Consider the following 71,309-nt stretch of genomic DNA (forward strand, 5'->3'; position numbering starts at 1 on the left):
GATCTTCTTGGCCAAGAGAGGAGTCCATTCAATCAGATGGGGGACCCTAGAATTTTATTTTTTATTTTTTGAGACAAAGTCTGGCTCTGTCGCCCAGGCTGGAGTAGAGTGGTGTGATCTTGGCTCACTGCAACCTCTGCCTCCTGGATTCAGGCGATTCTCCTGCCTCAGCCTCCTGAGTAGCTGGGATTACAGGCGCCTGCCACCACGTCCAGCGAATTTTTGTATTTTTAGTAGAGATAGGGTTTCGCCACGTTGACCAGGCTGGTCTCAAACTCCTGACCTCAAGTGATCTGCCCTCCTTCGCCTCCCAAAGTGCTGGGATTATAGGCGTGAGCCACCGTACCCGGCCCTAGAATTTTATTTTTGGTTTACAGTACAAAAACAAAGATCTGCAGTGTTCTCACATCTTTTTAATCATTCATATTGACTTAATCAGGTTTACAAAATCTCAGGGTTGATCTGGGATCATTCACAAATCAGAATTACTCAGAGAAATTTTCACAGCAGTTGCGGCAGCACAAAGTCGAACGCTGATTTAAATTACTAAATGTTATTAATGAACAAACTTGTAAAAGGAATTTCATATAGAACATTACAATTCTCCCTGACACTACTGTCTGATAAAAATTAAAAATGGTATAAACATGTTTTAAAGTCATAGTGGTAGTTGCTAAAGGCAACCAACCACACTACAGTGAGGCATTGTTAGAAGTTCCGCTCTCAAGTTTACTTAGCTTAGTAAAGCAAATTGTTCTTTGAGATTTCAGCTTTGATTAGTCCTCTTTGGCTGACATGAACATTATGGAGTGTTAACTGTGGTAGCAACACATAACCAAAAAGCATTCTTTTAAAAATACATCTAGAAGATCTCAATGACCTGAATAAACCAATACAGTGTTCCTAGTGTCAGTCTCTCTATACCGGGAAAACTTTAACCCCACAGCTGAGATATTATCAGTTAATGCAAAGTACGTTGTTTGAACCTGGTTTCCACCCATGCAGATATCTTCTTACCTGGGAATTCTTGTAAATATCAAAATAAAATCTTTACCTTTTGCTAATGAAAGTAAAAGGCTTGACTGTAAAATATACATCTTGATAGAAAAATATTATAAGGTTTTAATTTTCTAAATACCAAGGGTTAACATCTTATGATTACCCTTTGAAAATAGGGTATTTTGGAACATTTAAAAAGTTTTCAAAATAAGTACAAAGCTTATTCACATTTTTACTAAATGGAACACAACTTTTACAAACGGCAAAATGATTCCCTCCTCAAAGCAGAGCAGCCTAGTTTTTGGAGGGCTCTGGTCACTGCTTAGCTAAGTCTCTGTTGGGCAGAGTCCTGGCTCCACAGTCTCCTACGATGGGCTCCTTGATACACAAGGCTTCATAACATGCGCTCCTTGAAGAACCATTTCTGATGATCCGAGTTGGTGCAGTCTCGTAAGAGTGGAACAAAACCGTCACTCGACTCCTTCCTCGCAGCCTGGACACATTTCTTGGACTGTTCGTGAAATAAAGAACCATCCTACAAAAGATAACAGAATGACAGGCAAGTTCATCAGAAAAGTCTCTTTTTCCTAAAAACATGTTCTAAAGAGATCAGGGTCTGATTTTTACCATTTTAGAAATATTTTTATTGAGGGGTGTCTTCCGTGTAACGCAGCAACTCAGGACTGTCCCCGGGAAGGGGAGCACCAGAGCACCAGGCTTGCACAGGCTGCGTCCCGCTTGCCTCTCACAGGACCGATGGTGCCACCTGCTGGCTACTCTGGGCATGTGTCAGACCCTACATCTCCCTATTGCACTTGGCTTCCTTCAGGGAAATCAGGAACAAAGATCCTTTGTTTATCTCTTTCGCTCCTCTTAGGTCAACTCATTCCGTGCAGCGTGATCTCTTTCTCTTAGGTATTTAAACAGAGAGTGTGGAAACTTGGCTGTAGTCCCAGCTCAGCCACAGACCAGCTGGATGAGGAAGCCAGTCACTTGGCCACATTGCCTGAACTCCTCACCTGTCACACATCAGGGTGAGTAGTGGGTTATATGCCCCATGCCAATCCCCAAACCCCAAAGATGATGGTTTTCTTTAATGACCGCCTGCTCCTCTCCTTTCTGCCAGCCCTTGCTCAGTTATCTCAGCAAGTCTGTCTCTCAGGCCTGGGGTTTATCTTTTCCCTCTGCCTCTCTGTTATAAGCAGTATGCAACGCACTTAATCATGGCTGAGCAGCAAACGGGCAGAGTGAATAACAACATCGGTGAAAAACCTTTGTGATGTGCTGTTTTATATCACTACATGGAACTTGTGTTTTCATTCAAAAAAATCCAGACTCATGTTTTGTAAAATCCAAGAAATGACATTTCAGCGGTTTTTAGGCCTACATAAGAAAATACAAAGCTGGGCATGGTGACTCATGCATGTAATTGCAGCACTTTGGGAGGCTGAGGTGGGTGGATCACTTGAGGCTAGGAGTTCAAGACTAGCCTGGCCAACATGGCGAAACTCCATCTCTGCTAAAAACACAAAAAATTAGCTGGGCGTGGTGGCACGCGCCTGTAGTCCCAGCTACCCGGGCGGCTGAGGCAGGAAAATCGCTTGAACCCAGGAGGCGGAGGTTGCAGTGAGCCGAGATTGCACCCCTGCACTCCAGCCTTGGTGGGGCAAGGCTCCATCTCAAAAATAAAAATAAAAAAGATCCAGCCCTAAGAACTAAAAACAAGCTTTCTATATGGTCTAGTGAATGTAAGTGGGGACATTTCCTTCAGAATTCCAATGTTTCTGTTCAATATATATTTGTTTTATATATATATATTTAGGGCATGACTGATGAAATATAATAAATCAAGCTGTATCCTTTTCACATATGAATCAAAGTATTAAGTGTCCTGAAGAAAGGTAAATAATCCAATTAAGTATCCTTCTTCCCAACCTCCTAAACAAACTCCCTTTTCCTTAAATGGTCACTGAAATTTAAGATAAAATTTGTGATATGTCAAACTAATTTTATTGTTTCTCGTGTCCACTACCATTCCTTGAGGGCTTATAATGGCCTATGGTTGGGAGAAAGATGGGAAGAGGAAGACATTCAAGAAGATCAGAGACTTCCGGGGTGTGCAGAAGTATTTTTCCTTCTTATTTTTCTATATCCAATAGATAACACTATGGTGTGTGGCTTTTCTGGGCAGCCTGCAAATGTCATTGCTAGTGACATTTTTCTGCAGGAAAACATATTCCAGCTGTTAATCATCTTTAGAATAAACCCACTTATAAGCAGTATATTGGGAGTGAAAGCTGCCCAGGGAGATTAAAAAAACAATGAATTTTTTTCTTTTCAATGATTTTCTTTGGATTTATTCCCTCGTGCTTTTTAGTGAGTCAAAGGGTATAATCGATTTACAGGTCCTGATGCAAGCTGACTGCAAGTGTGACGGGGCTAGCACCCTCAGGTCTGAGGCAACCCTCAGTTTCAAATCAACTGTGACTATCCGGGGAGCCTACTCCATCAGAGGTGTTTTCTTGGTTATAATACCACAAGTAACAACTAATCTCTATCGAGCTTTATAGTTTCCAAAGAATATTTCTGGCTATGCATCTAATCCTCACTAAAGTAAGGCTGCTATTATTGCACCTTTTTTTTTTTTTTTTTTTTTTTTGAGATAGAGTCTTGCTCTGTCTCCCAGGCTACAGTGCAGTGGCACGATTTCCGCTCACTGCAACCTCCGCCTTCCGGGTTCAAGTGATTCTCCTGCTTCAGCCTCCCAAGTAGATGGGACTATACGGGTGTACCACCACACCTGGATAATTTTTTGTTTTTGTTTTTTAATAGAGATGGGGTTTTGCCACGTTGACCAGGCTGGTCTCGAACTCCTGGCTTCAGACAATCCACCTGCCTTGGCCTCCCAAAGTGCTGGGATTACAGGCATGAGCCACCGTGCCTGGCCTATTGTACCTATTTTAGACCCGGGAAAAACAAGGCTTAGAGAGATGGGGTGGCTTATATCTGGATCTAACACTTTGGCTAACATCCTTACCCTTGGGCTATTTGGCTCACTCATTTAAAGCCCTTTCATCTCTGAATGCATTTGTAAGAGGTGTTTCCATGCCGGTGCCTGCAGCTCATGGGGGTGCAAGGGAAATGGAAAAGACTGAAAGGGACTGGACAATGAGGAAGGAAGGCAGTGCTTATGACAACACGTGCCAGGGGACTCCAATCGCCTGCCATTACCACGCCCCAGCCTCACTGGGGCTGAGGTTCCAGGTCTTCCAGAGCAGAGCTCCTGTCCATGCGTGACCACATCCCTGATCCTCACCAGGACTATGCCAGACAGAATGTCTGACTCTCATACTCTCCCTTATAGCCCAGGGACCGTCAGCAGGAAGGAAGGAGAGAGTTCACCTACCTCCTGCAAGATGAACTTCTGATTCTCTGGGGCAGTTTCTTCGCAGAGATGCATGATAAGGATATCCATTCCTGCTTCCACAGCAATGCAGCCCTCTGGCTGGTGGGTGTTATAGCGTATTTCTTTCTGGGACGTGTACTCGAAAAACTAAAAATGGGGTAGCCAACATGTAACACAACACATTCCACTGACATGGGAAGAGGAAAGATCGCTGGACAAGAACCTGGGATCACGAGAGCGTGGCTGGGGTCATGTATCCGCGTCACCACCAACACGAGCCTGTGTGATGGGTTCCTCCGCATCCCACAGCCCTCAGTGGACCGCTACTGCAGTGCTTCAGGAGTGTGGAGGAAATGGCCCTTCCCATGCCTGCCCGGCTTGCTAGACAGTGAGACAGGGCTCGCGCATGTCACCCCCTGCCTGCAGTGCTGAATGCTGTGTTGGTGTGGGATGGGAGGAAGGGAAATGGACCCATCCCAGCACTAGCTCTTCAGGGCTCTCTGTGACCTTGACTAGCTACTTCCTCTCCTCTTCCTCAGTCTCTCCTCCCAAACCCCCAATTTGACAGTTCCTAGAAAATGTAAAGTGTTGTGCACAAGTAGGTAATGTGACCGCTAACAGGAAAACTTGGTTCTTCCCAGAGAATGGTTTTCCTACCTGAGTGTACTAGGAACTACCTACAGTGCCTGTTAAAAATGCTGATTGCTGGCCCCATCCCAGAGATGGAATAAGGATTCCTTGTCTGTGAGGTGGGGCCTAGGAAGCTGCATGTTCTGCATCTTTGATAAGACACCCACCTACCCCACCAGCCCCTTCCAAAAATTCTGACACAGGTAGGTGTTCTTAAGGTGCACAGAGCAGGGCTGCTCACAGCATTATCTCCTGAAAAGCTGCTTAAAACAAGAGTCTGGGATTCGGAAGGGTTAGGATTAGTCTGAAAAGGTGCATTTCCAAGCTCCCAGATGATGCTGATGGTAGCACTCAGGTACCATCAGCTTTGAGGAAGGCTGTTCTAAACAGTGTTGAAAACCTAAGTAATTTAAGGTTGCAGGGGTTGGAATTAAGAAAGTTTACTGTTGACCATAAGAAGGCTTCACATTCAAGTGGCACTGGGGTGAATCCAGATTGGGGAAAAACATTTGCATCTCCATCCCTTCGTTTCCTGGTGTCTGATAACTCCTTAGTACGGTAAAGCTTCAGAGGCCCGTAACCAACACTTCTCTCCATTCCTGCATCCTCCAAGGGTCCTGTCAACTGCTTTCCAGCACTGGGGGTCCTTTTCTGGTCTTCAGACTCCCCCAGGACTGAACCTCCCCTGCCCAGCCTGAAGTACAGCCCTTCACCAGACAGATACACCTGGGCCCCCAGTTCAGGCAATGTCACTAAACACCACCTTGCAAGGTGGCCCTATGTATTAAACCTATCGTTCCACTTAACAATTAATTATAAGGAAATCATCTGAAACACAGATCTGTCACTTTATCCTTCCTTCTATCTGACCCAAGGTGTTAGAGGCAGAGTTATTTATAATTGCAAAGACAGGGAGGCAGAGAACCAGTTAACTAAACAGCAATACAGGTACAAAATGAAATATCAAGAGGCCACTAGGAATGATATTCTCAAAGGATATCTAATAACATAAGAAAAGTATGATGAAGGGAATGGAAATGATGGAATATAAAACATACAGACATTATGACAACTATTTACAACACATAATCTCTGTGTGTCATGTATAAAAAATGATGGGAAGAAAACACATTTTAATTTTAACAGTGGTCTCTCTGAGTCTGGCCATTCACCCCAGGCTTCTACTTTTTATATTTCCCAAATATTATTTTTACAAGAAAAAGATTCAAATATTTAATTTTTTTTAACAAAACACACAGCTTTCTCCTCTTTTGAGGCTCATACCTACCTGATTATGGCCCATCCCATGACAGACGTACAGAATGACCTGGTGTCCCACGATCTGGTTTTCATCGGGTGGGTTATAGTCAAAGCAGTAATCTTTCAGTCCTTGGTTCTGGAGCTAAATAAAACAAAAATGTGGCATTTCGGTCCAGATTTTTACACACTAACAGACGCCACACAAGGCTTGGGGAGGCTACCTGGCATGAAAGGAGAGCCTGCTTCAAGAGCTAGATGCAAAGGTAAGAGTCTTTTCTGCACAGCACCTTCTAGCTTTAAAAGTGCTTCCTTGGCTGGGTGCGGTGGCTCATGCCTGTAATCCCAGCACTTTGGGAGGCCGAGGCGGGTGGATCACAAGGTCAGGAGATCAAGACCATCCTGGCTAACACAGTGAAACCCCGTCTCCACTAAAAATACAAAAAATTAGCCGGGCATGGTGGCGGGTGCCTGTAGTCCCAGCTACTCAGGAGGCTGAGGCAGGAGAATGGTGTAAGCCCGGGAGGCGGAGCCTGCAGTGAGCCGAGATCGTGCCACTGCACTCCAGGCTGGGTGACAGAGTGAGACTCCGTTTCTTAAAAAAAAAAAAAAAAAAAGAAAAGTGCTTCCTTGTTCTGTAGGCAAGAATGCTTACCCCTATTTTAAGTCGATAAGCCTGAGGACCAGAGAGATAAACTCTTCATGGCCTGAAAGCTCCTCTCTCTTCCTTTCTCATTAGTGGCAGCCTTACTGCTGCACAAGTTCAAATATACCTGGGTTGTTACCTTGAACTAGATTAAGTAAGCTAACTAAATCAAGCAGGTGATAGACACAGAGAAACAATTATTTTAGGCTGGGTTCAGTGGCTCACACCTGTGATCCTAGCACTTTGGGAGGCGAAGGCAAGTGGATCACTTGAGGCCAGGAGTTCCAGACCAGCCTGGCCAATATGGCAAAACCGCGTCTCTACTAAAAATACAAAAATTAGCCAGGTGTGGTGCCGTGCGCCTGTAGTCCCAGTTACTTGGGAGGCCGAAGCGGGAGAATCACTTGGACCCAGAAGGCGGAGGTTGCAGTGAGCTGAGATGATACCACTGCACTCCAGCCTGGGCAACAAGGCAAGACTCTGTTCCCCCCCTCCAAAAAAAAAAAAAAACCAATTAATTTAAATCACTTTAGAGCATGGTATGTTTGAAAATACTACCTATGAAATATATTCTATAAACAAATTGAGCTGCAAAGAAATTACAAACCTCATTCAGTGTAATACTCTTAAGCTGTAGTACCGTGTTAATTATCTTGAAACTATTTTAAATATATTTTAGGATAAAGAAAATAAGTAATTATGTTAATATTGTTGAAAACCAAGACTTTCAGGGTAAGAACAAAGAAATATGAGTATGCTATCAAAGAAAATTTTTTAAGACTACATTGGATTTTCAGATATTAATATAAGCTCATGATCTGTTTCTCAAAAATACAAGTTTCCTTTCTCTGCCCAATGAGAAAAATTTAGAGCTGTGCTATTCCATGTGGCGGCCACTGGCTACTGTGGCTACTGGACACTTGAAATGTGACTAATCCAAATTGAGATATGCTATAAGTACAAAATTCACATCAGATTTCAAGGCTTAGTATGAAAAAAGAATGTAAAATGCCTCAATGAATAAATACTTATATTCATTATATATTGAAGTGATATTATTTGGGATATACTGAGTGAAACATTTCATTAACTTTACTTTTTTTAAATATGTTTACTAAAAAAAATTAAGTTACAACTGTGGCTCTCATTATATTTCTGTTAAACTGCATGGTCTGGAGGCAATGACAATGCATAGCAACGGGCACCACCAGCATTCAGACTGACTCCCAATACCGTTACCCAACAAAGGAGCAGGGCTTCTGGGAGGAATGGCAGGAAATGTTTAAAATCAAATGGGACAACTTGGCCAGAATCAAGGAGGCTATTAACGCCACTATAAGGTGTCAAAGACCACAGAAGCCAAAATAAAGGGTCTGCCACTGGCCAAAAACAATTTTAAAATATTTTTTTTAAAAGATGAATTGGGCTGGGCACAGTGGCTCACACCTGTAATACCAGCACTTTGGGAGGCTTGGCAGGAGAAATGCTTGAGCTCAGGAGTTCAAGACCAGCCTGGGCAACATAGCAAGACCTTGTCTTTACTAAAAATAAAAATAAAAAATTCGCCAGATGTGGTGGTGCTCACCTGTAGTCCCAGCTACTTGAGAAGCTGAGGTGGGAGGATCACTTGAGTGCAGTGATCCAGGCTACAGTGAGCTACAATGGTGCCACTGTGCTCTAGCCTGGGTGACAGAATAGAAGCCTGTCTCAAAAAACAATACAAAGAAAAAAAGATGAATTCATTGAAGCACACTGGCTATTTAAACACCCATTAGTTTACAACGACACTCAAGAAGAGAAAAAGCCAAAAAAACAATGAGCCAACAACAAAAAAACAACCCACTAGATACAACTGGAGGAAACTAAAATACCAATTCTTACTCTGAAAATAAGCAAATAAAGAAAAGACTTAAGAATTTGTCATGCCTTGGCCGGGCACGGTGGCTCATGCCTGTAATCCCAACAGTTTGGGAAGCCAAGGCTGGCGGATCACCTGAGGTCAGTAGTTCGAGACCAGCCTGGCCAACATAGTGAAACCCCGTCTCTGCTAAAAATACAAAAAAAAAAAAAAATTAGCCTGGCGTGGTGGCAGGTGCCTATAATCCCAGCTACTCAGGAGGCTGAGGCAGAAGAATCGCTTGAACCCAGGAGGCGGAGGTTGCAGTGAGCTGAGATCGCACCATTGCACTCCAGCCTGGGGGACAAGAGCAAGATTTGGTCTCAAAAAAAAAAAAAAAAAAAAAAAAAAATTTGTCATGCCTTTTCTGTATGAATTCTAAAACTCACATATACCAAATTGCTTTAGTTAATGAGGGAGTGTTCTTTACAGAAAAATTTCAGCTAATGTGGAAGAAATGAAAGAGAAAAATCACCATTTGGCAACTCCATTTGAAATAATGGGTCTAGGCAATGGTTATCAGTGGCTACTAAAAACATGAGACAGAGGCTGATGGGGGGTCTTATAATGACTGGTCCAGATGAGGGATACTCCATGAACCCACTGGTCAACCTTATCACTAAAGATGACCATACTTCGTATGCTCCTGATAGGACACAACGTGAACACATAACATCACCCACAAAGTGTTCTTGCCAAAAAGGTGGATCGTGACTCTAATCAAACCTTTAGAATTCACTTCTATCTTAAAGAAATATGGGGGAGAGAGGCACAACTTAAAGACACCACAAAGAAAAAAACAGTAATTGCAAGAGTGAGACACTCCACAGGTAACTGACCTTGTTTTTTCAACAAGTTGAAGATATTAACAAGAAAAAGGAAGACTGCCTTAGATTAAAAGAGATTTAGGAGCCAAGACACAACCGCCACATGCAATGTGTGCACCTTGTCTGGATCCCAATTTGAATTAGCCAGCTACTCAAAGAGAAACTGGAAAAGTTGGGGGAATATGAATTAGAACTAGACATTAAATGATCCAAGAAATTCTTGTTCATTTCTACAGTTTTGTAAGATAATGTCCAAATGTTATGAAAATGCATAAAATGCAGAGGAGATAAATGACACAATGCCTGGGATTGGCTTAAAAAGAGGAAAATGTGGAGGTGAAGCAGAGGAGAGAGAAAGCAAGAGAGGCAGGATCTTGAAAATTCTAGAATCTCAGGGATGGTATTCATTATGCCATTCTCTCTGCATTTCCATATGTTTGAATATTTTCATAATGAAAATAGAATGTCACATGAATATCCTGCTTTGTATTTATCAAAGACTTCCAGAATGGAACATGAGCACTTCTGATCAACACATCACAGCAGAGGAGACCTCGCAAAGCTGGTGTCATTCCTACCAAAAACAAAAGACACTGGACATTTCATCTGGTCTCATCCCAAAAACATGTTTTAGGTTTTTTGAAATACTGGAAATGACTCCCCTATACCCACTATTGCCTCTGTACACTCCCAAACTTGGAATTATTAACTAGTCCAGTCATTGAGACTAGAAGTAATATGATAAGGTGTTAGTAAAAACTAGGACATGGAAACACCAGATAAGCCTCAGTTTCCTTATCTACAAAATAGTTGTCAATTTTGAGATGGCTTCCAGCTCTGACATTCTGCACCTAAGGCTCAGACACTCACAGGGAGAAAGAAGGGCAGTGGATAAAAAGGTGGTGGGGGGTGGGCAGGTGGGTGGGAGTGGAGGGAGCCAGTGACCCCCATGATGGGGCCCTTCTTCCCCGGGATTTGTAGATCAGACCCAGAGGCCAGGGAACTCCCTGCCTACCATGGGCCCACCACCCTCACTCACCATCCCGAAGAAGCCAGGCCTGTCCTCAGGCACATGCAATTCTGGATACACAGTCTCCAAGAACCACTTGAAGTCCTTACACTGGAGCTTGGCCCGGAGCTGCTTCCTCTCTGTCACATCCCCAAAAGGTTCCTGAGAAAACAACAAAACAGTGAGACCCCACAGGTCCTAGTGCTTCCTTTCAAAGCCCCTGTGTTCACTGATGCTCACTTACTAACCACCAGCCACCTTTGACAGAGCATTCGTTGCATCCCAGGCCCTGTGAGGAGCACAGAGGATAGAAAACAGCCTGGCACCTAATTCCAGTTTCTAGTATGAGAGGCTGTCACAGAGACAATTCCATTCCTAGGTGCTCTGTTGGGAGGCGGGTGTGACCAGATGCACGAGCCCACCTGCTGATGGAGTGAAGGAGCCAAGCCTTGGGGCTGCACTGGCATCTATGGATCCTGGACCTGTGACCCATGCTTGTGATCAGAGGTCATCCTGAAACCCAACCAGGGAAATGTCAGTTTCACCGAGACATATGCCGTGACTTTCCGGTTTACTACTAATATCCGAATATCCACTTTCAAACACAGGTAAATATTCTAGATGTAATCATGTTATTAATATGAAATAAGCAATAAGAGATACTTGTGCAAGTTTGGTTTTATGGACAAAACTAATGACTAAGAGCTTTTGCATATTTAAATATAGCAAGCCTCTATTTAGTATGGCAAACGTGCAGCCACAAGAAAAATGCTGAGTGCAAAAATGTTACCGTACCTGCACTGTCATGTTAAACAATTAAAAGCTGACAAGTTAAATATTGAACAAAATGGTAATAATAAGTAAATGTTTGAATAAGATTTCAGATTTCTGCTATTTTCCAGAGGTCTGTCACTGATGAGTCACTGTGCCCCCAGCTTCAGCCAAGTATCCATTTAGCACCCAGCCCTTGGGCATGCAGCCTAAGGGTGCATTCAGTGCCTCCCTAAAATATTCTCTGGGGACCCTTAGGAAAAGGGAACTATGGGTTCCAGACTGTGCATGAGGAAACAGTGGGTGTTTCTACTGTATGGTGCTGGGCAAGACGGAGGAGGCAGAAGCAATGACCATGGAGCCCAGAGCCAGAGAGGGGCTGAGTGGGAGTCTGAGAACCCATGGGCTCTGCAGAGCAGAGCAAGAGGTGTGCTGCAGAGTACAGGCCCCAAGCCCAGTTCTACCTCCTATCAGTTATGGGGCCTGGACAAGTTCCTTCCAACAGCTTCTCTCTGAGCTTCAGTTTTCTCATCTATAAAATGAGAATTTTATTGCTACCCTGCAGGGTTGCTGGAAGGACCCAGAAGAGACTTCCATGAAGTGGCCTGATGAGAAGCCTTAGAGCAAGACCTTCTTGTGTTGCCAAAAAGCCCTACTAGCTACGCAAATGCAGGGCAAGCAGGCACCCTGCCATGGGTCATGCAGAGCTGGCTAGGGTAGACGCAGTGGACTGTGTTGCACGTGAAGCCCAAGATCTGGGAAATAAGAGGCAGATCCCTCATCCACAGTGGTCCCTGAGGTGGAGGCAGAGCAAGGATCTGGACCAGGCAACAAGTCCCTGAGATAAATTGCTCTGAGGAAGGACACAGTCTGGGCTGAGCCTCAGCCTCCGACAGGCTCAGTGCAGTGGGTGGTTGGGCCAGTGTCACTGCAATGGGACCCAGAGGAGCAAGCCAACAGAGCTGAGACTTCAGTAACTACAGGCACACCTTCACTGTCGTTCAGAGAGATGGGCCCGGCAAGGCCTCTGAGTGAGGAGGAAGATGGGCATCTGTTATGCTGGCGATGGGGGCGTTTCCATGACCATGACATATGGTGAGAAATAGCAGCGGGGGCCTGGGCCACTCTCCAGTAGTCCTTCCATCTGGAAATGGAAGCAGAACAGACTCCCTGTTTTAGAAAGGGAAGCTTCCAGGGTGCTAAGAAGAAGTCTCTAGAGGGAGGTAACAGACCCCTAACTAATAAGGTGGGTGTGTCCCTGAGCAATAGCTTTAAGGTGAAGAACTGTGCCTTAACTTGTACCCTGTGTTTGTGGACTCACCCCCACTGGCTACAAAGAGGAAAACCACAACACATGGACAATGCCTGGCCTGTGACACCAGGTATCCCCAACTGTCTATGTTGGTACAGTCCAGCCTCATTATTTACTGGTTCTGTAACTGTGAATTTCCCTACATGCTGTAATAAAATTGACTTGTAACCTCCAAATCAATACTTGTGGTGTTTTCTAATTTTCACACACATTCATGGACAAAAAATTTGAGTTGTCCAACATTCTCATTCTCAGGTGATGCAGAACAAGGGCACACAAAGCCTTCCTGTTTCAGCTCTCATCCTGTAAACCACTGTCCTTTTCACCATCTGTTGGGCACCACATTTTTTTCTGCTTTGTATTGGTGACTGCAACAGCTATTCTAGAGTGTCCCCCAATCGTAGTGCTGAAGTGCCATCTAGTGTTCCTAAATGCAAGAAGGTTGTGATGAAGAGAAAATAACACATGCTAGGTAAGCTTCATTCTGGCATGAGTTATCGTGCTGTTAGCCATGAGTGCAATGTTAATGATGCAACGATATATGTTAAATAGGTGTCTTTGAACAGAAACACACAGAAAACAAGGTTCTGTATTGATCTGCTGACAAAACTGTGCCCCAAGTCTGGCAGGAACCTAACCCTGTATTTCCCCTAAGAGCAATGGCTCTATTTTCACGAATTCAGTATTTGTGGTGGCTTTATGGAATATAACAGCTGTAAATAACAAGATTTGACTGCATATAATTATTATAAATGGAGGAATAAATTCTCCCCATACTCGTATCTGAGCACCCAAATTATGCTCTATTTCTGGAACCAGATCGACTATGTTGGGGAAGCCACAATTAGCTGCTGTTGTTCAGATGAAGCCAGATGGAGTGCAGGTGGGCTGAGGAACTCACCAAGCGGGCATGGGGGTTGCGATGGTAGTAGAGCTCTTTAAATTCATCCATCCACACTTCAGCTGCACGCACACTGTTGGCCAGAGCCTTGTTGCGGGAGTAGGGAGCTTGCTTGGGGAAAACATGGCCAACATGGGAACACGGGTGTGTTTCCAGAACCCCACCACACTGCCAGATCTGCACACAGAGAAAAGGAGAGGTCAGGTGGTGAGCAGGGGATGAGCTGCAGGTCCATAGTATCTGCAGCGAGGATGCCAGGCACACACAAGGCATGATGGGCGCTGCCAAGATGCTCAGCCTCCATCGGGCAGGAGGCCACCTACCCAGCACACTCATGACACAGAATGTGGGTAAAGAGCAAGAAAGCAGCCCCCAAAACAAATAAGCTGTGGAAACCAAGACCCCAAAGTCCATGCACTAAAGCTCATGCACTTGACTCACAGGAGCATCCACAGAGACCTCACTGGCAACCCACTTACTCATTACAGAAAACACAGGCTTGATTACCTGATCTCCTAGCCACAGAAGATAGGAAAGCAGCAAGGAAGAAGAGAGGTTTGGAAGGGGGAAAGGAAGAGCTTCTAGAAACAGGTAGAGCAGCCTGACACCTAGGGAAGAGGCAGAGAGACCATTAAAAGCACACCCAAAGACTCAACAGGCGGAGGCATCTGAGCCCATCTCACACTGGGACCGAAGGCCTTGAACATCTCATTTTCCCAAAGATGGGACAACCAAGCCTAGCATCTGGTACTTATTATGGAGGGTGTGAGTCCTCAGTAGAAGGCCAAATTCTTGTTTATTCACAGTTTTTATGAGGGCAGAACACCATATAAAATATGATTAAAAATCTTAATTTTCCACTGAAAAGCACCAACATTCACACAAAGTTTTGATGTTTAAAATGTAAGACTTCATTAACTGGAAAATCTACTGAAATGCTAGGAGTTTTCCAATATGGTTTCCATGGGCCATGTAGAGTAGCATTGGTAGATAGGCTTGTTACAAAAAGCAGAATCTTGGTCCCACCCTAAAGCTATCAAATCTGGCTTTCTAGATTGTGCTTGTCAATCTGTCTTTCTAACAAGTTTACCCAGTAATTCTTATATGTGTTGGCTGGGTGCAGTGGCTCACGTCTACAATCCCAGCACTTTGGGAGGCCGAGGCGGGTGGATCACCTGAGGTCAGGAGTTCGAGATCATCCTGGCTGACAGGGTGAAACCCCGTCTCTACTAAAAATACAAAAATTAGCCAAGTGTGATGGCGCATGCCTGTAAACCCAGCTACTCAGGAGGCTGAGGCAGGAGAATCACTTCAACACGAGAGGCCGAGATGGCAGTGAACTGAGATCGTGCCACTGCGTTCCAGCCTGGGCGACAGAGCGAGACTCTCTCAAAAAAAAAAAAGAAATTTTCACATCTGTCAAGGTTTGAAAGCCACTGTGCTAAATAAAGAGTCCACTTCATAAGGAATTAATCAAATAAAGGCTCCAGAAGACAGGATCAGGAGGAACCTAACCCTGAGCAAGTCACCTCTCTCCTGGTTTCACTTCCTCCTCTCCATAGAGTGAGAGAGAACTATGTGACTTGCAAGGCCCTTTCTGGCCCCAAATCTAGTAAAAGTACACTTTTTAAAGAGCTGAAACAAGAAGGCAAGCATGTTTATAGGATATGCATGTCATCATCTTTCAGGGTCCACCAGGCTCTCACAGCAAATCCCATCGTTCCCAAAGAGAGAATCAGTTAAGAACATGTCCAAAGAGAAGACTGGAATACTTACCCTAAAGGAGAATTCGAGGTTTTCTCCTCCCCAGACTTCCATTCCTGTATCATAAGACCCCAGATATTCAAAATATTTCTTACTCACAGCAAACAGCCCACCGGCCATTGTTGGAGACCTAAAAAAGTGTTACATCCATATTTCACTGTAGGCAGCAAGAAACCATCACAGTTACCCAACTACCTTCCCACCACGAGCCTTTTCATCTGTTCATCCATCATCTCTAAGCATACCCTGCCTTCACCTCCGTGCCCCACACTAGGCTGGGCCTGGAAGCACTGATGTACCCTACAGTCCCTGCCTTGAGGGGGCTCCCAGGCTTCTCAGCAGGCACTGTTGAGTATTGCTCAACAGTATTAGCACACAGTACTCTGTGTGTGCTAAATATGTTAACTAAAGTCAGCCGGGGCCCTGGGGGAACACTGAGGAGGGCAGGCGCAAAAGGGTAGGACTAGGTTCCCTGGAGGAGGCAAGGTCTGCAGGACAAAGGACAGTTAGCCAAGAAGGGAAATGGAATGGTTCTCCAGCATGAGCAAAGGCTTAAGGGTGGGAGAAATCCAGGGACATTTAGAAGCACAGAGTACAAGGAGAAGAGAGAAGCAAGAGACCACATTCCAAGAGGAAGGGAGGCTCCAGGCCATGGTCATCTGAGGAGGTGTGATCTCACAAGGCAAGAACTCACAGATACCACTGAGAGGCCAGTACGCAGAAGGCCCTAAAGGCGACTCTGGCATCTGAAAGCACCGGGAGGGCCAGGTCCTCTCCTGCTCGAGTGGTTTCCCCCACCAGGACCCAGCTAGCCAGCCTTGTTTCCCCCCACCCGCCACCCGCCACCAGGTTTATCTGGAAGCCAGCACTGACTTCAGAAACGGCCCACGGCTTCCAGCCTACACGGCAGAACACTGTAAGGTCAGCACGCCCCGGAGTTGCACAGGCAAAAGGATAAATGCAGAAATAGGGAAAAGGCCAGGTGTGGTGGCTCATACCTATAATCCCAGCACTTTGGGAGGCTGAGGCGGGCGGATCTCCTGAGGTCAGGAGTTCGAGACCAGCCTGGCCAATATGGCGAAACCTTGTCTCTACTAAAAAAATACAAAAATTAGCCAGGTGTGGTGGTGGGCACCTGTGCTCCCAGCTACTCAGGAGGCTAAGGCAGGAGAATCACTTGAATCCAGGAGGAAGAGGCTGCAGTGAGGCAAGATTGTGCCACTGCACTCCAGCCTGGGCGACAGAGCGAGACTCCAACTCAAAAAAAAAGAAATAGGGAAAGAGAACATTGAGAGCACAACCGCTGAAAATGTTAACATCCTCCAGCATCGGGGCCTGCCCTGGACTCCAAGCGTGGCGTCAACTGAGAAGACAACAGCAACATCCCCAGTGGGAGGGAAGGTTCTAGAATACAAAGCACCTTCATGTGTGTTTATCCTAAAAATCTAGGAAATAGGCAGGGTGGATATGCTGGTACCTATTACACAGATGAGATAACTGAGGCACAGGGATATTATGGGATGGGGAGGATAGGTGCTCTGAGCATGTGGGGTAAGGGGGGCAATCAGAATTCATGGCCTCCCATGAATTCATGACAGGCTGCCTAAGTAGCCTGGATTAGAGCCTCCTACTCTGTGTCTCAGTTTCCAAACCTGTTCAGTGAGGGATTGAGCAGGATGTTCTCACTAAGGGCTCCTACAGAAGCCTGGGTGCCATTCTCAATTCCTTCCTTCCCCAATTCCCACTCAATTTCTCCCAATTCTTCCATCTTAACATCTCTGGAATCCACAGTGCCCACCATCTCCTGAACCATTGTTTCCGATCTGGAGGACTGCAGAGCCTCCTAATGGTATCCCTGCCCAAAATGGTCCCTCCAGGGCCCTCACCACACGGCACGCAGCACATGGTCAGGTCACTTCCTGCTCGGATCCCTTCAGTGGCTTCTATCTGCTCAGAGTCAGGTCCAAACCCCTTCCCTTGGCCCCACCCATCTCTCCAGCCTTATCTCTGGACACTCTCCTCGCTTGCTCCACTCCAGCCAGCAGCAGGTCATCTTAAGGTCAGGACTCTGGTGAAAGGATTCAGAAGCCCAACTGCCAAATGTGGATGCAGAACTAAGAGCCTCCTTCCGGTTCAACACACCAGTGGTGAGGCTGAAGTCCTGACCTCCTTCTGCCCAAATCCCACATCTGTCTCCCACTTGCTTCTGAACTTGGAAGGGGAGGAAGAAGCAAGGCTATCACTTCAACACCTCCAGAATGAGAGCTGCTGAGCCTCCCTTGGGCCCACTCTACTCAGACCTTGACTTACCCACTGGCCAGAGCGGGCTCTTCCACCTGCCATGGATCCACCCACACCCCAGGTCAAAGGGGCCTAACGATGTTTCCTCAAGAATGAACATATGACCAGCAATCCCCCTCCTAGGCATATACCCGAAAGAACGGAAAACGGGGACTCAAGCAGATAGAAGTACACCGATGTTCACAGCAGCATTATTTAACAATAACCAAAAGACAACCTAAGTGTCCACCAACAGAAGAATAAATAAACAAAATGTGGCATATATGTACAAAGGAATATTACTCAGCCATCGCAAGGAATGATGTTCTCTAGGAAGCTTGAAAACATGATGTTAAGTGAAAGAAGCCAATTACAAAAGGACAAATATCGTATGATTCCTCTTACATGGGGCGCCTGAAAGAACAGAGGTTCCCAGGGGCTGCGAAGGGGAGAAAGGGAAGTTATTGCTTAGTTGGGGATATTTTCTGTGTGGGATGATGAAAAAGCCCTGGAAACAGGTAACGATTATGTTTGCACAATACTGTGAATGTGCTCGACGCCACTAAAATTGCATGCTTTATTTAATTTATTTATTTTTTAGAGAGACAGGGTCTCGCTCTATCACCCTGGCTGGAGTGCAATTGCGTGATCGTAGCTCACCAAGCCTTGAACTCCTCGACTCAAGCGATCCTCCTATCTCAGCCTTCCAGCTAGCTAGGCCTACAGATACACACTACCATGCTGGGCTAATCTTTATTTTTTTGTAGAAATAGGTTCTTGCTATGTTGCCCAGGCTGGTCTCAAACTCCTGGACTCAAGCAATCCTCCCACCTTGGCTTCCCAAAGTACTGGGATTATAGGCATGAGCCACCATGCTCAGCCTAAAATTACATACTTCAAAATGGTTAAAATGGTAAATTCTCTATGACGCATATTTTACCACAATTTAAAAATTAAATAAATAAAATATAACAATATAAAATTGACTTGTGTAGCAGACATGTTTAATAAAAATAAACAAATATTCTAGGCAAAAAAGTGGGAAGAGGAGAGGTAGTTAAGCTGACAGCTAATCATTCCACCCGAGGGCCTCCGCTGACAGGTCAGCCAGATGCAACGAGGCATGCTTAAAAAACAAGTCACCCAGAGGTCAGCTCCTGACCTGATGACATCGACGGGGGATCGCATCCGTATCCTCTCCCGCTCGGGAACTGTGTGCCACGTGAACACCAGTCTCCAGTCGAAACCGCCGATCTGGGGCTCCCCAGAGTTCCCCAGGTATTCGAAGGTGTTCCAGTCGATCACATCAATCACTGGGCACACAACTGCCGACTCCTCTTCATGGATCCTGAAAGCACCCAAGACATCCATCTGTCTCTCCTATTCAGACGGGCAGCAGGAAGACAATTGGGAAATTCAAGAGTGAATTCTTGTCTTCCTTCCAAAAAGAGGGAGGAACACCTGAGAAAGGCCTGCTTCTCTTATTCCAGGTGTCTGTAGCCGTGTCAGAGCCCTGGCAGGTGACCACCATAGTGGGGAACTGGGGGCCAGGGAGGGCTTTAAAACAAAAAGTGCCACGACTTTAATATGCTCTGATTCTATCCACGTACATTCTGACCAAACACTCTATGATTTCTATTTCTCAGGAGTGCAAGAGGTTTAATCACAATGAAACATCTTAACATCAAGAAATACTTATCTCCTAAGAACAAAGGTGCACCCAGACCAAAGGGTCAGCTTTGGAATTAGAATATAAATTCTAATCCTGCTATTTATTTGCTGTGTGACATTAGCCAAGTCACCTAACTATGGCCTATGGTCACCTAACACAGAGCCTATGGCCTCAGTGGTAACACTGGAATTATAATATCCATTCAGAGGGTTAATGTGAAGATTTCCTGGGAAAATGTTTCTAAGATGGCTGGCAGAGAACCTGAAACTATTGCTATTTTTTTTTTTTATTTTTGTTATTGTGAAATATCACACATAGTGAAAAATGCTATAATTTCCTTTTGCAGGTATTAGCCTGTGTGTTGGTTTCAACTGTTCTCTCCACAGCGTTATTACAAATCTGGCCATCCCTCAGCATGCTTCCAGGCCGTGTTTCTTTGCATTTGACACCACACCAGGAAAGATGGACTGAGACTAGACCACGTGTGAACACAAGATTTCCTTGAGTACATTTTGAGGAATGTTGTCTGGAATTTGAGACCCAAATCTCCTAAGAGTCACACCACACAGGACAATGAAACAGAGATCAACCAGAGTCAAGCTTTCAGTGTCCTTAGAATGGTGTGAGTCACGCCACACAGGACAATGAAACAGAGATCAACCAGACTCGAGCTTTCACTGTCCTTAGAATGACACCAGAAAGTCAGAGGGGACATTAGAAATACCACTGTGGGGTAAGAATGACAACTATCGGGGAAATTGCACTCTTCAGGACAGGTTGCACGAGACAGAGTCTCAGATCTGTGAGTTCCCCAAATTGAGGAACTTGCATACTAGGTATCCACCAACATCTGCTTATTTAGACATTGAGGGCATTATTTAAAAGGTTAAAAGGGCCAATATCAGACCTGCTGGGCAAGTTCCAGCTGGCCCCTGGCAAAGGCCAGCTCCCCCAGGAACTGATGGCTTGTGATCAAGCTGGCTGGAACCACAGACAGCCTAATTTTTACAAGAAGGGGAAAACTGGGGAATGCTGCACCAGCATTGGAGTATAGGACTCCCAGTCCTGGCTGGAGAATGTGCAGGACCCACAGGGATGCTATTGGCGTCTGGGCCAGAACCATTCTCCACTGCACAGGGCTAATCTGCAGGATACTTGGCCTCCCTGATACACAAAATGCCAGGAACCCTACCTGGTTGACAAGACAACCAAGAATACCCTCCCACATTTCCAAAAGCCCCTGGAGGGAAAGGGTTACCACTCCTGTCTGGGGCCACCTTAGGGACAGTCCATAGTCTGATATGTCCCAATGCTGGTGCACACCAAAGTCCCCTGGGGAGCTTTTGAAACATGCAGAAGCTGAGGCCCCAGCCCCAAGAGTCAGATCCAAATGGGACCAGGCATTGGTGTGTTTAAAAAGCTCCCCAGGTTGAACCGGTATACACCGTCGGTGGGAATGTAAATTAGTACAACCTCTATGGACAACAGTTTGGAGATCCCTCAAAAAACTAAAAATAGAGCTACCATATGATCCTGCAATTCTACTCCTAAGTACATATATCCCAAAGAAAGGAAATCAGTGTATCGAAAAGATATCTGCACTTTGCAGCACTATTCACAATAACCAAGATTGGGAAGCAACCTCAGTGTCCATCAACAGATGAATGGATAAAGGATATGTGGTGCATATACTCACAATAGAGTACTATTCATCCGTAAAAAAGAATGACGTGCTGTCATTTGCAACAACATGGATGGAACTGGAGGTCATTATGTTAGGTGAAACAAGCCAGGCACAGAAAGACAAACTTTGCATGTTTTCACTTATTTGTGGGAGCTAAAACATAAAACAATTGAACTCATGTAGACAGAGAGCAGAAGGATGGTTACCAGAGGTTGGGAAGGGTAGTTGGCTGGGGGAGTAGGGATGGTTAATGGGTACAAAAAAATAGAAAGAATGAATAAGACGTACTAGTTGCTAGCACAACAAAGTAACTATAGTAAAAAAAAAAAAAAATTTAATTGTACAATTAAAAATAACTGGGTGGGCATGGTGGTTCATGCCTGTAATCCCAGCACTTTGGGAGGCTGAGATGGGCAAATCACTTGAGGTCAGGAGTTTGAGACCAGCCTGTCCAACATGGTGAAACCTCATCTCTACTAAAAATGCAAAAATTAGCCTGGCATGGTGGTGCACGCCTGTAATCCCAGCTACTCGGGAGGCTGAGTCAGGAGAACTATTTGAACCTGGGAGGCAGAGGCTGCAGTGAGCCGAGATCACCCTACTGTACTCTAGCCTGGGCAACAGAGCGAGACTCTGTCATAGATAGATGGATAGAGATATATATATATAAATACTAAGAGTATGACTGGGCCAGGTGCAGTGGCTCATGCCTATAATCCCAGCACTTTGGGAGGCTGAGGCGGGTGGATCACTGAGGTTAAGAGTTTGAGACCAGCCTGGCCAACATGGTGAAATTCTGTCCCTACTAAAAATACAAAAATTAGCTGGGCATGGTGGCACGTGCCTGTAGTCCCAGCTACTCAGGAAACTAAGGCAGGAGAATTGCTTGAACTTGGGAGGCAGAGGTCGCAGTAAGCCAATATCATGCCACTGCCCTCCAGCCTGGGCAACAGAGTAAGACTCTGTCTAAAAAATAATAATAATAAAAATTTTAAAAAAAAGAGTATGAGTGGATTATTAGTAACATAAAGATAAATGCTTGAGGGGATGCATATCCCATTTACTCTGATGTGAGTATTATGCATTGCATGCCTGTATCAAAATATCTCATGTACCCCATAAATATATACACCTACTATTTACCCACAAAAATTAAAAATTAAAATATATATATTTTTAAAGTTCCCCAGGTATTTCTAATAGACAACCGAAGTGGAAAATCCCCTCATCTACAGGCATGCAGCAAGGAGGGGGCTGGCCCATGTCCAAAGGGTGGGATGAAGAGGAATTCTAAAAGCATTAATCCATCAGTTGAAGAGAAAGAAATGTCCTCTCCCCATGACTTCAGACCTGCGTAGAGGTGGTCATCTACGAGTGCGTGGGGGAACAGAGGAGGGGGAGCCCACTGGTCCAGGTTACAGAGGGAGCACTCGGCCATAACTGTGCTCTAAATAGTCTCCAGCTCTATCACAGGCCAGAGGAGCCTCAAATCTGCTGCTGGGGAAGTTCATCAGAGCTGAGGAGGAGAAAGAGATAGCTATAGCACCCGCAGCTGACAAGAAGCCAGGACAGTAGGAAGTGGCAGGGCAGGGGGCAGCTGGGTCACACCCAGAAAGAAAGGCAAGTGGGTCCCCAGCTCTTCCAGACAACCCTACCAACCACAATGTTGGTGTCTGTGGGGAAGCAGTTTCCCAGCTGCAGAGACCCTGCCCCTCCAGCCCTTTGCCTGCTCCACAGAGGGGAAGCCAAGCAAAGATCCCTTCCTTCCTCTCCCACCTGGGGAGCTCCTGGTTGGCCCGCCCAGCTCCTGACTTCCATGACACAGAAACAGAAAGGGCAGAGAGACGAGGCAGAGCATGGGGAGGAAAGAGACAGAAGGAAACGAAAATTGGGCCCCAGTAGATGGTGGTTTCTTGATGGGGGAAGGTAGGAGGGTGAGAGTGAGATGCCGTGGAACAGCAAGGACAATGGCCTTGAGAACAGGGCCACATTATAACTTTCAGGGTCCCTTCCTCTAGAACAAGCAGACAGATTAAAAAGCATATTTTATGACTATACTGGTATAAAGACAAATACAGGCCGGGCGCGGTGGCTCACGCCTGTAATCCCAGCTCTCAGGGAGGCAGAGGTGGGAGGATAGCTTGAGGCCAGGAGTTCGAGACCTGCCTGGGTAATATAGCAAGACCCCGTTCTCCACAAAAAAAAAAAAAAAGACAAAAAAAATAATAATAAAGACAAATACAATCCATGCTAGATTCATTATTACATACTCATTATTATGATATTCATTTATCCCTTCTGATTTTAAAAGAAATACGTAACATTTATGTGGGTTCCTTCCAGTTTCATGGGCCCTAGGCATTGTTCCTCCTGGGTGTGAGGGATAAGCCAGCCCTGCTTGAAAGAAATACATCGAAATGTGTATTCTCTAGGAGTGCCATTCTACTTGATTGAGGATTTTTAAAACTGTCTTGGTTGATGATACTTCCTCAGTTTTCTGCAACAAGCTCAGATAAGAAGGAATAATAATGCTGGGTGTGGTGGCTCACGCTTGAGGTCAGGAGTTTGAGACCAGCCTGACCAAAGTGGTGAAACCCCATCTCTACCAAAAATACAAAATTAGCCGGGTGTGGTGGTGCATGCCTGTAATCTCAGCTACTCTGGAGGCTGAGGCAGGAGAATCACTTGAACCTGGGGCGGAGGTTGCAGTAAGCCGAGATCAGCCATTGCACTCCAGCCTGGGCAACAAGAGTGAAACTGTCTCAAAAAAATAAAAATAAAAAAGAAGAAATAATAAAAGCAAACAGTGACACAGGGCCTCCTCCAGCTGGCACTCGCAAGCAGCTGCCATGCACTAAATCATTTAATAGCCTCAACAGCCTAACGAAGCAGGGACTGCTCTCCTGCCCAGTGACAGAGGAGCAGCTGAGCCCAGGCAACCCGTTAACCCTCAAGTGACATGATGAGTCTGTTCCTCATGCTACCTACACCAGGTAACATGCTGTCTCTCCCGTGGTGGGCGGCTCACGCACCTCTGCAGCAGCGGCTCCAGCCACCCCTCGTGGCACTCACAGTGACAGTCTAGGAAGGTCAGGACATCGCCCCTCGCCGCAGACGCCCCCAGCAGCCGGGCTCGCACCAGGCCCTCTCTCTTGTTGGCGCGGATCAGGCGTACCTTGGGCAGTCCCGAAAGCTCATTGGCCAAGCGCTCCTTCAGGTGCTCTAGGGAGGCAAACAAAGCAACAGAGGTCACCGTGACAATCTTGGAGGAGTGCCTCATCCCAAGCCGGGGCCTTCTGGACCTCTGTGTCCCAAACAGAAGATGAAACAGACAAGTGCCTCCTTTGCTCTGCCACCTGGAACATCCTCACCTCACCCAAAACCAAGGTTGGAGGTGCTCTGAAGGCCAGGAGGAGGTTGGGGGAGGAATTCCAGAACCACCATTTGCTCCCCATCAAAACACATGCACGTTGAATTGTGCACTTCAAATGGGTGAATTGAATGGTGTGTGAATATATTTCAATAAAGCTGTTACAAAAAATGCTTTACAGTTTTGACTCATGAGCATTTAAAAACCAAAAAACACATGAACCATCTAATTGCAATTTTTATAAAAACAGTAGTTATGCTAATAGAAATTTTCTCAAGAGTACTTTACAGTTTCAGTAGTAGTCACAATAATAATAGCAGCTAAAACTAAAGAGGACTTGCTGTGCCAAGTACTACCGAGGCGATTTCTAGATAACCCATCTGATCCTCATAATAATCCTCTGAGACAGGTACTAGTATTATCCCCATTTCACAGATGAGGGCACTGAGGCTGGGAAGGCTAAGTAACTTGCCCAAGGTCATAGAGTAAGTAAGTTGAAGAGCCATGAGGGCAACCCGGCTCCAAATTCTACAAGCTAACGCTACTGCCCAGAGCAGCCACCAGAGTGACAGCCTGTCTATAAATCAATCAATAAATAAAAGCATTCATTGGTTGATTTTTTTTTTTTTTTTTTGAGACAGGGTCTCACTGTGTCAGCCAGGCTAGAGTGCAGTGGTGCAATCACAGCTCAACCTCAACACAGCAGCCTCAACCTCTTGGGCTCAAGTGATCTTCCCACCTCAGCCTCCCAAGTAGCTGGGACTACAGGCGTGCGCCACCACACCTAGCTACTTTTTAAATTTTTTGTAGAGGTAGGGTCTTCCTATGCTTCCCAGGCTGGTCTCAAATTCCTGGGCTCAAGCAATCCTCCCACCTTGGCCTCCCAAAGTGCTGAGATTACAGGCATGAGCCACCGCACCCAGCCAATTTTTTAAAAAATCCAAATTATAACCACAAATGAGTTGATGGCAGGAATAAGGCAGGTAACTTTGCAAGCAAAGCTAATTAGCTACAGTACCCAGTGAACCCATGAGTGCAGCGTGGCTGCCCTGCACTCGTGATGGATCTTGTCAGTGTTAATTTTATGTTTGCCTGAACTGTCTCCCTGCATCTGGGAGGGCCTGACACCCTTTCATCAAGCTCACACTGACATTGCAGAAATGGTGGGGAGGGGAGGCAGGGCAGGACCTCCTAACTCACTACAGGTTAAAGCGGGACATCACGCCTGTTGTCCCAAGTTCCCACAATGACAGGAAGGGAAGCTTGGTCCACATTGCCTCACATTTTTATGAGAGAATTGAGATGTGTCAGAGGAATTCATACTGTATTCCTGCCTGCTGAGGCGCTATTTAATCCCATTATGATAAAATAAATAATCTGCTCTTTGCTTTTAGATTAATATATTTGTGAAATGCTGTTTTTTTATTTTGCAACTTTTTAAACATTATAAAAATAGAAATTATCATCTAACAAGAGCTCACTAAATGCCAAGCACCTACCCAGCACATTACCCTGTTCATCTCATTCAACACTCGCGATGATCCTACAAGGTAGAAGCTATTATTATTCCCATTTTATAGAGGCTGAAGCCAAGTCTGAAACTGGTTAGGGTCATTGCTCAAAGTTGTATAGTCACTAGGGGTTAGAGGGGGATTCAAGCTCATGCAGTGTGGCCCAGAACCAGTGTCTACACAGAGATATTTAAAATAACCCTGGGGGAAAATGGAAAAAGGAAATGTAGATGAGCACCTACTATGTGCCAGCTGCTACATGAGGTTCTGTCCTATACATGATCCCATTTATTCCCCACTATAATTCTCTTGAGATAGGTGCGGACAGACTCATTCACAGGTGAGAAACCAAGGCTCAGAAAAGACAAGCAACTCACCCAAGGCGCTATAACTGGATCACAGGAAAGCTCACCTCAGACCCAGGTGCCCTAACCCCAGAACCTAACACCTTCTAGGCTACAGTCAGCACCAAACCCCAGCCTGGCTTACCACAGCCTGGCTTACACACTGTCACAGACACTGCTCCTTGTGCCTTAAACCCATTCTCCCTGTGACCTGTAACTGAGCACACAGCCAGCAGGATAAAGGTCACAGCTCCCAGCCTCCCTTGCAGCTACATGTGGCTAGGCAACCACGCTCTGCTCAATGGGATGTGTGGAGAACTTCCAAGCAGTGCCCTCAGGAGGAAGGGTGTGGCTCTCCTTCCCCTTTAAGCCTTCTGGTTGAACGGAGTGAGCAGGAGGTGAAAAGCCAGCCCGGTCCACAAGGACCAAGGCAGCAGAGCACCCTAGAGAAGGTGGGAACAGGCACAGAAGGAGCTGAGGCCCCATTCACCAAGGAGCCACCACACCCATTCTAGACTAGCACACCAGATTTGTGATGTGAGAAGTCTATTTTTATCTTGTGTGAGTCACTATTGAGTCTGTGAAAACAGCCCAATGCACATGCCTATTAGAACACACAGAGGCCAGTTTTGAAGTCAGAGCAAGTGCAGTGTCTGAGGCAGCAGATGCCCCATCAGCAGGGATTGCTTCCCTTTGAGACAGGCTGTAGAGACTAAGCCCACAGCTCTATCTGCTGTTACAGCCTTGACACTTGCCCTTGGTTAAGCTTAGCTGCTCTCACTTCAGCTAGCCCAAGGATTCATGGGCTGATGCTACTCCATTGGCACTGCCAGTTCCGGCCAAGCCAAGACTCTGCTACATGTAGGCGCCACAGAGGCCCCTCCACCCTTCTTTGCCTCCATCCTCACCCAGCCCCTCCCCTGCCATCGACCATTCCCCACACAGCTGGCTCAGCGAGCTCCTCAGATGGACCTAGACCTTACTGTCCCCAAAGCTCCCCATCAAGCTCACACTTAAGCCTCAACCCTTATGGCGGCCTCCAAGGCCCTACCAGATCTGGCCCTGCCCATCCTGCAACCTCACCTCCTAAATCACCTCCACTGGCCAATGGTTGTCCCAGAAACTGCCCAGAGAATGCCCTGCTCCTTCCAGTTTCCCACACCTGCTGTTTCTGGGCTACTATCTCTGATGTCTTCTTTGGGTGTGGGGGACACAGGAAGCCCATCCTTACTGGGCCTACTTGAATGCCCCGCTCCTTCCAGTTTCCGTGCCTGCTGTTTCTGGGCTGCTATCCCGAGGTCTTCTTTGGGTGTGGGGGACACAGGAAGCCCATCCTTACTGGGTCTACTCTAGCCCTCCTGCATCCCAGTCTTACCTCCCAGACACTGCCACAGAAGAACAGGCTCTTCCCAGAGCCCTGGCCAGGACTCACCTCTATCACTGTAGTCATCTACAAGGATCACTTCTTCTAGCAGGATATCCGGGGATGTCTCAAGGACACTGTAAACTGTCCGAAGGAGAGTTGACCAGGCTTCATTATAAAATGCTATGATAACAGATGTCCTGGGCAAATTATCATAATCATATTTCTTCTCTTTGCACCTGCAAATACAGCGCAACTTCAGGAACTGAGGATCTAGCCCAGGCTGGCACTGGGGATGGAGTGACAAAGGGGACATCGGTTCATGGTCCCCTGGGGAAGGGGACATAATCTGCTGAAAGATCTTCCGGAGCTCCCCTTTTGGCAGTAGGGGCCCCAGCAGACTCCAAGAAAGGTCCTAACCATGATACCCACCTAGCTTTTACTGTAGAATATTGTTCTAAGCTGTCAAGCAACTTTTGGATTTGAGTAACATACCAACCAGGCAGAATCAGAAGGAAGGGAATTGGCACTTCTTTCTTCCCCATCGCCTTCCTCTCTGTCTACTCTGCCCCAATCTCACTCCCAGACCTTTGCTCAGACTGTTCCCTCTGCCTGGAATGCCCCTTCCTCCCTTCTCTAGTTGGCAAGCTCCCAGCTCAGGCCTGTTCTCCTTTGTGAACTACCCGGGACCACCTATCTCAGGCAGTTGTTATCTCCTCAATGCTCCTCCAGCACCCGGCCCACCTCCATCTCAGCATGCACCACTCGCAGTATTCTGAGTCCTCATGTACCACTGTACCACTCCCTACCTTCTCCCAGCATCCAATACTGTCTAGGCTTAGCAAAGGTGGTGTCCCAAATGCATAAACTAGAATTGGGGCTAGGACCTATGAACACTCCAGGAAGGACTCTGCAGAGGACACTGGTTACCTCCCCAAAATCCCCACTGCCACCCACCCCCCAAGATGTGGTAGTCATGTGGTGGGGTGAGGCTGAGCCCACTCAACGCCAGCAGTGGGCCTGACTGGCAGTGATTAGAACCAATAAGCTCCCTCTTTGTTTAGCAATTTGCTGTCACTTTGAACTGAAGGTTCCCTGGTTGACACAGAATTCTATCCTGAGTGACTGATGACAAATTCCCAGCGTCATGGGGCAGTACCTGGAGACTATCAGTGGGAAGTAGCTGATGGCAAGGTGGGAGAGCAACACCATGGGATACCAGAAGGGGCAGAGTTTGAATGCTGGGGGCTGGCCAAAGGTTAGACCAAGAGATCAGTTAGATATTCAAGAAGGGCGTGAAATGCTGGAGACCAGCCAGGCTCCCTGGATTGCTAAGGCAAGGCCTTCCCAGAGAAGTTAAGCGACAGATCAAAGAGGACAGGTGCAAAGATGCCAAACTAGGCAGGAGGAGGAGGGAAACTGACATCTGCTGTCTACCACATGCCAGCATTGTGTTACTGGGCCCTTTATCAGTCAGTCACCAAAAACTTCCTGAGCACCTACTGTGTGCCAGATAGGCCAGGCCCCTGCTCCCATGGAGCTCATATTCAGGGGACAGTAATCAACTAAACAAACAAATCAGGAATTCAGAAAGGGGTGCTATGGAAAATGGAAAGGAGAGTGATGAAAGAGAACAACTTTGAAACTATGGAAGTGAGAAACAGAGGAGTGCAGAGGGGGAAGGAGAGCAACTATAGGACAGGTAATCTGGGAGCAGCACTTGGAGGAGGTGACATTTAGGATGAGACCGCAATGATGAGCCCCATGAAAAGTTAGGGAAGAGCCCTTAGCATACAAAAGTATTTGTTTTTTCCTCTTTTACTTAACTATTAGAATTTTGTTTTGCTTTGTTTGTTTTTGAGACTGAGTCTCGCTCTGTCGCCCAGGCTGGAGCACAGTGGCACGATCTCGGCTCACTGCAAGCTCTGCCTCCCGGGTTCACACATTATCCCACCTCAGCCTCCCGAGTAGCTGGGACTACAAGTGCCCACCACCATGCCCGGCTAATTTTGTTTTTGTATCGTTAGTAGAGACGGGGTTTCACTGTGTTAGCCAGGATGGTCTTGATCTCCTGACTTCGTGATCTGCCCACCTCGGCCTCCCAAAGTGCTGGGATTACAGGCGTGAGCCACCGCGCCTGGCCAGAAATTTCAACATTAAAAAAGCAGAACAGGGCCGGGGACAATGGCTCACGCCTGTAATCCCAGCACTTTCAGAGCCTGAGGCCAGCAGATCACTTGAGGCCAGGAGTTCGAGACCAGCCTGACCAACATGGAGAAACCCCATCTCTACTAAAAATACAAAAATGAGCCAGGCATGGTGGCACATGCCTGTAATCCCAGCTACTCGGGGAGCTGAGGCATGAGCATCACTTGAACCCCAGGAGATGGGGGTGGCAGTGAGCCAAGATTGTGCCACTGTACTCTCGATTCATCTATGTCAACACCACTCCCTCTGCCCCAGATTATTTGTAAAGAAAATCCAGTATATTGTAGCATCTAAAAATAGTTCAATATGTGTCTCTAACAGGTAAGGACTCCTTTTAAATACACATAGTAACTTTGTCATACCTTAGAAAATTACTTTTGTGCTCCAGTCTACAGTATTTCAACAAAGTGGAGCAGCCCTGGGTTGGAAGACACGACATTCTTTAATGAACCAATAAGAAGAGATACCACCCCACACTCGTCAAAATGACCATTATTAAAAAGTCAAAAAACAACAGATGCTGGCGAAGTTGTGGAGAAAGAGGAAAGCTTTTACACTGCTGGTGGGAGTATAAATTAGTTCAACTATTGGGGAAGAGAGTGTGGCGATTCCTCAAAGACTTAGAGGCAGGAATGCCATTTGACCCAGCAATTCCATTACTGGGTACACACCCAGTGGAATATAAATCATTCTACTATAAAGATATATGCACGCATATGTTCATTGCAGTATTATGCACAATAGCAAAGACATGGAATCAATCTAAATGCCCATCGATGAAAGAAAATGTGGTATATATATACCACGGAATGCTACACAGCCATAAAAAGGAATGAGATTATGTCTTTTGCAGGGACATGGATGGAGCTGGAAGCCATCATCCTCAGCAAACTAATGCAGGAACAGAAAACCAAATACCACATGTTCACACTTAAAAGTGAGAGCTGAATTATGAGAACACATGGATACAGGGAGGGGAACAACACACACTGGGAACTGTTGTGGGGGGTGGGAGGAGGGAGAGCATCAGGAAGAATAGCTAATGCATGCTGGGCTTAATACCTAGGTGATAAGATGGTCTGTACAGCAAACCACCATGGTACACGTTTACCTATGTAACAAACCTGTACATCCTGCACAGGTACCTATAAACTTAAAAGCGGGGGGAAAAAAAGACAAGTGCTGCCTAGCATAACGGTAAGATGCATTGATTTTTAAGACACATGCTAATTTTAGAAATGTTGAAATGTGGGAAAAAATGCGCCTCTGAATTGATGACATGTAGTACTTCATTTTACCTTCAAAATGACTTCCTATGTTAGCATTTATTGTTCCCATGTTAAAGGCTAAGAAAGGTGGAGTGACTTGGTCGGTTCACAGAGCACATGCTAGTGTGTACTGGGCTGAGATCTTTGTGTCGAGGGATCTTGTTGCAGGGTTCTGGCTTGTTCCTTCTACCCAACAGGAGGCTCAGGTGGGCCATCTGAATCTAAAGATCCCTGTATCACATCTCCCCACCTGGCCTTCCCTCCCACCAAGATAAGGACAATTTCTCTTCTCCTTCTCAGAGTCCAGGGTCCTCTTCCCTGGAATGAGTTCCAGGTCCCTCTTGCTAATGCCAGGACAGCCTCTACAGCAAGTTCCAAGGCTCCCTGGCAGTGGCGTTGCTCTGCTGTCACTGGGATGATTTCCCTTCAGCTGTGAACAGGCTTATCTGAGAATCTCTGATAGGGGCTGGGGCTGTTCTCGCCAGCTTTATATACTCACCCCCGCTGCATCTGGAGGCCCTGCTCTGGGTGCTTGAGAAAAGGCCAGCCCAGGCTGGAAGCATGAAAGCTGTGGTGTGGTGAAGACACTGGGCATCCCCACCAGCACCTAGCCAGCCAGGAGTCGAATCCCCAGACACCATAGGCTTTCAACTCATGCAAGTAGTTAACTTAGCACTGACCCTGTGGAAGGCTTTGTGCTCCAGAGAAGGGAGTCTGGTCCACATTCAAAGGGAGGAGAAAGCGGCTCCATCTCTTGGACAGAGGCTGTCAGAGAATTCGTGGACATATTTTAAAACTACCACACATGAAAAGCAGGAGAAACAGTGTATGACTTCCAAGACTACATCATAAAACACTGATGATTCCTCTTTGTTTCCTCAATGGAATGTATCATCCATTCTGGAGAAAGCCGGCTGCCATGCTGTGAGGATACTCAAGCAGCCCTATGGAGAAGTCTATGTGGCAAGCAACTGAGGTTTCCTGCCAACAGCCAGTACAATCTATCCAGCCACGTGAATGAGCCATTTTGGAATCAGAACCTCCAGCCCCACCCAATTATGCCTTCAGGGGATCAAAATCCCAAGTGACATCTTGGCTATAATCTCAAGAGAGATGCCAAGCCAGAACCACCCAGTTAAGCTATTCCTAAATTCCTAGTCCATAGAAACTGTGTGAAATAACAAGTGTTTATTGCTATTTTAAGCCACTAAATTTTGTGGTAATACACACCATAAAATAAATCACAAGGAAAGTATCTGACAGACCTAAACTGAGACATTTTATAAACCAATGGGGTTACTGGATTAGGAAGGAAAAATCTTGCTACAAAAGTTGGGACAGCTGGCCAGGCACGGTGGCTCACACCTGTAATCCCAGCACTTTGGGAGGCCGACGCGGGCGGATCACCAGAGGTCAGGAGTTTGAGACAAGCCTGACCAACATGGTGAAACCCCATCTCTACTAAAAGTACAAAAAAATTAGCTGGGCATGGAGGTGCCTGCCTGTAATCCCAGCTACTCAGGAGGCTGAGGCAGGAGAATCGCTTGAACCCAGGAGGGTTGCAGTGAGCCAAGATCACTCCATTGCACTCCAGACTGGGCAACAGAGCGAGACTTTGTCTTAAAAAAAAAAAAAAAAAGAAAGAAAAAAGTTGGGACAGCTATAGACATCCAGTATTGGATAAATATCCCGAACTTGATATTACATCACGGTATCATGAGAGAATGTCCTTGTTCTTTGAAAATACATGCTGAAGTAGAGACAGGTAAAGAACTGTTATTTCTGTAACTTACTCTCAAATGTGTATAATATTAGAGTAGACATACAGAAAGAGAAAAAGTAAGTAAATGGGCCAAAACAATAATGGGTGGATCTAGGCGGAGGATTTATAGAAGTTTGTTATGCTAGTCTCATAAATTTTCTCCAGGTTTAAATTTTTCCAAATTAAAACTTAAATATAAAAAGAGGGAAAAAAGGTCTAATGTTGTGAAGGATACACCCAAACACCAAGTCCATTCTGATCTATAGCTATGTATCTCAATTTTAGTAGCCCTTACAAATGCCCTCCTCAATCTCATTATTTCTCATATCTACCAAAACATCCCCACTCTGGGCCGGGTGCGGTGGCTCATGCCTGTAATCCCAGCACTTTGGGAGGCGGAGGTGGGTGGATCACGAGGTCAGGAGTTCAAGACCAGCCTGGCCAACATAGTGAAACCCTGTCTCTACTAAAAATACAAAAATCGGCCAAATGTGGTGGTGGGCGCCTATAGTCCCAGCTACTAGGGAGGCTGAGGCAGGAGAATTGCTTGAACCTGGGAGGCGGAGGTTGCAGTGAGCCGAGTTTGTGCCATTGCACTCCAGCTTGGGCAACAAGAGCGAAACTGCGTCTCAAAAAAAAACAAAAAACAAAAACAAAAAGAAACATCCTCCCTCCAACAAACACATTATAGCAAATGGTAAACATATGTGTGTGTTATAAAAATATTAATAACTATGTCTTGATTATTAAGCCCCTGAGTACTAGACAGGATGCATAGAAAAGCTAGATTGTGTTGAGTTGTAGCCCACCAGGAGCCTCAGAAAGAATTAACTGTGAGGCCGGGCACGGTGGCTCACACTTGTAATCCCAGCATTTTGAGAGGCCAAGGCAGGAGGACAGCTTGAGCCCAGGAGTTGGAAATCAGCCTGGGCAACATGGCAAAAACAGGTCTCTACCAAAAATACAAAAATTAGCTGGACATGGTGGCACACACCTGTAGTCCCAGCTACTCAGGAGGCTGAGGTGGAAGGATGGTTTGAGCCGGGGAGGCGGGGTGGCAGTGAGCTGAGACGGCGCCATTGTGCTCCAGCCTGGGCAACACAGTCAGATCCTGTCTCAAAAAAAAAAAAAAAAAAAAAACCCAAAAAGACAAAAAGAAAAATTAATTGCTCACACTACATGAAAAACAAAAGTGTTTTTGTGAAACCTAAAATAAAGATTTTTTTTCTTAAGATGCTGCTAAAACTTTGTTTCAAATATGCACAAGTTCAAGAGAAATAAGTGACAATAAGGATGGTGAAGTGAGGTTTTCAAAGTGAAGTGCACTCAGTGTAAAGAACTATCCTTTAGTCTGAAATCACATCCCTACTATTTTGGATGAAAATTTATTTCTTCTCTGCTTGACAAAACAGAGTTGGAACTATATGTCAGCTCTGCTTTTTTTTTTGTTTTTTGTTTTTTATGTGTTTCCACTAAAACCAATGGCCTACGGCCACCATTCTGGAATGTCTAGGTGGGCTCTTTATTTGTGTCATCTAAATCACAAGAAGGCTGGGTAGCAATTTTTCAATTAACATTCAGAGCTTTAAAATGTTCCTCTTTTATGTGATCTCATATCACTATACATAAACATTTCTTGCCTAAGTAAATAATCAGAATACCCTGAAGGAGGCTTGTTCTAAAATTTTTTCTTTGTAACATTATTTATAATAGCAAAAAGTTGTAAACAATTTCAACGTCCAACAAGAAGAAAATATAGTATAGTATGGCTGCATGAGGAAATCATGGCCATGTATTTTCAGCACGCCTTGTACTTTACCTGGTAATAACTGCACCCTTTGTTGAGTGCTTACTACATGAGAGGCACCATGTAAAACAACAAAATAACTTTTTTTTTTTTTTTTTTGAGACAGAGTCTGGCTCTGTCACCCAGGCTGGAGTGCAGTGGCCGGATCTCAGCTCACTGCAAGCTCCGCCTCCCGGGTTCCCGCCATTCTCCTGCCTCAGCCTCCCGAGTAGCTGGGACTACAGGCGCCCGTCACCTCGCCCGGCTAGTTTTTTGTATTTTTAGTAGAGACGGGGTTTCACCGTGTTAGCCAGGATGGTCTCGATCTCCTGACCTCGTGATCCGCCCGTCTCGGCCTCCCAAAGTGCTGGGATTACAGGCTTGAGCCACCGCGCCCGGCCCAAAATAACTTTTTTAGAGAATATTTAATGATAAAGGAAAATGGTCACACTATAATGTTAAATCAAAAAGGCAGGGTAGAAATCTACAAATAGCCAGTTCGAGAAACAACCACGTGTATGTGAGTGCGTTCACACATAAACAATAAACAATGGAAATATGCCAAAATGATATCAATGGTGATCTCTAAGAAGTGAGATTAATACTGATTCTTATTTAATTTTTTATATTTTTGTGCATTCTAACATTGTCCTAAAGTGAACAACTACAATTTTCATAATCACAAAGAAACATCATTTTTTAAAGATTAAAGATTAGATCATGTTTCTTTAGCTCCTCATAGCAAATGCCTTCATTGATCAATAATTTAATACTCTACCCTTTCTCATTTTCTTGTCCTGGTATAGTTTGTTTCTTTTTTGAAAACATCTCCTAAAGGCATTCTGTTTTACGAGGTTCAATACCCAATGTTCCTTGACTTACAGTGGGGTTACATCCCAATAAACTCATCATAAGTTGAAAACATTCCAAGTAGAAAATGCATTTAATACACCTAACCTACTAAACATCACAGCTTAGCCTAGCCTATCTTAAATGTGCTCAGAACACTTCCATTAGTCTACAGTTGGGCAAAATCATCTAACACAAACCTACTGTATAATAAAGTATTGGACATCTCATAGAATTTATCAAATATGTATCAAAAGTGAAAACCAGAATGGCTGCATGGGTACTATGATAGAGTTGAAAAATTTTAAGTCAAACCATCTTAAATCGGAGATTGTCTGTATATCTTTTTGAAATGTCTCTAAGTTTGCTTCCAGAAAAAAACACTTTCTCCTTTTCCTGACTGATAAAAGCTGTGCATCCTTTGATCATACAAAGACAGCTAAGGATCACTTTAGGGTTCCACTTCTGCCTTGAGGACAAAAGGAAGCTCAGAACTGGATTTAAAGCCACATCACAGCACACAATCATTTCCCTTCGTTTCTGGTATATTACATGTGCGTTGTAAGGGTAGAGACTGAGTTGTGTCTGTCTCTGTATTTTCAGCACGCCTTGTTCTTTACCTGGTAATAACAGTACCATTTGTTGAGTGCTTACTACAGGAGAGGCACCATATAAGCATTTTATACACATTACTTCATGTAGCCTTTATAACAACTCTACTGGGTAGGGACTACAACAATCTCTGCTAGTAGAATATTTATTTATGTATTATATGGATATGAATGAATTAATGGATGCAGTTAATGCCTCTTGAACTTTATTTTTTTTTTCTTTTTGCCCAGGCTGGAATGCAGTGGGGGGATCTTGGCTCACTGCCACCTCTGCCTCCTGGGTTCAAGCAATTCTCCTGCCTTAGCCTCCCAAGTAGCTGGGATTACAGGCGCCCACCACCATTCTAGGCTAATTTTTGTATTTTTAGGAGAGACAGGGTTTCACCATGTTGGCCAGGCTGGTCTCAAACTCCTGACCTCAAGTGATCTGCCCTCCTCAGCCTCCCAAAGTTCTGGGATTACAGGTGTAACCAAATGTGCCTGGCCCCTCCTGATCTTCTTTTATCTTTATATTAAGGCTATCACATAAATGTCTTTTTTTAAAAAAATCAACTCATATCCTCCGTAGAACAGGCCAAGGAGATCATAATATACATTTTTGTGTCTTACCTGCCTAGAATCCTTTCTCCTTTCTTCACTGTTCTGCACTTTGATTTCTCTTTCAAGAGCCAATTTTCCAACTGTCAGTCTATGTGGTTTGTGGAGGGCTGAACATACATAAGCACATGCATATACACAAACAGACACACACCCCTAACCCTGGAAAGGTTACATGCCTCAGGCCTGACCAATTAATAATCTCCTGATGACATCATTTGAGTCCCTAAATCCAGGGCCAACAATAACCTGAACTGAGTTCTCATCCCAGACTTTTCTGTAATAGAACCCAATATATTTTCTTTTATATTTAAGTCAGTTTGCATTGGGTTTTCAGTCACTTTCAACCAAAAGAATCCTGACTAGTATAGAAAATAATTATTTCTAAAAAGTGAATATAGGACTTCTACTTTCGGCAACATGGAAGACTAAGATGTCTAGGGAAACCCTCCTGGTGTATACACCCAAAAGTCTTGATAAAAAGTTTTTAAAAAATCTTTTGGCCAGGTGCTGTGGCTCACACCTGTAATCCCAGCACTTTGAGAGGCCAAGGCGGGAGATCACCTAAGGTCAGGAGTTCAAGACCAACCTGGCCAACATGGTGAAACCCCATTTCTACTAAAAACACAAAAATTAGCAGGGCGTGGTGGCAGGCGCCTGTAATCCCAGCTACTAGGGAGGCTGAGGCAGGAGAATCACTTGAACCCAGGAGGTGGAGGTTGCAGTGAGCTGAGATTGCACCATTGCACTCCAGCCTGGGCAATAAGAGCAAAACTCCATCTCAAAAAAAAAAAAAAAATCTTTTAAACGCATGGCTTAGCTGACAGGAAAGTAAAAGAAGTCTTCATTATGTAGGAACAACAAGAAAATACTAATCTAGATAACATAATTACCAGACATAGAGTATAAAATAAGTATGCCTAATATGCTTAAATAAAAGAAGACCTCAAATGAATGACAAAGAAAGAAGAATGACAGAGAGATCTGGGTCACTGTAGGCATCTCATAGCAATGGTGCAAACCAGATGACAAGGGAATAATACCTTCAAATGTCAAACTACCAACATAGAATTATATACCTAGAAAAACTTTCATGAACAAGAGCAAAATAAAAACAGTTTCAGATAAAGAAAACTGAGGAATCACAATAGACCTCTCTACAGCAGTTAATACATGATGTATTTCAAGAAGAAGAATCCCAGAAAGGTCTCTGACTCAGGAAAGAATAGTGAGCAAAGAAAATGGTAAACTTGTGGATAAATCTGAACAAATAAATACTGCATTTTTAGCTATCCTAATTTGTCGGTTTAAAAGCAAGACAGAATTAAAATATTGGAGCAAAATGGCATACAAATTAGGAGAGAAGATGATCTATACTAAAGCATTCTATGGTCCATAGTTAATGATTAATTTTAGACTTTGTTGAGTTAAACACGTACTTTAAAATTTACCACTAGGATTAGAAATAGATAATATAACTGCTAAATTAGTAGAGAGGAAAAATATGGAATCAGAAGAAGGGGAAAAGCCTCTATCAACTCAAAAAGCAGTAGGAAAAAAGAGGAAGAAAACACCAAAAAAAGCGTTAACAAATGAAAACATAAAATAAGATGGCACTATCAAATCCAAAAGTATCAGTAAGCACAATAAATGTAAGTGGATATAACTATCTAGTTAAAAGTCAATGATTGTCAGTCTGGATTTTTCTTTTTAAATGGAGTCTTGTTCTGTTGCCCAGTCTGGAGTCCAGTGGTGCAATCTTGGCTCACTGCAACCTCCAGCCTCCTGGGTTCAAGCAATTCTCCTGCCTTAGCCTCCCGAGTAGCTGGGATTACAGACACCCACCACCATGCCTAGCTAATTTTTGTATTTTTAGTACAGACAGGTCTTCACCATGTTGGCCAGGCTAATCTTGAACTCCTGACCTCAAGTGATCCACCCACCTTGGCCTTCCAAAGTGCTGAGATTATAGGTGTGAGCTACTGCGCCTGGCCTGGACTTTTTTTTTTTAATGACAACACAAAATTGAGCAATATACTATTCAAAGACACACCAAAAACATATGGACACAGAATGAGTGAAAGAAAAAGGTATCAGGAAAATACTAACCAAAATTGAACATGTTCTGTGGATTTGAAGTACTGAAGTACTGACTCAAGAAAGAATGCCACTCTGATGTTCTCAAGATCGATCTAATAAGAATCCATAAAATTTCCACAACTTTGTTAGAGAAACAAAAGAAACATCAGTCTAATGTCCTACTCCCTCCTGCAACCCTAGCAAGACATACTTTTGCTGAATTACCTGTTTAGAACCACTACGAGGCTGGGCATGGTGGCTCACGCCTGTAATCCCAGCACTTTGGGAGGCCAACACGGGCAGATCACCTGAGGTCAGGAGTTTGAGACCAGCCTGGCCAACATGGTGAAATCCCGTCTCTACTAAAAATACAAAAATTAGCCAGGTGTGGTGGCGCTTGCCTATAATCCCAGCTACTTAGAAGGCTCAGGCAGGAGAATGTCTTGAACCCAGGACGGGGAGGTTGCAGTGAGCCAAGATTGCACCATTGTACTCCAGCCTGGGCAACAAAGCAAGACTCCATCTCAAAAAAAAAAAAAAAAAAAGAACTACTTCGAGACTCTTTGCCATCCCAGCACCCAAATCCTGACCCCTGAACTCAGACACACATCGCAATTATAGTATTAACAAGTCTAAAATCAGAGCAAGTCAAGAAATACAAACACCATGCTTTCCTTGACCAAATGGTTCACAGTTCTTCTGCCCTGGTAGAGAATGGCTGGTGTTCACACATATGGTATCCCTATAGATATACCTGGAGAAATGTCCAGCCCTGAGGGCACTGTCTGTTACTCCACTCTTTCTCTTCTGCTAAATATCAGAATGCAAATGAGAATGATATTACAGTGATCATTTCAAGTTCCCCATATTCTATGAAAACTAAAACTTTTTGCAAATTTCAGTACAACATTATTAACAACCATTTCCTTGTGACACACCACTCAACTGACTATGATGTCATCACTGGCTTGAACTATATTTGACCTGTTATTAATCCTTACTTTGTCTAGTTCTGGTATTCTCCACACCCTCGAAAGCACTCAACCTAAATCTTCTGACTCAGAAATCCACAGGCTCTAGGCCAGTAGCTTTCACCCGTGGTTGCGTATCAGATTCAGCCTAGGTCCTAGCCACAGAAATTCTGATTTCATTGTTCTGGGGAAGATTCCTGGCATCAATATATTTTTTAAAGTTCCCCAGGGCCACACACCCAGCTATCTTCTCCCCACTTTGATCTGCTATCATCTCAGAGTAAAAATTCCCCTTCTTTGCTGAGATGCTAGTCATACTATACTACTGTGCTTACTTACTATACTACCTATACTTACTATACTTATTTATACTAATATTAATACTTGCTATGTTACCATGCAAGGAAGGATTCTTAGTCATCATGAGCCTCCTTTTCCTCAATTCAGTGCTATAACTAACAAAACTATACTCGAATCCACTGACATGTAAATTATTAGAGTCATAGAGGGCCAAGGTCTATACTGGGTCTCACAGAACCAGGACCAGCACTCTGAAACATCTTTTTAGTGGTCTGGCCTTCTTCAAGAAGGCAGACACAGTGCCACACCCTTCTGACACCAGGAAGAGCCAAACCAAATGGTCCCTTAGTCATTCCCCACTCCTTTCCTTTGGTAAAAGGCACTGCAGAGTAAAGACTTTCATTAAAAAGTCTAGGAAGCACAGCAAAATGTTAACAATGGTTCTCCCTGAGTGGTAGGTCTATTTTTATTTTTTTCCTTTTCTGTTTCTCTGTGTATGCCAACATTTCTAGAGTGAATATGCATTGCTTTTATAATTAAAATAAACATAGAAATAATTGTACCCACCCAAAAAGGGGGGAATGAGTAAAAGATCTGGACTGTGGCTCTGTGTGACCTGGGTGTGTGGCTTTTCCTCTCTAGTTAGACTAGATGCTCCCTCAGGGCCCTCCTTCCTGCAACATTCAGGGATCTTCATTATCCCTCTGTTTATTAGACTCACAGGGAACCCCATACCCACACTGTGAACTCATGATCTGTCATTCAGGTTTCTCAGGCAAAATCTCAAGACCCTGATTAGCTCCTGGATGAACTGTAATAAAAGTGAGATGCCACAAAAGACCCTGACCGTACTAACCACTCTGAAGTTACACTACCTCTCAAAGCCTGGCCCAACGGAGACCCACACAGCTCAGGCTCACCTTTCTCTCTGGCCGGGTAAGAATAACCCAACAGGCCTTGCTGCAGGAATTAGAAGCAGGAGGCATTCACACTCCTTATCATGCTGGGTTTGGCTTAACTTTCAGGGTCAATGCAACAGCAGGATCTACAAGCAAATCCTGGGAGGACACAGGGCAGCTGCGTCACCATGGAGACAGGTTACCATAAGCCCCACAGGTTGTCTGCAGTGTTTCAAAGAGATATTCACAACCTGGGACAATAAAGGAAGTTGGATCCGGGAAAGAAAAACTACAACCAATCCCTGGATGACTCTCAAAAGCAACCTCCTGAGTACATTCTTGGCAACAGGGAAAGGTGAAAAAAACTAAGATTTAAGCACACAGTGTGCTCCCAGGTACTGGTGCTTTATTAATTCCTAAGTTGTGTTCTTTCCACTCACTTTTATGTAGAATGCATGGAGACTCACTTTTATGAGTTTCCTAGTTTGCAAATGGGGGGAAACCAAAGCTCTGAGAGGCTAAGTAGCTTGCCGGAGATCACAGAAGTGACAAGCAAAACAGCCAGGATTTTATCTCCCCTGGGCTGGATTTAACCTGAAGCTGGGTATAACCTGAAAGCTTCCCCTCCACCTTGCCTCAGCGGGCACCCTCGGGGTTTTGAGGAGCTAAGCATGCGTTAGGCTGGTGAGTGCAGGAACTACTATCAATCCTAAGTTTTACTCAAAAAGACTAACAGTGAAAAATGCCTCAGGCAGAAGCATGAGGCTAGGCATGAGGAGATCCCCAAAACAGGGAGGACAGTGGAAACAGTGGGGCAGAGGTGGGACATCCTCATTCCATCATTCATGGTCTCTCTGGCCAAGGTACCATGGAGCAGGCCCCCAAAATCCTGAGATCAACATGGTGCCAAGTGGGCCAGGAGGGCCATAGTCCCTCCAGACCAGTCCTACCACATTCCAGCTGAGAGGCCTTGGGTGGGTCACCTATCTTTTCTGAACCTATTTCCACACTTGTAAAGCAGGAATGTCTTGGAGGGGAGAGGAGTGGCAGGTGCCTGGTGCACACAGTAGGCTGCCCCCACCAGCTCCGATGGGAACCCCCTCTTTGATCCCTCTTTTCCTCAAAGTCTGTAAAGAGGGGGCTCAAAAAAGGACTTGGAAGATCCCTGACACCTCGAAGAAAAAGTGAGAGCCCAGGAAGCTCAGGGGCAAAGGTGGAAGCAGCCGCCAGTCCTTCCTCCTGCTGCCAGCGTGTGCCCTGGATCCTCACCTAGGCAGGGGCACAACCTGCCCAGCCAGTAGCTCCAACAGGAACTAGACCTCTTACCATGCTGGCTCCAGTCCAGCACCACCCACATGAGTGAGCTGGGGTGGATTACGGCCAGAAGGAGCCCTTCCCACCCTGTGCCCTTTCCCGCCTTCCTCCACCCAAAGCTCAGAAAGCCAATGCCCAGGGAGAGCGCAAGGAGGCTTTCTAGTGCTGAGGGGCCTTCTAGCCACCTTTCGCCTCACCTGTCCGGGGCTCCCTCGCATCCTGTTTGTCCCTTAGGCCCTGGGACACACAGATGAATGAATGGAGCCGGTCCCCGCCCGGAGTTGTCAGTTTCGCGGAGGCACTGCGAGCCGGGTAGAGCGGGGTTGTCCTGTGGGTGCTGGGGGGTCCTTGCCTTAAACCTGTCTGCTTAGCCCTGACCCCCACCTTTTCAGGGAGATAACTTCTTAAGGAGAAGGGAGCTAAGAGATCACTTAGTAACAGACTTGCCAATTTCTGGGATTTTTTTTTTTTTTTCTGCTTTCGTCTTTTTTACTTTCTTGCCTCCCCGCCCCCATATGAGCTCTTACACTATCTTCTTCGGAGAGACTCAGGAAGACGCGCCATCCTGGAGACCCCAGCTCCCCGCCCTGCCAATGCTCTGATGGAGAAACTGAGGCCCGGGGCTCTGAGGGCGGGCTTCCTCCCCCGAGATGTGCACTCACAGCGGGTTCCAGCGCTCGGGCAGGCGGCGGTGCAGTGAGATGCGGTCGCTGAGGTAGATGTTAATCTGGTGCAGCCGCACGCTCTCCTCCTGCAGCCGCAGCTCCTCGCCCTGCAGCTGCAGCCGCACCGCCTCGCCCCGCGCGCCCAGCGCGTTCGCGGGCACTGGCGGCCGCGGGAGGACCGGCTCTCGCCGCCCGAGGCGAGGGGTGCGCGGGGGTCCCGGATCCGCAGCCCTGGCCCCGGCCCCGCGCCGCGCCCGCAGCACCGAGCCCAGCCCGGCCAATGCCAGCAGCGCCAGCAGCACCAATAGCGCCTCGCGGCCGCGCCGCAATCCCCGCGGGCAGCGCCGCCGCGCCGTGCGCCCCCACATGCGCCCGCCTATAGCGGCCAGCGCTCAGCGCGCCCCAAGGCGGCGGCGGCGGCGGCGGAGGCCGGGACCCGGATCCCGGAACCGCAGCGCCGCCCCGCCCCCGGCCCGCCCCACCTGCGCGCCGCCCCCTTTCCGTCCCGGCGCCCGCCAGCCCGAGCGCAGCCCCCGGGGTGGCTTATTTCAGCTGGGTCCTCACGTGGGCTGGCTGAGACTTGCATCTTCCTTCTTGGGCTATGGTGCATTATTAAGGAGACAGTGGTGGTAAAACCCTTAGCGCCTGGCATATTGTAGGCGCTCAGTAAATGTTGGCTGAATGCACCCTGCAGGGTGCTATGAATTCTACTGCCATTATCTCATCTGATCTTTACACAGTCCAATAAAACAACCATGAACTAAGATTATGAGCTCCCTTTTACAGATGAGGAGATGGAGGTGCGATGAGATCAACAGACACCACGCTGCCCCACTGACTCCTGCAGGCCCAGCTTCTGCCATACTCTGGAGTCCTTGAATAGCAAACCCTCGCCTGGCTCGCCTCGTGATAGCTCTGTGACTTCTGAGGCTAGGTGCAAAAGGCCATGAAGGCTGTACATGATAGTTCACACCTGTAATCCCAGGCCGAGGTAAAAGGATCACTTGAAGCCAGGAGCTTGAAACTAGACTGGTCAACACAGCAAGACTCCCATCTCTACAGAAAAATTTCATAATTAGCCAGGCAGGGTGGCATGTGCCTATAGTGCCAGCTACTCAGGAGGCTAAAGCAGGAGGATTGTGTGAGCCCAGGAATTGGAGGTTACCGTGAACTATGCGCCCTGCGCTGCAGCCTGGGTGACAGAGCGAGATCCTGTTTCTATTAAACAACAACCAAAAAAGGCCATGAAGCTGCTGCCTTGTTCATGAGATCACTGCTGTGGGAACCTTGAGCTGCCAGGGGCGAAGTAAGTCTAATGGAGTAGACAAATATTAAAAAGATAATTAGAACTGTGTTAAGTGTTTTGAAGAAGAATTACAGGGCAGTAAAAGGGCTTAGAATAGTAGAACTTGATCTAGTTTGGGGGGTTTGGAAAGCTTCTCTGATGAAGTAATGTTTACACAGATATCTGAATGCAAAAGTGATAGCAGAGATTTCAAATCATATCTTAAATTAATCTGGAACTTCCTCTGCTGGTGTCTAGCTCAGGGAAAAGAATTGTTCTACATCACCTGTAGAAGGGTAAAGTGTAAGCTGTATTTTTGTTGTTGTTTGTTTTACCATGGGAAGTTGGTCCAAAGCTTTTTATCAAATATTCTCAAGGAGACCAGAAGCCCAGAAAGTTTAAAAAGCACAAATCTGGTCCAATTCTCTCATTTGACAAATGCGGGGTCTGAGATAAGGGTGGGGAGAGGACCTTGAACTTGGCGGCTTAGGTAGAAGTAGAATCTAACTTGCTGTTGTTTTCACACAACCTCTGGCTACTGGTATCCCCAGAGGAAATCTCCCTCAGGTTCCAGGAGGGGGATGGGTTTTGGGGTGAACCCTGCAAAGCAACTCCCACTCAGGACAACCTGCTAATATTAGACTAGAGGGAAGTGGCTCTGCCCACAGTGCTCAGGGCCCCACCTGCTTCCCACGCATAATAGAGTCTGCTGGTTAATGCCAGAAGGTGGATGTGATAGGTTGGCCTGGACCTGAGCCCTTTGGCCTCTGTTCAGACACCCAACACATTTAAGATCTGCAGTCAGATTAGAAAACAGACAAGGATTACAATTCATAATGTCTTGGATCCGCTATTGGAATGCTTCTCAATAGAGGTTCAGATGCAGAGAAAAGAGCAATGCAATTAGGCCTTACAAGACATGGGCTCAAGCCCCAGGTAATAGATAAAAGCTGTTGTTTACTGAGCACCCACTGTGTGCTGTAAACTGCTGGACTTCCTTTTTTGTGTACTTTCTCATTTCACCCTATGACAACCTTGCAAGGTTGACAGATGAGAAAACGTCTAGGCTCAAGAGAAGGGAAGCGACTTACCCAAGGTTACAGAACATGCAAGCGGCAGAGGGAGGATTTGTATCTGGGTCTCCTGACTCCTAGGCGAGGATTTCCCACCACACCACTTGCTGTTGGGCAGGCTGCAATGTGATCCAAAGGCAGCTTAGCTTAGGGAGTCGGAACACAACCTTGGAGCCCACTTGCCAGAGCTCAACCCAGCCCCATCACCAATTGCAGTGTGACCTCAGGCAAGTTACTTTACTTATCTCGGCTCAATTTGCTCATGTATTAATTGGTGATATAACGATAGCACCACCTGAACAGGGTTGTTGGGAAGATTGAGTGATACAGTCTACACAGTCAGCCTCCTGGGGCACAAAACAGAGTGGAGAGAGTGTCAGCAGGGCAAATGGAAGATGTCCAGCACCTTACTGCGTGAAGCGTGATATTTAGAACAGAAACACCACCTGGGAGCTTGCTGGAAATCTAGCATCTTTTCAACAGAGGTAAAGCCCTTGGGTTTGTTGCTATTTTCAGGGGGCTTATCTGTTCACTAACTGTACCATGTTATGTCATCGGCTGCTCACCAACAAGTAGATTTCTCTAGAAGGCACTTTTAATTTGTCATATTAGCTCTCTTCATAGGAGTTATTACATTCCTTTTAGAGTTTAATATGATCTATGGTAGATGTGGTATTTCAAATATTAGTGGGGAACATGTGCCTAATTCAAGTAATAATTGGGACAACTTGATAACCATTTGGAAAAAATTCAAATGAAGTCCCATTGGAAAAAATTCAAACCAAGTCCCAACATCACACTTTACATCAAAATAAATTCCAAATGATCTAAAGATGCCATAGTAAATAAGAAAAAAAAAGGGAAGGAAGGAAGGAAGGAAGGAAGAAAGGAATTTAATGATAAAAGTATTAAAAGAGAAAAACCAGAGACCAAACGGAAAATATTTCTAAATGTGACTATATAAAAAATTTTGGAATTCTGTAAGGCTTCCAGTATAACAGAAAGTCCAGGAACAAAAGGCAAGTCAGAAAAAGATATTTGCAGATACCTTTTACCCAGTATGTGAATCAACAGGGAAATGAAGAGAACAAACAGAAATAAAAACGGGCAAAGGATTTGAATAGACAGTTCCCACCCAAAAGGATATATGGTTTATACATGTATAAACATATGCTCAATCTCTCTAAAATACATACAAAATAAACCTACCCTGAAATATTTTTTCACCTATCAGACTGGCAAAAATGAAAAAGGTTATTAATTCCAGTGTTGGTAAGGATGTGAAAAAACACACTCTCATCCACTGTTGGTAGGAATGCAAACTAGTATAATCTTTTGGAAAGCAATTAGGCCACATTTATTAGAAATGTTAATATTAACATCTTTTTGATTTTGCAATTCCACATCTAGGAATCTGTCCAACAAACATAGATTCATAAGTGCTAAAAAGATATGCATACAAGGAAGCTTATGGCAGTATTGTATACAAAAGCAAAAAGTTGGAAACAACCCAAATTTCCATCAAGAGATTATAAAATAAAATATTGCACATCCATACAATACCACAATATACCACAGTGCTATTTACAAGCATGAGTTAGTTGTAGGCATTTCACATACACATGTGTTCAAGATGCATTGTAAAGAAAAGAGAAGCAAGTCATGGAGCTATATGAATAGTATGATCCTATTTTTGTAAAATAATATATTGTAAAATTATTTTGTAAAATAATATATATTAACATATAAAAGGGGAAAAAATCTAAAGGAATATTTACCAAACCATTAACTATATTATATTTACTTCTGATGGGTGAGATTCTGTGGTCCTTTTACTTTTGTTCCATTTATTTGTTTTTTTCAACAAATATTTATTGATCACCTACCATCTGGGAGCCAGTGTGCTAGAACCCCACTGTTCTATAGTCATGTGGGATACCCTGGGAGCCATGAGACCATGTTTCTATCATTCAACACACATAATGCCTAGCACACAGAAGGTACTTAGTAAATGCTGGCTGAGCCTGGTACCGTGGCACACACCTATAGTCCCAGCTACTCAGGAAGCTAAGGCAGAAAGATTACTGGAGCCCAGGAATTTGAAGCTGCAGTGCACTATGATGGTGTCTGTGAATAGCCTCTACACTCCAGCCTGGGCAATAAAGCAAGACATCATATCTAAACAATTCAAAATTAAGAAAAAATTTTAATTTAAAAAAGTTGGTTGAGGCCGGGCGCGGTGGCTCAAGCCTGTAATCCCAGCACTTTGGGAGGCCGAGACGGGTGGGTCACGAGGTCAGGAGATCGAGACCATCCTGGCTAACCTGGTGAAACCCCGTCTCTACTAAAAAATACAAAAAACTAGCTGGGTGAGGTGGCGGGCGCCTGTAGTCCCAGCTACTCAGGAGGCTGAGGCAGGAGAATGACGTAAACCTGGGAGGCGGAGCTTGCAGTGAGCTGAGATCTGGCCACTGTACTCCAGCCTGGGGGACAGAGCGAGACACCGTCTCAAAAAAAAAAAAAAAAAAGTTGGTTGAATGGAATTGTGTTGGCAATGAGGTGCATTGCTCAGATCACCCTTCAGGGGAACCTTTTAGGGGAAACATGGTTGACTGTGAGCTGCCAGTGGCTATGCCTTTGGATCCTTTGTGGTATCCTCTGGCTACTCCCAGTCAATGACCGAGCATGGTGTGGTACCAGAACCTGGCCACATCTGCATGATATAGGACACAACCCGTGCTTGGGAATCCCCCATCTGCCTGGCTGAGACTTTCCCTCCTCACTTCCCACTCTCCTTTCTCAAGTATCAGACCTGCATCATGGTTTGAGGGCTCCCCATCCCTTTTCCCCCACTTTCCCCTTTCCCTCTTTTTGAGACGGCGTCTCACTCTGTCGTCCAGGCTGGAGTGCAGAAGCATGATCTCTGCTCACTGCAACCTCCGCCTCCCAGGTTCCAGCGATTCTCATGCCTCAGCCTACCAAGTAGCTGGGATTACAGGCGCGCACCACCACACCTGGCTAATTTTTTTTGTATTGTAGTAGGGGGGGGGTTTCACCATGTTGGCCAGGCTGGTCTCGAACTCCTGACCTCAAGTGATCCACCCACCTTGGCCTCCCAAAATGCTGGGATTATGCACTTTACCTCTTTATCTTTTGTAGGTATTTTTCCCAGAAACAAACAAACAAATAAACAAACAAACATCTAGGCATCTGATTCTTAGAGGATCCAAACCAACACAGGAACCAATGAAAAAATTAAAAAAGGCTGGAAGAGAATTCATAAACAATAAGGCTATAGCTATGCTTGCATAGGAAGATGTGCTGGATCTGTGCTTCACAAACGTTAATGTATGGTATGGTGAGTCACCTGGGGATCCTGTTGAAATGCCAGATCTGGTTAAGTAGGTCTGGTGTGGGCCCAAGATGTCACATTTCTAACAAGCTCCCTGGTGATACCAGTGCTGCTGGCCCAAGAACCCCAGATTGAGCAACAAGGTACCAGACATCGTCCATTGGTCCCTGCTGTTTCTTTTCACCCTGTTCTGTGCCCTGGGAGGCTGACTGCATGAACTGTATCAGCAGGCTCCAAGCCTCTAGCTTCCAGTAGGGTTTACTAATGAGGAGCACTGGCAGGAGATCAGAGGGCAGGAGCGGAGTGAGGTCAGAGGTTTTTATTCATCTGAAGACAGCTCCCTACTGAGTTGCTGTGGGTTGACTCTGTCCCTCTACCAAAGGCTGTAGCTCCTATCAGGTAGGTCTCTGCAGTTTTCTCTCTTGCAGAATTCCAGTATCTGCTCTCCCCTTATCCCCTTCAGGCCTGGGGTGGTAACAGCTGTCTACTATTACCAGCCCTGGAGTACTGCACCATCCCTCATGGCTCTTAGTAAATCCTGCCTATACTTCTGTAAATGGTCCTTTAGTAAGCATTCCCCAGCTCCTCAGCCAAGTGTGCCATCTGTTTCCTGGTGGGACCCTGGCTGCTACAAGCGCTGTCCAATGCAGTATTTCTATAAGAGCAGAAAACTGGAAACAAGCTAACTGTGCCTTGTTTCTGTCTGTTTGTTTGTTTGAGAGTCTTGCTCTGTCACTCAGGCTGGAGTGCAGTGGCACAATCTCAGCTTACTGTAACCTCTGCCTCTCAGGTTCAAGTGATTCTTGTGCCTCAGCCACTTAGGTAGCTGGGATTACAGGCATGTGCCACCACATCTGGCTGTTTTTTTTTCTTTCTTTTTTTTTTTTGTATTAGAGATGGGATTTCGCCATGTTGGCCAGGCTGGTCTCGAACTCCTGGCCTCAAGCAGTCCACCCGCCTTAACCTCCCAAAGTGCTGGGATTACAGGCATGAACCACCACACCTGGACTCAACTGTGCCTTATTCTAAAATGATTAAATGGGCTGGGCGCACTGGTTCACACCTATAATCCCAGCACTTTGGGAGGCCGAGGCAGGTGGGTCACTTGAGGTCAGGAGTTCAAGACCAGCCTGGCCAACATGGCGAAACCCCGTCTCTACTAAAAATGCAAAAATTAGCTTGGCGTGGTGGCGGATGTCTGTAATCCCAGCTACTAGGGAGACTGAGGCAGGAGAATTGCTTGAACTCAGGAGGCAAAGGTTGCAGTGAGCCAAGATCACACCACTGCACCCTACCTGGATGACAGAGTGAGACTCCATTTCAAAAAATAAAATAGAAATAAATAAAAATGATTAAATAAATTATAGTATATCTGCCGAATGGTGTTTCGTGCAATCATTTCTTTATTTTTATTATTAATTTTTTTTGGAGATGGAGTCTCACTCTGTTGCTCAGGATGGAGTGCAATGGTGCGATCTCGGCTCACTGCAACCTCCACCTCCCAGGTTCAGGAAATTCTTCTGCCTCAGGCTCCCGAGTAGCTGGGATTATAGGCACACGCCACCACGCCTGGCTAATTTTTTTTGTATTTTTAGTAGAGACAGGGTTTCACCGTGTTGCCCAGGCTGGTTTCGAACGCCTGAGCTCAGGCAATCTGACTGCCTCAGCCTCCCAAAGTGCTAGGATTGTTACAGGCATGAGCCACATCACCGGGCTGCAACCATTTTTTTAAAATGTAGCAGTCTGTATTTACCTACATGGAAAGGTGCCCAAGACATTTGTTAATGGAAACAGAAAAAAGAAAAAAAAAAAAAGCAAGATTCAGAATAGCATGCATAGTATGAACCCATTCATTTACAAAAATAGTAAATTATCCATTTGTTAAGGCTTGGAATGCAAATGACTACAATGCTCCTCAAAATAAACCTCACCAGAAAGAATGTGGGGAGGGATTTTCTAACTTAGTCTCTTTCTATCACTTGGTTCTGCTTTCTTTTGTGGTGACTTCACTCAGGCAGGCTGTCTTCAGGTGGTGGCGGAGTGAGCACCAGTTTGGCTTACAATATCCTGACATCCTGATAGCTGGCAACCTCAGCAGAGAGGGCCTCATTCTCAATTGCTGTAGCAAAAATCCTGGGCTGGGCTGGGCACGGTGGCTCATGCCTGTAATCCCAGCACTTTGGGAGGCTGAGGGAGGAAGATCACTTGAGGTCAGGAGTTTGAGGCCAGCCTGGACAACATGGTGAAACCCCGTCTCTACTAAAAATACAAAAAATAGCCGAGCATGGTGGCAGGTGCCTGTAATCCCAGCTACTCGGGAGGCCAAGGCAGAGAACCACTTGAACCCAGGAGACAGAGGTTGCAGTTTGCGGGGATTGCACCGCTGAACCCCAGCCTGGGAGAGAGAGTGAGACTCCATCTCAAAAAAAAAAAAAAAAAAACTCCTGTGCTGAAGTCAATCAGGATATGTGCTAACCACTGAAGCACACAGACTGTGAGTACGGGAGAAAGGCTTCCCAAAAGAAAAAGCGTGTCCGGAGAGAATATTTCATAGCAGACATTTGTTATCCTTTTTGACTGCCCAGCATCTGAACCCCCTTCCTAGATTTGGGAGTCCCCTACCTTCTGAGGCAGAAACTACTTCCCACTATTATATGAGCACATGACCGAAGTTGGGCCAATCAGGCACTCCCACCTCAGCCTCTGAATCTGAAGCCAGTAACACCAAAAAGGGCCTGAACCAACCCCATCTTCCTACAGGGTGCACCTGTGGCATGAGATTTGGGTCATTGTTCCTGGCTTTGGGGCCTCCAGAACTGGTTCTCAGGCTCTCATGGATCTGTGAGCTACAGAAGAACCTTGAACAGTGTCTGGACATAGCAGGCACTCAACACATATTTGTTGAGAATGGAAGACCGGAGTCCTACTCACAGTTCTCCTGCAGAATAGTCATGGAGTCTTTGGCAAGACACAACCTCTTTGTGCCTCAGTTGCCTCCTCTGTAACCTAGGGATGATCATCTGGGCCCTCCCCGGTGGCTGGCAGGCCTGCAATGAAGATCAAATGTGGGTCTCCAGCTTTAGAGTGCATCAGAATCACCCAGAGGGCTTGTTAAAATATAGGTTGCTGAACCCACACCCAGAATTTCTGATTCAGTATATCTGGGGTAGGGCCAGAAAAATCTGCATTTGTAACAGTGTTGCAGCTGGTGCTGGTGCTGCTGCTGTGTGGGACACACTTCAAGGACCACTGATAAAGAGAGAGAAGGTATTTCATTTTCTTTGTGACCATTGTAAATGAGGTTGTGTTCTTAATTTTGTTCTCAGCTAGAATGTTATTGGTGTATTGAAATGCTATTGCTTTTTATACATTGATTTTCTGTCCTGAAACTTTACTGAATTTGTTTATCATTTCCAGGAGCCTTTTGGCAAAGTCTTTAGGGTTTTCTATGTATAGATTAATACTATTGGCAAAGAGAGAGAGTTCGACTTTTTCTTTTCCTATTTGAATGCCTTTTATTGTTTTCTCTTACCTGGTTGTCTGGCTAGGATGTCCAGTACTATGTTGAATAGGAGTGGTGAGAGTCTTCTAACAGTTCTCAAGGGGAATGGTTCCAGCTTTTGCCTATTTAATATGATGTTGGCTATGGGTTTGTCATAGATGGCTGTTATTATTTTGAGGTACGTTCCTTCAATCTGTTTTGAGGGTTTTTATTATAAAGGGATGTTGGATTTTATTGAAGGTCTTTTCTGCATCTATTGAGATGATTATATGGTTTTCATTTTTGATTCTGTTTATATGGTGAATCACATGTATTGATTTGCGCATGTTGTGCCAACCTTGCATCCCAGAAATAAAGCCTCCTTGATCATGGTGAATTGACTTTTTGATGTGCTGCTGGATTCTGTTTGTAGTATTTCATTGAGGATTTTTGCAGCTATGTTTATCAGGAATATTGGCCTGAAGTTTTCTTTTTTCGTTGTGTCTCTGCAAAGGACATGAACAGACACTTCTTAAAAGAATACATACAAGCAGCCAACAAACATATGAAAAAATAGTCAACATCATTCATCATCAGAGAAATGCAAATCAAAACCATAATGAGACATCATCTACACCAGTCAGAATGTCAATTATTTAAAAGTCAAAAAACAATAGGTGCTGGTAAGGCTGTGAAGAAAACAGACTGTTGGTGGGAATGCAAACTAGTTCAGCCACTGTGAAAAGCAGTTTGGAGATTTCTCAAAGAACTTAAAATAGAACTACTATTTGACCCAGCACTCCTACTACCAGGTATATACCGAAAGGAAAATAATTCATTCTATCAAAAAGACACCTGTATGTTCATTGCAGTGCGGTTTACAGTAGCAGGGATATGGAATCAACCTAAGTGCCCATTAACAGTAGATTGGATAAAGAACATGTGGTACAGAGTCAGATGTAATGGCTCACACCTGTAATCCTGGCACTTTGGGAGGCCACAGCGGGCAAATCACTTGAGCTCAGGAGTTTGAGACCAGCCGGGCAACATGGTGAAACCCTGTCTCGACCAAAAATACAAAAAATTAGCTGGGTGTGGTGGCACTCGCCTGTAGTCCTAGCTACTCAGGAGACTGAGGTGGGAGGATTGCTTAAGCCTTGGAGGCAGAGGTTGCAGTGAGTAGAGATTGCACGATTGCACTCCAGCCTGGGTGACAGAGCAAGACAGAGAGAGAGAGAGAGAGAAAGAGAGGGAGGGAGGAAGGGTGATAGGGAGGAAGCGGGATAGGTAGGGAGGGAGGGAGGTAACAGAGGGAAGGAAGGAAAGAAATGTGGTGCATATACGCGATGGAATAAGATGGAATACTACGAAATACTATGAAGCCATAAGAATGAACGAAATCATGTCCTTTGCAGCAACATGGATAGAGCTGGAGGCCATTATCCTAAGCGACCTAACAAGAACAGAAAACCAAATACTGCATGTTCTCACTTATAAGTGGGAGCTAAACATTGAGTACACATGGACACAAAGATGGGAACAATAAACGCTGGGGATCGCTAACCAAAGAGGGATAGAGGGAACTCTAGGCTGAAGAACCTCTTGGTGGGTATTATGCTTACTGCCTGGGTGACGGGATCGTTGGGACCCCAAGCCTCAGCATCGCGCAATGTACCCATGTAACAAACCTGCACGTGTACCCTTTAATCTATAATAAAAGTTGAAATAAAAGAGAGAGAAAAGGTACAGGAGGCGCTTGTAGCCCCAGCAGCCCGGCCCAGATGAAGGAGGGGCATTAAGGGCACTGCAGGACACTGTGAGGAAACAGTAAACCCGCTCGTTCCTTAATTCAGCCGCTTCCTTATTCTGGAAGCGCAGGTTCAGTGCCAGAGGCTGAGGTGGGGTCAGCGGAGCCCGCTAGTAAAGTCAAGGCCCATGCAGCTGCGGACTCAGACTCGGGCCCAGGGCCCTGGCCGCAGCGTGAAGAGGGGATGGGGTCGCCGCTCCCACCTCTGCCCTGGCAGGAAGTCTCTGGAGCTCCGGGACAGGGCAGCGAGCGGGCGCCGAAGAGGCAGAAGGGGACACGCGGGCCTGCAGCGGGGTCTCCTCTGAGCTTCCCTGGACTCCCAAGTGCGGGCACTGGAGGGGCGCAGTCCGGGCCTTGGCGCGCTCCCGGCACAAAGTAGGCGCGCGGCCCCGGCTCCAGCGCGCTCCCGGCACACAGTAGGCGCGCGGCCCCGGCCCCGGCGCGCTCCCAGCACACAGTAGGCGCGCGGCGCGGGCGGGCGGCCGGAAGGGGGCGCCGGCGGGCGGTATCCGGGGGCGGAGCCGACGCGGCCGGCAGGGCGGACGGGCGCGGGCCTCGCGTGGGTACGGCGATGGGCGAGGGCGGGCTGCCCCCGGCCTTCCAGCTGCTGCTGCGCGCGTGTGACCAGGGCGACACGGAGACCGCGCGGCGGCTGCTGGAGCCGGGGGCGGCGGAGCCAGCCGAGCGCGGCGCGGAGCCGGAAGCGGGTGCGGAACCGGTGGGGGCCGAGGCGGCCGGGCCCGGGGCCGCAGCAGCGGCGGCAGTCGGGGCTCCGGTGCCCGTGGACTGCTCGGACGAGGCGGGCAACACCGCACTGCAGTTCGCCGCGGCCGGGGGCCACGAACCGCTGGTGCGCTTCCTGCTGCGCCGCGGTGCCTCGGTCAACAGCCGCAACCACTACGGCTGGAGCGCGCTCATGCAGGCGGCCAGGTGAGGCGGCGGGGCTCGGGGGCCCTGGACGCGGCCCCGGGCAGCCGGATCTCCCCGGCGGCCAGATGTCCCGGGAGGTAAAGAATTAAGGACTCCTTAGAGTTGGGATGGTAAACTTTGAGTAGTCTTTGGTAAACTTTGAGCATAGAAATGGAAATACTTTTGTATTAACATAAAATCAGATTCTTAGAAACTTTGGCCTTTCAGAATAGAATCTGGAGACAACGAACAGAATCGTAGAGACTTAGAACCTTAGAGATTTAATTCATTTCTTTTTTTTTTCTTTTTTTTGAGATGGAGTCTGGCTCTGTCGCCCAGACTGGAGTGCAGTGGCGCGATCTCAGCTCACTACAAGGTCCTCCTCCCGGGTCCATGCCATTCTCCTGCCTCAGCCTCCCGAGTAGCTGGGACTACAGGCGCCCACCACCACGCCCGGCTATTATTATTATTTTTTTTTTTTAAGTAGAGGCGGGGTTTCACCGTGTTAGCCAGGATGGTCTTGATCTCCTGACGTTGTGATCCGCCTGCCTCAGCCTCCCAAAGTGCTGGGATTACAGGCGTGAGCCACCGCGCCCAGCTTGATTTAATTCATTTCTCATTGCAGTAAGGGTTTCCTCAGAACCTGCTTTCCCTTCCTGGCTTGGCGTTGAGGATGTTCCGAGACCAGGCAGAGTCACCACCAGGGCAGTGGTGGACAGGCCAGGCAAAGGAACGAGCTTGACCGGAAAGGTTTGAGTAGCTCTGGGGGCAGTTGACCCATTTTGGAGACGTTGGGGAAGGTTTCTGGTAGAAATGATGTTTATATCCACGTGGAGATAACCTCCACGTGGATGCCTGAGAATTAGCCAGGACAGAACAAGTGGGATGTGGGAAGGGCATGATGGGAGGCCCATGCAAAGGCTTGGGTGCACGAGCTGGTAGGACTAGTAGAATTATGTATGAGTAGAATGATGTACTAGTCCCCCCTAGAGAGAAGGCGGTTGCCAGGGAATGGGGGGAGGGGGGAGCTGAGGAATTACTGAGTGAGGTTTGTGACTGCAGCACTAACGTGCCTCGGAGTGTCTCGGAGACCCCTGATCACCAGTTTTAACCAAGTTCTGCAGGATAGTCTGAGCCTGGGTATTTTAAAATGTGCTGTTCCTCAGTTGGTGTGACACCGACTATATGTTCAGGTAGCATCTCTGCCTGTGTTGAGTTGTGCTCCGGCTTTCTGCTGCATAATTCATACCAAAAGGTCAAGTTGAGGAGTAGTATGTATGGAAGACTTCCAGAAGGATGTATAGTGTGTCTGTCCCTCATATCGGGGTCGGCAAATGCATGGCCCGTGTGCTGACACCTTCCAAGCCTTGTGCTCTTCTTCCTTGGATCTGGATATGCCCCAGAATCCTGCTCAAAACCGCACCCCTGGCAGCCACCACACTGGGTCTAAGTGAGCATCTATTTATCATCCCAGCTCTCTGTGTGCATCAGGCCAGACTGTCAGACACCCTGTGCCTTTGGACTCTTGTGGGTGTTTTAGTATTAGAAATGGTGACGTTAGTGTTTTTTCTTTTTTCTTTTTTTTTTTTTTGAGACAGAGTCTCCCTGTCGCCAGGCTGGAGTACCGCGGCGCGATCTCGACTCACTGCAACCTCCGCCTCCCGGGTTCAAGCGATTCTCCTGCCTCAGCCTCCCAAGTAGCTGGGAGGCACGTGCCACCACGCCCATGCCACCCTGCCCAGCTAATTTTTGTATTTTTAGTAGAGACAGGGTTTCACTATGTTGGCCAGGCTGGTCTCGATCTCTTGATTTCGTGATCCACCTACCTCAGCCTCCCAAAGTGCTGCGATTACAGGTGTGAGCCACCGTGCTCCGCCGTGTTTTTTCCTGTTCTTAAAATAACAGGTAACCTTTGGCTGGGTGTGGTGTCTCACGCCTGTAATCCCAGCACTTTGGGAGGCCGAGGCGGGCAGATCACGAGGTCAGGAGATCAAGACCAGCCTGGCCAACACAGTGAAACCCTGTCTCTACTAAAAATAAAAATATTAGCTGGGCGTGGTGGCGTGGGCATGGTGGCATGCGCCTGTAGTCCCAGCTACTCGGGAGGCTGAGGCAGGAGAATCGCTTGAACCCAGGAGGCGGAGGTTGCAGTGAGCTGAGATCCTGCGACTGCACTCCAGCCTGGCAACAGCAAGACTCCATCTCAAAAAAAAAAAAAAAAAAAGTAACCTTTATGGAGCACCTACTTTCAGTCAAGCACTGTGCTAAGTGCTTTAAATGAATTAACTCATTCGATCTATACAAAACCTTAGGAAGGAGGTACTCTTGTCATCCTCATTTCATAGATGAGGAATTGAGGAACAGAGAAGTTAAATAACTTGCCTAAGTCACATAGCTACCAAGTCGCCAGACAGATGCACACTTAGGGAGGTGGCTCCAGAGCCTGTGCTCCAAGCCATGAATCCTGTAACTGATAGTTTCCCTCTTGATGTTGGCGAGGAAGCGGCTTGCCAAATTTGCCCGAGACTTCTCTCCTAGGGACAGGGTTGCATAGTGTTTACCTTCCTTCCCTACCCTTCATTTCCTGCCTGCCAGTGGGGCAGAGCTGGACTCTCAGCCCGGTGCTTTGAGAGGGGAAAATGTGTGCCAGCTCTTTAAACACAGGTGTTAATTGCTGAAATTCATCAGTAATCACAGCACCTGTTCAGAAAGCCTCTGGCATGCCCATCTCCAGCAGTTACCTATTAGAAACTTAGCCTCCACAACATTATCTCAGCCTTGCTTGAATCCTTTTTTATTTTCCGCATAGTTGAGTGCTCTCTTGGGCTACTCACTAATTCAGAAAACATTCCAAATTTCACTATTTCTGCTCTAATTTGGCCCTTTTTTCCTCCTTAAAAATTGGTTATACTGGAGCTTCGATTTTGAGTCCAGGTTCAACTTTTGACTTTATCACGTTCAAATTGAGAGGCTTTAGATTAATTGCTTTCCACTGTAATCTTCAGTGTCCTAATCTGTGAGTTTATCTCGGGGTTTATTAAGATCAAATGAGATAAAAATGTAACAGCACCTTGTAATCTGCTGTTAGGGATTATGCTAGATTTTATCTCATGTTCAATAACTAAGTAGTGTAATCTTTTAGAAATCTCTGCTACAGTAGAGGATACACCAGTTCTTCAGTGATTTCCACTGCTCACCTCTGAACCTTCCCCTATGTGGTTATGCCATTTATGCATTCATTTACTCAGCTAGTTTGACAAAATTTACTGAGCCCTGATGTGGATCAGCTACTATGGTAGGGGCTGGGGAAACAACATGCCTGGAACCCTGTCCTGTCCTTGGAGAGACCGCCACTTGTATTAGGAAGTTGGTGGGTGCAGAGAGAGAATTAGAGAAAGAGGGCTCACTTGCAGCCAGCGGCAAGCCCGTGGAATTAGGTGCTTAGAAGAGGGGCACTGACCTAGCCTGGTGAGGGGTGGTCTGGAAGCTGCTTGGAGTGGGTGAGATCTGAGCCGACTCCTGAAGCAGGACACGGTTGGGGGTGTGCTGAGTAGATAAGGACAGGAGAGTCCTCTGATGGTGAAGGTGTGGGGGAGGCAGGAAGGTGTGGTGTGGGAGCGGGAGGAAGTGAGGTTGGCAAAGCAGTCAGGTTTTCGGCAGTCAGAAGCTGGCGAGTGACAGATTTGGGTTTGGAGAATATCATTTGGGGGTCACATGGAGGATGGGCAGGAGGGAACATGACTGGAGGCGGGGAGACATTGGGGTGCAGCTTTCTGCGTTGAGTTGGTTTCAGTTTGCCTTGTCCCTTTCTGCTCTGGGAGTGGAGGTCAAGAGGCCCAGCCCCCTGCAGCTGATGGAGCTGTGTCACCAGGCTCTTGCTCCGTGGCTGAGGAGCCTCATGCTGTTCAGGTTCACATCCCAGAAGGTATTCAACTGGAGCCTCGGACAGAGTTCAGCCCTGGCCTGGCCGCTAGCTGCCAGCTGCCAGGAGGAGGGAGGTCCTGGGTTTAGATGAGGTGCAAAACTGGCGCCCGGGAAAGAGGGCTGAGCATCGAGAAACCCAGAAAGCTGTCTCACAGGTGCAGACATGACAGTGGCTTTGTGGTCTCGAAAACCTGGAGTAGACAGCCCCCCGTCTCGTCATTGTTTTCTTGTTAGTCCGGGGCTGCTTCTAGCTTGGAGATACACAGCTCCGAGCCCACCAGAGACACCAAAAACATAACTTTTCTGCCCTCTGGTATTAAAAGAAGGAAGAGATTTTGCTGGGAAGAGGCACCTGTTTTCCTTCTCCTCTTATTAGGCAGTTGGTGGGTGCAGATTTGTCTCTTCAGGGGCCCAGCAGTGACTTCATTGAGGAACATCTGGCCTAGGCCGGATCCTCAGCCGCCTGCAGCAAACATTCCTGCCAGCAGGTGGCAGCAGGCCTCCAGGCTGCAATGCCCAGCCCATCTGCTGACCACAACCTTGCCACACCTCTTGGCATGGGGTGTGTGCTTTTGGGAATGAGGGGGTGGGTAGAAATGAATCAGACATGGGCCCTGCCTGTGTGGAAATTAGAGCACAGGCAGAGAGACAGATTCCCAGGCTATAAAACAGAATAAAATGGACTGTCTGAAATGTAAGAGACAGCATGGTGTAGGGGAAAAAGCAAGGGCAGTGGGATTCACACAGACCTGTCCTGACCCGATGCCGCCCCTTACCAGCTGGGTAACCCTTGGCATGTTGAGTAATGTAACATGAACAATTGTAATAGCTAACAATCGCTAACATTGATGTGATGCTTCCTGTGGCCAGGCACAGAGCCAGGTGCTTTACATACAACTCATTTAATCCGCAACAACCCTTGAGGTGGGCACAGTTATATCCCCATTTTACAGATCAGGAAATGAAGGCACAAAGAAATCAAAGTTCTTCCTAAAGGTCATGCAGCTGGTGGTGGGGAGAGCTGGATTTTAACCCGGGCAGGGCAGCTGCTCACCTTCATGATGTTGCATTCGTATCTGTGGGACTGGCACAGTGCCTGGCACCAGAATAAGACTCTTATTATTAGCTGTCAGGACTAATAATTCATGACAATTCAGGACGACAAAAGCTGTCTCCCGAGTGCTGTGTGTTTAGTGTCACTAATTCTCCATCTTCCTGGCAGATTTGGGCATGTGAGTGTGGCACACCTCCTGTTGGATCACGGGGCTGATGTCAATGCCCAGAACCGGCTAGGGGCCAGTGTGCTCACTGTGGCTTCTCGGGGCGGCCACCTGGGTGTGGTGAAGCTGCTCCTGGAAGCCGGTGCCTTTGTGGACCATCACCACTCTTCGGGCGAGCAACTGGGGTTGGGCGGCAACAGGGATGAGCCCCTGGACATCACGGCTCTGATGGCCGCCATCCAGCACGGGCACGAGGCCGTGGTGCGTCTACTGATGGAGTGGGGTGCGGACCCCAACCGCGCAGCCCATACTGTGGGCTGGAGCCCACTGATGCTGGCCGCACTCACTGGGCGGCTTGGAGTGGCCCAGCAACTGGTGGAGAAGGGCGCCAACCCTGACCACCTCAGCGTGCTGGAGAAGACCGCCTTCGAGGTTGCACTGGACTGCAAGCACAGGGACCTTGTAGACTACCTGGACCCGATGACCACCGTCAGGCCCAAAACAGGTCAGGCTGCATGCCCCTCCGTGACTTCACAGAGGACCCCAAATTGTGTTTATGTGGCTTAAGCTGAGGATTGCTCTACTGGAAGGACACACAGAACTCAGAGTCCACCCCTGCAGACCAGTGAGACTGAGGAAGTGGTGTGCTTAAGTGTCAGGGGGTTGCCTGTGACATGCAGGTTCTGGGCCCACTCTCTGCAGAGTCTGATTTGGTAGCCCTGGGCAAGAGTCTAGAAGCCTCCATAACAAGGCTGCTCTCCCCAGCCACATCATTCTGATGCAGTTGGTTCTGGGGTCCTTCTAGAACAAGGTTTGGCAAACTTTTTCTGTAAAAGGCCAAATAAACTGTATGGACCATACGGTCTCTGTTAAAACTACAGTAGTCACTTCTGCTAGAGTGAAAGCAGCCTTACGTATGTAATGAGTAACTGAATGGGTGTGGCTATGCATATAATATGTAAATGAGTCAGTTGTGGCTAGGTTCCAATAAATTACAATTACAAAAACAGGCAGTGGGGCATATTTGAGCCATGGGCTATAGTTTGCCAGCCCCTGCTGTACCATAGTGTGCCTGACCTCCTCTGCCCTGATCATTTCTCAAACCCTGATTCATGTAAAATTGGTGAAAATTAGTTTTTTAAAAAACATCTAGCAGTGTGTCTTTTTTTTTTTTTTTTTTAACTTCTTGCCATCTCTCTGGCATGTAAAGAGTTGTCTAAACAATCCTTAGCAAATCTGCCACAGGACATACCACGTTTCAAAACCTCTAATGCACCGTTTGCAGTAAGATCGCGACACACAGCCTTGGTACCCTCTGTCTATGTAAAAGGCCTGACTTCGATGGCAGGACTGACAGCCAGGGAGTAACAGTAGGTAGGCTGCAGTGTATATAAGCATCTAGCTCTGAGAGGTCAAGAACTGAAGAAAGTAGCTTCAGGCACATTGGCTAAAAAGACCTGAAAGTGTTAAGTTTGTTACCATTGAAAGAATATACAGTGGCCCCATCAATTAAGAGATGCTGAAAATTTGGTAAATGCTTATTAGAAATATACTCTCCAAAAAAAAAAAAAAAAGAAATATACCATCCAATCAGAACAAGTCTGAAATAAACATGTTTTAAAAGCCTGTAATGACAGAGAGGTGGCAAAAATGAAGAGGACGATCAAATGAGAAGGAAAAAGAAGTGAAGTTTAGGAAGGCCTATCTGAAGCCAAGAGAACTCTTATTTTGTCCAGGTGGGAAACTGAGGCCCAGAGAGGGAAGAAAGCTGGTCAAAGGTCACACACCCATTGGAAACTGAGTGAGTGGCACTCAGGAGGTGAGGATTCCATGGGAAGAGCACCTAGAAGTGATTCTCCCACCTGCACCTTCTGCATGGGCTCTAGAAGCTGGTTTAACGCGTGACTCTTCTGAGCCTTTGCCTCATGTGTGAAACGGACACAATGACGACTACTACGGGGTGGTGGTGAGCAGAAGGCAGGTTATCCTCTGGTGTGTGAGATACTCAGCACAGTAGAGTGTTAGGGACTCATAAAGGCTTGCAATTAGAACTTAGGGCCCCAGTCTCCTAGGACAGGGTTTTGTTTTGTTTTTGTTTTTGACACAGGCCATTGCTCTCCTTTAAAGGTTTGGGTTGTTTGTGGCGGGGATGGGGAAAGGATCTGCCTTTCCCAGGCCCTGTTGTGCCCAGCACACCTGCCATGCTGAATCTCCCCTCACCCTCGCAGGGACCCTCTGAGGAGGGTGTTCCCCCATTTTGCAGGGGAGGGAACTCAGGCTCAGAAGTGGACACTCCAGAACTTGCACCTGCCCATGCGTGCCGAGCTGTGCCTCTTCTGCTGTGTGTGTGTTTTCCTTCCCAGGTTTCCTCAGCCTCTGCATCTTGAATCTTCATGGAGTGCCCTCGGGCTTAGCTTCTGACAGGCCTCACTTTAGGGATTGTCCTGGCATCATGGGATAGTGATGCCCTCGTTTCACCAAGACGCAGAGGCTGAGACACATTGGTGGATGTGGCCAAGGTCACTGTCTACTTGGTTCGACCCTGGCTATGCCCCTGCTGGCCAAGGGACCTTGAACTGGTTGCCTGAGTTCACCAAGCTCCCATTTCCTCCTCCACAAATGGGTGGTAGGAGTGACACCCGCCTCAGGACTGCTGTGGGGGTCACGTGAGATCCTCCCTGGCCCAGAGGGAGCACATGAGAACTGGCGTTACTCCACAGTGTTGTCGGCGTATTTGACGGGAGCGAACCTCGGGTCTTCCAGCAGGATCGGGTCATGTTCCCATCAAGCAGACCCAGCCTGAGGCTCAGTTCTCCCACTCTGTACCTGGGTGGTCTTGGTGATGTTAATTAGCCCTACAGGACTTCAGTGTCTTTTTTCATAAAATAGTCACAATAAAGACACTTTTCTTGGGAGATTTTTGTGAGGAATAGTAAGATCATGCCTGTAAAATTTTTATCGCAGTGCCCTGGCACATACACAACATCCAATAAATGGAAACTCTTATGTTTTGATTGATCATACGTTCATTCTGATACTTCACAAATATGTACTGAGGCCTGCTATGTATCAGACACCTTTCTAGGCACTTTGGATACATCGGTTAACAAATGAGATCCAAATCTCTGCCCTTGAGGACCTTGGCCTTGATAAGGGGTGATAGGCAGTCAATAGGAAATATACATATTAAATATATAGTAGGGTAGGTGGTAAGTGCCATGAGGTTAAAATAAAAAAAAAAAGAGGGCAATGTAAAGAGGTTGGGTGTGGCAGAGCTGGGACAATGCAGGCTGCTGTGTCAAATGGAGTGGTTGGGCAACCTCGAGAAGGTGGGACTGCAGCAGACATGCAGGACCTGAGGGAGTGTGTTGGCCATGGGGGATCCCTGGGAAGAGCCCCAGGTAGGGTGCAGGCTGTGCTATTGATAATGACAGATTATGAAATAAATAATAGGAGCCCCAACTCTTACTGTGCCATGCCTGGAAATCCAGCCTCTACCAAGGCCTTGGAGGTCCCCTGGTCTCTGCCTTTCATTAGCAGCAGGACAGGGTACCTTTGATGCGGTAGCTGTCATTGTGACGCCCCTGACTCCCCATTGAGGTTGTGGTGTGGAGGTTGGAGCAGATTTCTTTTCCTTGGGATGGGACAGGGTCCCTGGGACTGCTTGGATATAGTTGAAAAAACTGAGGCCCCAAGTGAGGAGGAGACGTGCCCAGAGTCACTGGGTGTCAGGACACAACTGCACCTGCCTCCTGGGGCCAGGCTCCGCTGTCAGTGATTAACTTGTGTCAGATGGTTGCTTAGCAGCAAACACTAAGACCAGGTGACACTCTTCTGTGAAAAGGTCTTGGCATGAGAAGACCCCCCCCCCCCACAGCAAAGATGGTTCGTGAATACTTGGAGGAACATGACATATTTTTTAAAAGTCAGGTGCAAAATTGTTTCTTGATAGTATTTCACAGGCAAAATTGATGTACTGTGTCCTGTGGCAGTGTCTGTACTTCTCATGTAGAATTCTGGGATTCTGGCCAGGTGTGGTGGCTCACGCCTGTAATCCCAGCACTTTGGGAGGTGGAGATGGGTAGATCATGAGGTCAGGAGTTCGAGACCAACCTGCCCTAGATGGTGAAAACCCGTCTCTACTAAAAATGCAAAAATTAGCCAGGTGTGGGGGCAGGTGCCTGTAGTCCCAGCTACTCTGGAAGCTGAGGCAGGAGAATCGCTTGAACGCGGGAGGTGGAGATTGCAGTGAGCCGAGATCTCGCCACTGCCCTCTAACCTGGGAGACAGGGCAAGACTCCGTCTCAAAAAAAAAAAAAAAATGGAATTCTGGGGTTCTGGCCTAGAGCAGTGGCTCACGCCTGCAATCCCAACAGTTTGGGAGGCCAAGGCGGGCAGATCACTCAAGGTCAGGAGTTAAAGACCAGCCTGGCCAACATGGCGAAACACTGTCTCTTACAAACATTAGCTAGGTGTGGTGGCATGTGCCTGTAATCCCAGCTACTCGGGAGGCTGAGGCACAAGAATCACTTGAACCCAGGAGGCAGAGGTTGCAGTGAGCCGAGATCACACCACTGCACTCCAGCCTGGGCAACAGAGTGAGACTCCATCTCATAAAAAGAATTCTGGGGTCCACCTTGCTGGTTGCTAGTAAAGAAATAATTGTTCTTTGAATGGGGCTTTAACGTTATCATTTGATCCCTGCAACAGCCAGATGAAAGGGATGTTATCCCCACATTTGTGATGAAGAGTCAGCTTACTCTAAAAATGCGCACTGAAATTCTTATGCACTGACTCCACACTCAGTGCTCCTTGCCCCGGGCTGCAGCTTCCTCCCAGCTGCTCAAGAGGGCTTATCTGGACCAGAGTCAGCCCAGATTCACAAGTTCCCTCTGGCAGCTGCTCCGTCCCCTGGGATCAGTTAAAGACTGCAGAAGGCCTGCCTTCAGCCCCCTAGCAAGCAGACTGGCCATGAGGATGCCTGCTCTGACAGGAACAGGGTACCTGCTGGCCCAGGCTTGGAGGAAGGTGTGGGATGAGCATGTGAGAGAGGGGCTAGCATCTGGCAGCTGCAGCAAGGCTCAGCTGTGCAGGTAGGCATGGGGTCTGGCCCCAACCTAGCAGCTGGGCTTCAGGGTACAGCATGAAGATGCCCAGTTGGGCAGTGGCCTTTGGGCAGCTGTGTCTGCAGGTTTGGGGCAGGGAGCATGTTCTGATTGCTTCTTACATGGGAGGGAAAGAAAACATGAGCATTGGCTCTTCTGTTGGCTGTGTCTGTGAACTTCCGTAGAGCTCAGCTGCTTGGTATGTCAGCAGCTGATTTGGAATTATGATTGTATGTTTAGTTTTTAGAAGAAAAAAAATTTTTTTAAACAATGTCTATAGGAATCCAAGATTTTCCAAGACCCCAAGACTTTTCAGTATATCTAGGAAAGGATATGCCAACATTTGTTTTGCCTAAAAATGATTGCTTTATTTGCATGAGATCAGGGCCGTGATCTGCTGCTCTTTTGTGTTTTGTTGGCAAGATCTGTCTCTGAAGTGTTTTCAGATGTTCTTTGGTAATAAACCTTCCAGAAGGGCTGCTGGATTTGTCCATTACGTAGGTCTCCAATTAGATTGCTTTTGAGAATTAGATGCTTTTTAAAGCCAGGCTGTGTTGTTACACCCTTGTGACTTTTCTGTTATATTAAACCTTTCCGTGGTTAACTTTTAAAATCTTTGTTTACCCAGATGAAGAGAAAAGGCGACCTGATATTTTCCATGCATTGAAAATGGGTAAGCGCTTTAGAAGATCTTTTTGGATATTTAAGAATACAGAACTACATGCTCCCTACCTAATATTTGTAGTCCTTTGCAGGGCCACCCAGGGTATTTGAGAAAGAAACAGGCATTTTGGTGTTTGGTGTTTGGAAGTTCAGATCCTGGAGGCCAGTATTTATTATGGAGCTCTAAGACTCCAGAGGGCCTCCAGCCCCACTCCAGCCGAACACTGGCTAGCTATATGCCCCAGCTCTTCCTGCCTCTGAAATGCCTCTCTGCATACCCATTCCAGTCTCTTTGTGACAAAGAGATATTTAGCCTAAAATTTTCTCTCTTGATATAGACCCTTCCTCCAGGAAGCCTTTCCCGATCCTCGCCCCACAGCAAGACCTGAATTCTCCTTCTGCCTTCTTCTGTGTCCTTCATCTGTTCTCTGAAGACACTAACAATACTTCTGTCTTTTAGTAACACTTCTACCCATTCGTGTGCTTGTCTCTGTCCCGCCTAGACTGAGGCATTTGAGAGTCAGCGCTATCTCTGACCCCCTCTTAGTATCCCCTATGGTGCCCAGCAGCCCACTGCAGAGGCAGGGCCAGCAAGTGTTTGTTACGTGAACCACAGGATAAATCAGTCTATGGTCCCAGGCCCACAGATCACCCAGACTCTTGCTTGTGTTTGCAGGAAACTTCCAGCTGGTCAAAGAGATTGCCGATGAAGACCCCAGCCACGTGAACTTGGTCAATGGGGACGGGGCGACGCCCCTGATGCTAGCAGCTGTTACGGGGCAGCTGGCTCTGGTGCAGCTACTGGTGGAGAGGCACGCGGATGTTGACAAGCAGGACAGCGTGCATGGCTGGACAGCCCTCATGCAGGCGACCTACCATGGGTCAGTGCCAGCTCCACGCCCTCAGCAACAAGGCCAGACATATGTTCTGGCCTGAGATGGGGGTTTCCAGTGGGCTCTTCTGGTCCTGAGATGCTACATACAAACCCCAGGACTGTGATGACATTGAGGCATGCAAAAAAAAAAAAAAGAAAAGAAAAAAATGAAAGCGGCACAGGTTCATTTTATTTCCACCCTTCTGTGTCCAGATTTCCTGTTCTCCCATCACAGAATTTCACCAGTGGCCATGAAAAACCATGCAGCAGAAGCATTTTATGCAGAGAGATAAGGTTCTCTAGGTTGGTTTCAGTTGAACACAATGACTGGTTCATTGGAGTTTTCACACTGAGATATAGTGACCTCCTTAAGTAGCCCCTGTATGAAGTAAACATTGGTGATTCATACCATTGTCGTCTTGTGATGATTGATGGTGAGATGTGTCCTACCTCTCTCCTTTTGAATAAGCTTCAGTGTTTACAGGGTGCTTATGAACCCCTTCTTATGTGATCATCCCAGCAGGGTTGGCTGTCATCCTCCTGGAGGCCTCCTCTTTGGGGTGGGCATCTTGTAGCTGCTAAGTTATCTGATTCCCAATTAGAGGTTCTTTCCTTACCCTCTTTTAGGTGATCAGATCACTTTCCTGTGTCATCTGAAAGCAGTTTGTTTTCTTCTTCGATGAGCATTGAATTCCAAGATGAAATTTTATTTCAGACACCTTGGTCTGTAGGAGACTTACCCAATGGAGATGTCCTGGTTTAGGGTGGAAGAAGTGGGGTCTCCCATGGGGTCAGTGATTTTTGGGCAGAGCCCTTGGTTTGGTCCCCTTCCCCTTCCCCTTTCCCTTCCCCTTTCCCTTCCCCTTCCCTTCCCCTTCCCTTCTCTTTCCGACAGTATCTCACTTTGTTGCCAGGCCGGAGTGCAGTAGCGTGATCATGGCTCACTACAGCCTTGACCTCCCAGACTCAAGCAATCCTCCCACCTCAGTCTCTCAAGTAGCTGGGACTACAGGCTTGCACCACCACACCCAGCTGATTTTTAAACAAAATTTTTGGTAGAGACAAGGCCCCCCATGTTGCCCAGGCTGGTCTCGAACTCCTGGGCTCAAGCCATCCTCCCGCCTTTGCTTCCCAAAGTGTGGGATTACAAGTGTGAGCCGCTACATCTAGCCTCGGTTTTCGTTTTGTTCCTGGAAGGAACACTTAGACTTTGATTTAAATCATGTTCCCGCTTGACCTGCCCACGTGCTAGGGAATGAGAGAATGAGACTGTTTGCCCTTCCATGCCCTTCTTAAATGCTCAGAGACTGAGCCTTGTAGTTAATGTTGTTGGTTTTGTTGCCCAGGAGCAAAGCCATACTTTTGCTTTCAGTGAATGTAACTCTAGCATTTTCTTCCCAGGAATAAGGAAATTGTCAAATATCTGCTAAACCAAGGGGCTGATGTCACTCTTCGTGCAAAAAATGGATACACAGCCTTTGACCTGGTGATGCTGCTGAATGATCCCGGTGGGTAATTTCAAGAAAAGGGTTGTAAATCTACCCAGCGTTTCTCTGGCTGGGAGTCAAGACAACCACCTCCTCTGTGACTTGTATTTTATGCACTTGTTTATTCGTGGGGGAAAGTCATTCTCAAGCGTCAGGAGCTTACCACATGATCCTTAGGCAAGTCCCTTCCCTCCCCAGTGGAGCACTGGACTTGGACCAGGTGGCCCTGGGGGCTTCTTCCAGCACCAACCTCCTAGGAGTCTCCAGAGAGGGAAGGAAAATAAGACGTGTCTGACTTCGCAGTCCACACACACTCTAGAGTGGCATCTGTGCTTCACAGCCAGAAATCCTGAGTCACTCAGGTGGAAACATAAAGGCCCCTTTGATAAGCAGAATGGGAGATAGAGCGATGGCCTCCTCAGCTTAATTGTGTAGATAGAGGCTGCAGGGTCAAGGGTACTGTGCTGGGAATGTTGCCATTAGTTCCACCCCTCTTGGTCCTCAGCTGGTACCTGCTGCTACTCTTTGACCCTCCCCTGCTGTGACAGGCCCTCTTTTGGGACCTGGGCTTCCAGTTAGCCAGCTCAAGGGGAAAGGTCTCTGATCTGTCATCTTATTACCCTGGAGTTTGAACCCAGAGAGAGAGAAGCTCTGAGGCCCTTCTGACCCACTAGGCTTGAACCCTGTGCTGGGATTCTAGCTGTTGGCTGTGGGGAGAGAAGACTTTGACGTCTGTAGTCACAAGTCACCTGCTGGCCCTCTTAACTAGAGAGGAAGCTAGCAGGTGTGCCATTCCTCATCACAGCACCACCACCCTTGCCACCCCTTCCCTGCTGCAGGCCCCTGCACTTCACAGATGCACACTTGATTCTGTTTGACCCTCGAAGAGGTCTGAGAGGGGAAGCAGAGGTTCACATCCTCTTGAAGAGATGAGGTCGCCAAGACTCGGGAAGTGATCTGTCCCAGCCAGAGAGTTGGAGTCCTGTGCCCCAAGTCTAGTGATCCTACTCCACCTAATTGGAGACCTTCTTCACGTGCCAAGACTTGTTTATTTGGAATCAGTCCCCAGCCACTCTCGCTGGATCTCATACACACTTTTTCTGACAAACTTATCTTTTCAGTGTTCCTCTTCTCCCTAGCCTCCACTGCCATTTATTCCCTTTCCCAAATAAAACAGCCTGTTCCTAGGAATATTTTTCCTAGTGGGTTTTTTAATAAGGTGTTTACACAAAACTTTTGAAAAAACTCATGCCTATTATTGAGTACTTGGAGAGAAAAAAGAAATAGCCCTGCGTGGATGGCTCACACCCATAATCCCAGCACTTTGGGAGGCTGAGTTGGGTGGATCACTTGAGGCCAGGAGTTCGAGACCAGCCTGGCCAACATGGCAAAACCCCATCTCTACTAAAAGTACAAAAAGTAGCCAGGCATAGTGGCGGGCCCTGTAGCCCCAGCTACATGGGAGGCTGAGGCAAAGAATTGCTTGAACCTAGGAGGTGGAGGTTGCAGTGAGCCAAGAATGTGCCACTGCACTCCAGCCTGGGTGACAGAGCAAGACTCTTGTCTCAAAAAAAAAAAAAAAAAAGAAATAGTCATCAAGAAAAAGCATTGTTAATAGTTTGGAGTAGTTTCTTCTCAATCTTTTTTGCAGTGCTTTTTTTATATAACTGAGTTGGGTTCATAATAATTTCATAATACTTAATATTTTTAAGGCACTTGTATTGCTCTGAAGGAATTCCCATGAATCGTCAAGATACCTTTGTGTGGTGGGTATTAATGTCGCTGACTTGTACAGAGGCACAGAGAAGCTTTGTAATTTACGTGCAGTTACATAGCCAGGGAGGGACAGAGGCAGAATCTGAACCTCTGCAGCCTGGCTGTGAAGCCTGCGCTTTTAAACACACTGTCCGCCCTGCGTTCCTCATGAGAGAGGACTTCCGGTTTTTCTTTCTGGTTAAGTAGGTTAAGCCCTGCTGGCTTTGTTTGCCACCTTTTGAAGATCAGATGGAGAGGCAGGTGCCTTGATTCTGGAATTACACAGGCCCTGGAGCTGCAGGGCTGAGTTCTAAGTCTGATAGGGGTCATCTTGAGTCTTCTCCTCATGGCCCAACAGACATATTTGCAGGTAAAATGCTGCCTTTTGTGTCCATAGACACGGAACTTGTTCGACTGCTGGCATCTGTGTGCATGCAGGTGAATAAAGACAAAGGCCGTCCGAGCCACCAGCTGCCCCTGCCCCACTCGAAGGTCCGACAGCCTTGGAGCATCCCAGTGCTGCCTGATGACAAGGGTGGGCTGAAGGTTTGTCTTTTCCTGTCTTAAAGGGGCTTAGGGGGCCAGGGAGATGGGGGCTGGCGGGGAGCCTGTTGCCTCCTATGCACCCAGGCTGGTTTTTGCTGGGGAGTCCCAGCAGGGGTGGCAGGTGAGCTGGCATTGAGCAATAGGAAACAAGGGGGACCAGGAAAAACTGGGGTGACTGTGACCATGTTGTGGCAACAGTGGCTGCTTTGTAAGAATATGGGTTCACGCCTGTAATCCCAGCTACTCCAGAGGCTCAGACAGGAGAAATGCTTGAGCCTGGGAGGCAGTGGTTGCAGTGAGCCGAGATCACGTCACTGCACTCCAGCCTGTGCGACAGAGCAAGAGCTTGTCTCAGAAAGGACTGTGGGTCCATATTACTAGATCTCTCTTTTTTTTTTTTTAAGGAAAAAATAGAAATCCAGATTTTGGTATGGAATCTTGATTTATAAGTATAGGGAATTTTAGAAAATTCTGCATGATTTAGTACTGAGCTGGCCAAAGCAAACACTTCTCTTCCCAAGGAATCCATTTGCAGCCTCTGCTTTACTGTGCAGGATATTTGCTGATCGTGCCACTCTGGGGTCTCCCTGCGGTCCACAGGCCCTGCCAGCTTCCTGGAAACACCAGAAACAAGCTCTAGTGGCTGCTTGTAACTGCAAGCTGAGACTTCCTCTTTGGATTTCTCATCTTCCACGTCCTGCTCTACTTGTTTGAAGTCAAACTTACTTTATGCCTGAGAAAAGAAAACAACATACTGGTTTTGTCTGCCCACCTCCCCACTCTGCATGGAGTGGCAGCGCCTTCTGAGGGCTGCAGACTCGGCGCTGGCTCAAGCTCTGCATCCTTCCTGACTGGTGTTCTCATAGCTCCCTTCGT

At 46.7% G+C, this 71,309-nt stretch overlaps 2 protein-coding genes across 4 annotated transcripts in view; one reads left to right on the forward strand and one right to left on the reverse strand.

Moving 5' to 3' along the window:
- Positions 1 to 395: 395 nt before the first annotated feature.
- On the reverse strand, positions 396 to 43,360 carry GALNT12 (polypeptide N-acetylgalactosaminyltransferase 12). Its single transcript, XM_025360759.1, has 10 exons — positions 42,950 to 43,360; positions 27,713 to 27,882; positions 24,088 to 24,277; positions 18,862 to 19,047; positions 15,432 to 15,549; positions 13,656 to 13,832; positions 10,702 to 10,833; positions 6,324 to 6,437; positions 4,406 to 4,552; positions 396 to 1,534 (listed from the first exon to the last, which is right to left on the reverse strand). The coding sequence occupies exons 1-10, from the start codon at positions 43,318 to 43,320 to the stop codon at positions 1,394 to 1,396; spliced, it is 1,746 nt and encodes a 581-aa protein (XP_025216544.1). The 5' UTR covers positions 43,321 to 43,360; the 3' UTR covers positions 396 to 1,393.
- An 11,116-nt stretch (positions 43,361 to 54,476) lies between these two features.
- ANKS6 (ankyrin repeat and sterile alpha motif domain containing 6) overlaps positions 54,477 to 71,309 on the forward strand; it is a 65,893-nt gene continuing 49,060 nt past the window's right edge. For all 3 annotated transcript variants that reach the window (XM_025360402.1, XM_025360403.1, XM_025360401.1), the window contains exons 1-6: positions 54,477 to 54,880; positions 60,006 to 60,508; positions 65,737 to 65,781; positions 66,448 to 66,652; positions 68,047 to 68,153; positions 70,285 to 70,433. In XM_025360402.1, coding sequence (XP_025216187.1) covers positions 54,522 to 54,880; positions 60,006 to 60,508; positions 65,737 to 65,781; positions 66,448 to 66,652; positions 68,047 to 68,153; positions 70,285 to 70,433 — 1,368 coding nt within the window. In that variant the 5' untranslated portion in view covers positions 54,477 to 54,521. The remainder of the gene's footprint in view (positions 54,881 to 60,005; positions 60,509 to 65,736; positions 65,782 to 66,447; positions 66,653 to 68,046; positions 68,154 to 70,284; positions 70,434 to 71,309) is intronic.

The sequence above is a fragment of the Theropithecus gelada genome, chromosome 15 (genome assembly GCF_003255815.1).
Source record: "Theropithecus gelada isolate Dixy chromosome 15, Tgel_1.0, whole genome shotgun sequence".
Lineage (NCBI taxonomy): Eukaryota > Metazoa > Chordata > Mammalia > Primates > Cercopithecidae > Theropithecus > Theropithecus gelada.

Excerpts from the sequence above, each read along its gene's own strand:
- GALNT12 (XM_025360759.1), bottom strand. The coding sequence starts at position 43,320 with ATGTGGGGGCGCACGGCGCGGCGGCGCTGCCCGCGGGGATTGCGGCGC. Across the intron at positions 27,883-42,949 it reads CCCGAGCGCTGGAACCCGCT|GTGCAAAGAGAAGAAATATG; the intron begins GTGAGTGCACAT and ends CTGTATTTGCAG. Across the intron at positions 24,278-27,712 it reads AGATGACTACAGTGATAGAG|AGCACCTGAAGGAGCGCTTG; the intron begins GTGAGTCCTGGC and ends TTGCCTCCCTAG.